We start from the raw sequence: 72089 nt of genomic DNA, 5'->3' as shown, positions 1-72089 counted from the left end.
ATGAAATGCGGGTTTTAATGGTGAGTGATTGAAGAGGAATGCGCGCGTGCTTGATGACAGCATATTTTAATTAGGGCGTTTTTTTTTGTTCCCATTCTCTAACTTTTATACAAATCTGTTAGTTGACCGAGTTGACCCTCAAATGTCATTTTACTTATTTTACTGAGGAAATTAGAAATGTAAGAAAGAAACAAAGATACTTATATTTATTAATCTATGAGAATGTGATTAGATTAAATAGTTTTGGACATGAAATATTCCTTGTCCTTATTACATTGTAAGTGCTAAAGCATTTAGTGGGTGAAATATTAATTAATTAATTTAAGGATTTTGCCACTTGGAGGTTTGGAGCAGCTGGAGGTCCTCTACAACGATTAATCTTTTCACAGCCAGGAGTGTATCTATTTGATGGAGGGGGTAGACAATTACTGCTAGGGCAGGGTGGTGGATTTTCTTTGCCTATCCCTGGATAACCAATGTCAACCGCATTTGCCTTTTCACTGAAAAATGAGAGCACAGTGAGTGACAAAATACATATAAAAAAAATTGTTTGTAGCCATTGTTTTTCGAAAGTTATTTGGAAGAAAAATATGGATAGAGAGATAGACAATTCAAAGAGGTATATATATAGAAGGTTACATGAAGAAAAAATTAATCGAAAGAAATATTTTGCATTAAATAGTAGGCATACTATTTAATTGGACGATTCGCATGTTATTATATCTAGCTTGCCGTGAAATCATGCCTCTTAAAGTTAAAGTTAGAGTCAATCACCTATTGGCTATTATAGATGCGCAAATCCGAGATTAAAATTTCAAATTATTAGTAATTTGTGGAGTCTTGCAATAGAGTTCTTTTGATTTTTTTTTTCTAATGAATTAATTTTTCTTCTAAAGGGAATATCTATATATATATATATATATTGTAGCTCTACCCTCCTCAATTGAGTAAGCGTTTCTAGGGCGTCCACCTGTCATGACTAATTACAATAAATTAAACTAGGAGTAAAAAACTGCGAAAACTAAGACCCCAAAACCTCTTTATTCATGAGAAATAAATGCGAACAAAACACCAAACCCCACGGAAACTATCTTTTGGGTTTACTCAATCTCTTCTTACGATTCGTCTTTTTCGAATTATGATTGATTTGTCCGAGATATCTCTGCCAATTCTTAAAAATAAGTCTCTCTTCTGTCTCTCTCTGCGAACCCTACCCTTTTCAATTTACGGAGCCAACTCCAATTACCCTACCCCTATTTATTCAAAGAAAAAAAGAACGAAGGGTTTGGCGTTTTAGATTCTCTCCCCATTCACGTTAATTACTTTAGTGTAATTCAAGCTCTCATTCACGTTCTATTTTTTTCCAGTTGAGAGAAAAAAAATAAAAGAACTCATAAAGCTGTCATTGAGAACATTGTTGCAAACTGTCGTCAGATAGTCAAGGGTTCTATCAACTATGCATGGACAACAGTTCCTACATATCCAAGGTGTGCATATGTTGAACCGAGTGATTTTTTCCCCTTTATTACCAATTCTATCTGAAATGTCAGTTATTAGTAATACAAATAGGGTAGATTGTAGTGGTAGGGAGTTTAGGAACATTAACGAAATTTGACTCTTACAAACTCACGATCGTTGCCACATTTAGAAGAATTGGCTGATTTGGCGTGGATATGTTCTCCTCACTATATGGATTATCTCCACACAAGATCAGATTCATCCAAAATATATAGCATAACCAAGGATACTCCAATTTAAGGTGAAAATGAGTGACCCTGAATTCTCCAATTGGTACTTAACCTCCGGTGGGTGTAGACATTGCAGACTGTGTGTGTAGACATTGCAGATCATTCTCATAAACAATCAACCAAAACCAAAATTTTGAACTGTGCCGATGATCCTGAATTGTTTGTGTCCTTCCATTGTAATTATGTTATGATTGGAAATCATATGTATCGTTGCTTCTGAAGCTTATCATTGCATTCCTTTTGTGAAATCTCAATTTTTTTGAATTTCAAGACCCCGTAGTTGCATATGACCATGCATCATATGCAAGTTAAAAAAACTTGAATTTTCTAATTGCAATAGGTGAGAGATTCCTTGCTCCATTGCATTTTTTTTTTAGAGATATACATTGAAAGAACAAGGCTTTGTACTATGCTTACTCATTGTCATGTATCAGTTTTGAGCAGTTCTGTATTAGTTTTACAAATGAGAAGCTACAACAACATTTCAACCAGGTTAGATATCTTTGGTTTAAGTTTTATGAATGAGTCCACATGGTTTGTTGCACTTTTAATCTTAGCTTATAAGGATTTTATTTTGATAGCATGTGTTTAAGATGGAACAAGACGAATATACAAAAGAAGAAATTGATGGGTGCTACATAGAGTTTGTTGATAACCAAGATGTATTGGATCTTATCGAGAAGGTTATCACTGTCCCGTAGCATTTCCAGACTAGCTTAATATGTGTGATGCAATATTCAATTACATTGACTAGCTTTATATTTGTGCAGAAACCTAGAGGAATCATTGCGCTTCTGGATGAAGCTTGGTATGGAGGCGCTAATCTCAAGTTCTTGAATTCATAGCCTAGAAGGATTTTTTAATATTCTACGTTCTTCCAAAAATTGTGACAGTTGAATTCTTTTATGTGAAATATTACTTTGCATACTTTGGTTTACATTATATTCCTTGTAGCATGTTTCCAAAATCTACACATGAAACTTTTGCGCAAAAATTGTATCAAACATCCAAAAATAACAAGCGCTTTATCAAGCCAAAGCTTTCTCGCACTGATTTTACTATATCTCACTATGTTGGGGAGGTATTCATGGCTTTGTCTCAATATATATTGTTTCGACCCCCACCTACGTGGCAAACGTCCATTGGTAGGAGTCTCCACTTTATTCGTTTAATTGACAAGGCTAAAACCCAATTCGCAATATCATGGATCAATGTACAGGCCCATTAACTCATGTGGCTAAGGCTGAACCTTAGCCACATGGCTTGCCACTAATGTACGTTGATTTATGTCCAGATTCATTTCTTATCAAAAAGATAATTATCAGTTGAAAGTTATAGTCTATCACAATTACTCAAGCTACAAGATTACTTGAGCTACAAGGACTCTCTACTCTACCTATATAAATACCAAACTATTTTTCATTCAGAACTACGTTCTTGAGACTTGATCCCACTGATAATTTGGGTACGTAGGCAACCGCAAGGTACAGTCTCATCATTCCCCGATCACCATCATTTTTCTAATTACTTTTCTACGTTCTTCGTCTTTTTCATCAACACTTGGTGTTTTGATCATATTTGGTCGAAACATAATTGGCGCCATCTGTGGTTCTTATACTACACCCTCGATCACGTTCGCGAAAGTTATGACGATACTTTCGAAGAGCTCAAGGTCCCGATGTGATTATTGGACGATCATCCACGAACATGATGGTCAAGGACAACTTGGCGCCGACAAAATACCTTCTTCTAATATCGTTCCACCAATCGCCAAATTATTCAGCGTGAGGTTATTGCCTCGACGATTCTCCAAGATCGATCGCGGATAATGTAAGTCATATGTCTCGAGAAGCACTTCTTCAAAAGTTAAAGACCGTCCGCCAAACAGAATAATTACTACAGCGTCATCTTAAGCGACGCGCCCACTCGTAGATGATGTTGTATCTGTCACACCACAAGCGTCACACACGCCAACGACATAATAGTGTGTGGGATCGTTTAAGTGGTGAGGATGAGATTTCGCGATATTCAACAGCCATCAACGAGTTAAGAGTAATGGGGACGAATTCCCGACCTCCGCCGAGAAATCTCCACCCACGTGGTCACGTTTCGGTAGGCAAGGTATCGCTAATAATCGTCCGACCGCACCCCGATCCATCCTACAAATTTTTCGGCAAGTCGAGGAATTGAATGGCGAAACGAGAATCATGATTGCACTCATGATCGGAACCATCAGTATGGTGAAACACTTCAGCAACGCGGTTCTTATCATTCCGAACATTATCGTACTGAAAGCCCATCGTACCATCCATAATTATCTCGACACGGAAACGATGAATCTTCGTCGTTTTCTTCTCGTTCTGTTCGCTCTCATAGGCGTCATCGTGACTATGATCACGATCCAACAGATACGGATCTGATGACTCCTCAACGTGTTAGAGAAATGATTAAAAAAGCTCTTCTGGACAGCGATCCTTTTGAATCGACTCTAGAAAATTTGGCAGTTGAAGATGGTATTTTGGACAAATTTTCTCTCGCTATCCAAAGGGCTACTCATAACAAAGACTTCAAACAACCAGAGTTTGATCAATATGATGATGTCAAGGGTTGCCCTATGCTTCATGTGATTAATTTAACAAACAAACTGGTTTTATCGGGAGGTGATGATGCTTTAAAATGCAAACTTTTCCCTTCTACATTAAAAGGGAAGCGTTGGTATGGTTTAGCGAATTACCTCCGCTTCTATTCGTCGATTCAAGGACTTAACCGAAAAAGTTTTCAAGGCGTTTTCATCATAATCTCAAACGTCCAAATGGAGTCCGAAGTTCTTTTCAACATCAAGCAACAACGTGAGGAAACTCTCCGAAGTTTTATCGCTAAGCGTTCCATAAAAGCTGCAGGTGAGATTTTCGAACAATCCGATCTAATGGTGGTTTACGCTTTTAAAGAAGCTATCTTGTTTGATAAAGATGGGTTATACAACTCTCTTGTTCGGGATATTCCATCTTCCCGACGTCGTTATACTAGCGGAGTTCAACAATTTATCAATGTTGAAGATGACACGGCTGCTCGAACTTCTCGTGACAAAGATAATAAAGGAAAGGATTTCAGTGATCAGCGAAATAAATAGAAGAATCCGACTTTTGATCAACAAAGACCGTCGAAGCCTCCGTATAAGAAAGAAGACTCCACGAGCAGGACCGGAAAGCCTTTTACTGATTTTGAATTAACTCCGCTTAATACCAAATATGCGGTAGTTTACGACAAAATCAAGGATAAGAGTCTACTCACTCCGCCATTTCCCTTGCGCGACGACACTAAAACAACTCGCGATAAATCGTTATGGTGCAAATTTCATAATGATTATGGTCATAAGACGGAGAATTGTCGATCTTTGCGGGGAAGAATTGAAAAGCTTGTGCAGAATGGGAAACTTGATCAATATGTGCAGAAGAAAGTAACAACTCAAGCTTTAACTATTACTGATCACAATGTCATTAAGGTTGGACATGCCATCATTGATTCATTGTCCAATACTTAGCGGAAAACTGCTCGTCGTTCTAAAGTCAAATATCTGTCTAATTTGTACGAAGTTAACGGGATGAATTTCGTGGAAGGTTTTCGCACGGAGACTATTGAAGATGAACCATTATGTTTCACTGACCAAGATCTAATGGGCGTCCATGTTCCTCATTATGATGCTGTCGTGATAACTGCGTATATCAGTTGTATGCGTGTACAACGTATAATGATCGACACTGGTAGTTCAGCTAGCGTCATGTTTTCTGGGTGTTATCACAGTATTCCTTTTATTGATAACTTGGTCACCCCTGAAAATGCGCCTATCGTTGGTTTTGATGGTACCGCTACTCATTGCGTTGGAAAGGTGTCTCTCTCGGTCACTCTTATGCAGAAGGAAGTCAATATTGATTTCTTATTGATGGATTGTAAATCCCCTTACAATGTCATTCTTGGCCAAGATTGGATTCATTATATGGAAGTTGTCGTCTCAACATATCATCAAGCCATCAAGTTCCCATTCAATAAAAAAGTATGTAAGGTGCGCAGCGATCAACTGGCATCTCTAATTTGCCACGACAATGTTCTCAATGATTATAAGAAGTCTGAAGTTGTTGGATGAACTATTCGAGTTCAAACGTCAAATAGCAATTCAAAGATCCGGGACCTTCATTTTACTCGCCAATAGAAATGTTGAAGGACCCCCCGACGGTCGATCCACTTTTAGAAGTTCAAATTGGCCAACTCCCGAAGAGACTACTTTTATTTGTTAGAACTTCCGGAAGAGGAGAGACAAGAGCTTATTTTGTTATTGCGGAAGAATAATCATGTGTTTGCTTGGCGAATAGAGCAAATGCGGTATAGATCCTTCGGTGGCTTGTCATAAACTCGACATTGATCCTAATGCAAAACCGGTTCGACAAAAGCCCGAAGGATGGCCCCGATAGAAAGATGAAAGTGAAAAGGCGAAATCGACCGTCTCTTGTGCATTAACTTTATAAGCCACGTGACTTATCCAACATGGATGTCAAATGTTGTCGCGAGTGCCTAAAAAGAACGCAAATTACATGTTTGTATCGATTTCACAAATCTCAATAAGGCTTGTCCGGTTCATCCATATCCATTGCCTCGTATATATCGAAATGGTCGATGCAACACATCGGTTTTTAGCGTTTGTCTTTTTGGATGCTTATTACGGTTATCATCAGATTCCGTTATTCATTGAGGACCAAGAGTTCATTTGCATTCATTCTGAGACCAAGGCATTTTCATCGTTACCGGTAATGCCTTCGGTCCGAAAAAAATCTTTGGAGCCACATATCAAAAGCTAGTCAACACTATTTTTTCTGACATACTTGGAAAGACAGTCGAAGCATACATCGACGACATGGTTGTCAAATCTACAGAAGCACCTGATCATCTTACTGATTTGCAAACTGTTTTCGACAGACTCTCCAATTTCAACATGCGTTTGAATCCGGCTAAGTGTTCTTTCGGTTTATCATATGGTAAATTCTTAGGATACATGATGACTAGACGCGGAATTGAAGCAAATCCGGATCAGATTCGAGCTATCCTTGAAATGCCTTCTCCGACGTCAAAGAAAGAAATTCAACGACTTACATGACGCGGCTGCTGCCCTAAATCGCTTTATCTCGGTATTACGATCGATGTCGTCCTTTTTCCAAACATTGAAAGACGGATCAATTTGGACGGAGGATTTGTGAACTTGCATTTCGTCATTTGAAAGCATACTTAGTCCAACCTCCGGTTCTTGCCGGTCCAAAGAACGGGCAGCCTATAGGTTCGTATTTAGCCGCCACTCGATCATGCCGTAAAGTGCCGTCTTATTTGTCAACGGTGGTGATGGTCGCCCTATATTCTTTGTTAGCAAGACTCTTACAGCTGGCTGAAACAAGATATTCTCGAGTGGAGAAAATTGCATTGGCTTTGGTTCATCTTTGCCCGGCGTCTTAAACCTTATTTCGGGGACGAAGTCGTCAAAAATTTTATCGGAATATCCACTGCGAAAGCTTTTTCGCAATGCCGTGAATCAAATTAAGCCTCATGAGAATGGGAAAGTTACCTTAGCGCTTATAGCATTGTGTTTGAAACTCGCACAGCTGAGAAAGGACAAGCTTTGGCTTCGCTAATGGCTGATTTTCCAATTGAGGATATTCTTATGTCTGACGCATTACTAGACGAAGAGAATGTCATCGACAACACGCCATTACCTCTTAGGGACGATGATTTGCCAAACTTATCAGATGTATCTGCTGATTGTTGGATTGTTTACACTGATGGTTCACATAATAAGTATGGCTCCGGTATTGGGTGTGTAATCTTGCAACCGAATGGAGAAAAAATTGAGAAGTCAGTGCGTTTGGGTTTTGACGCTTCAAATAATGAGGCGTGTCTGAAGGCGTCATTTTGCGGCTTCGCGTGACGCTCTTCGCAGAGGCGACTAAACTACAATTATTCACAGATTCTAAGTTAGTCGCTAGCCATTTTGGTGGATCGTATGCAGCTCGTGACGATAGAATGGCAGCTTATGTGGACTTAATTCATCGGATTGCTTGAAATTTTGATTCTATCAATGATTATTGTGTAGCATCCGGCGTCATGGCGTCGCGACATCGCGGATTCTCTTGCTTATTTATCCGGCGGTTAAGTCGGATAAGCCTCGCCCGGATAACCATTGAATTTCAAAAGGAACCGAGTATCGATCCGTCCATCGAGGATGTGCGGCGATATGTACATCACTCAAAGTTGTTTTTCATCAAGACATTTTCGAGGAATCACGTTATGCCAATTTGATATCTCTGTCGATTTCGAGGCGCGCAAATGGCGTGATCTTGATAATCAAACTATCATTGTAGAGAAAATGCTTGATCCACAACTTATGCTATCAGATGACCACAATGATCCTGTCAATGATATTGTCTCGGTCCATACCGACGACGATCATGAAGCTGACAATGTTCCAGAGGTTCCTGATATAGAGCTAAGTTTTCCACTTACACCTTGTGACGAAGATGATTGGCGTCTTCCTTATATCACATATTTACATAATCACATCTTGCCTCCCGATCATAAAGTGGGTGATCATGTCAAACGCGATGCTTGGAAATATTGTCTCATATCGACTTGAGCGGTTGCATTTGCAACTTTATCGCCAAAGGCACAAGTCTTAACCCTATGCCGTTGTCGCCAGAGTGAAGGTTTGCTCGTCTGGCGGAAATTCATTCAGCCTATGTGGGAACCACTCGGCGAAGTCCGCTCATAGAGCAATGACACAAGGATCTTGGTGGCGTACATGCAAAAGGATGCTAAGCGTTTGTCCGAGAAGTGTGTTCCTTGTCGAAATATGCTAACATGGGAAATCTTCAAAGAACGGAACTTCATCAATTTTGAGCCCTTGGCGTTTGCAAAGTGGGGTCTTGACATCGTCGGTCCTCTTCAAAGCTCTGGCGGTGTTTGTTTCTTACTCGTTAAATGGCGATTATTTTACCAAGTGGGTGAAGCTATGCCCTTAGCCCGGATCCATGCTTCGGATGTTAAAAATTCTTATGGCGAGACATTGTTTGTCGTTTGGTATTCCAACATCATTGACTTCCGACAATGGCAAACAATTTGATCTTGAAGAAATTCGACAATTTTGTTTCGACTTGAAGATTAATCACAATTTTCGGCACCATACCATCCTCAAGCTAATGGACAAATTTGAAGCTACTAACAAATCCATTCTTGCAATGCTCAAGTGGCGACTTCAACGGGCCAAAGGAAATTGGGTTAAGGAACTTCCTAGCGGTTATGTGGGCTTATCGAACCACACCTAAGCATTCAATTTGGATTTTCTCCGTTTAATCTTGCTTACGATGCGAAGCGGTCTTGCCTCTGAGAGTTGATGACACCAACCACACGAACTTCTAGCGTGGAATGGAGTCGAATGATCAAGCACTTGCTTAAGCCAAAACCTTGATAGATGAGACAAGAGATGTTGGTCTTCAACAGTTAATTAGTTATCAAGGCGATATGAAACGAAAATATGATAAGAAAGTTCGACTTAAAGTATTTGAGAAAGATGGTGGGTACTCTGTCGTCAAAGACGAGGTTGATAGATTCGGTAAATTTGGAGAAAATTGGACAAGTCCATACATCATAGATCGCCACGCCACCAAAGGATCTTTTTTTTCTCGAGATTTAGATGGGAATGTTCTCGATAAGCCGTGGAATGTGTTTCATCTGCGCCAAGTTCTATAAGTAGATTTTAGTTGTGTTTTCCGTTATCCCGGAGAAATAAAATAATACAATATTTAGTTTGTTTTCGGTTCGGGCATGTATTTTCCGTTGTTAGCTTTGCATTTTTAAGACTTCGGTAATCAATAAAAGCGGTTATTTCGCCGTTTCAATGGTATGATTTTGGTTTTAGCGAACCTTATAATCGCTATAACAAAATCTGGTGAAATTACCACGCGTTTAATTTCGTCGACCTAAGTTGAGCGGCTTTTACGCATTTCGCTTTAGTCGTTACTATCGCTACAACAAAATCGGCGAAATTACCACGTTTAATTTCGTCGATCCTAAGTTGAACGCTTTTACATTTCGCTTAGTCATTACTATCGCTACAACAAAATCGGCAAAATTACCACGTTTAATTTCGGTCGGTCTAAGTTGAACGCTTTTACGCCGCTTAGTCGTTACTATCGCTACAACAAAATCGGCGAAATTACCGCGTTTAATTTCATCGGTCTAAAGTAGAAGCGCTTTTACATTTCGCTTAGTCGTTACTATCGCTACAACATAATCGGCGAAATTACCACGTTTAATTTCGATGGGTCTAAGTTGAACGCTTTTACGTTAAACGCTTAGTTACTATTATTGCTACAACAAAATCCGTGAAATTACCACATTTTATTTTCGGTCCCTAAGTTGAACGCTTTTACGCCGCTTAGTCGTTCGTTACTATCGCTACAACAAAAAATCGGCGAAATTACCCGCGTTTAATTTTCGATCGGTCTAAATCGAGCAGCTTTTTTTTTCGGCTTAGTCGTTACTATCGCTACAACAAAATTTGGCGAAATTACCGCGTTTAATTTCGATGGGTCTAAGTTGAACGCTTTTACGCAAGAAGTCGTTACTATCACTACAACATAATCGGCGAAATTACCCGCGTTTAATTTCGATGGGTCTAAGTTGAACGCTTTTACGCCGCTTAGTCGTTACTATCGCTACAACAAAATCGATGAAATTACCCGCGTTTAATTTTGATGGGTCCTAAGTTGAACGTTTTTATTTCGCTTAGTCGTTACTATCGCTACAACAACAAAATCTGGGCAAAATTACCCGCGTTTAATTTAAATCGGTCAAGTTGAACGCTTTTAAGCTCGCTTAGTCATTATTATCGCTTACAACAAACTCGGTGAAATTACCGCGTTTAATTTTTCGTCGGTCCTAAGTCGAAGCGCTTTTACGCCGGCAGTCGTTAATATCGCTCGACAAAATATGGCGAAATTACCACGTTTAATTTCGTCAATCTAAATTGAACGATTTTACGCTTGCTTAGTCAGTTACTCACGTTATGTCATCATCTGATGACGTTACCCCGTTTCATTTCGTCAGTTCTGCGTCGGAGCATTTTTTAGCTCAATCTAATTTTGCAAGCTTAAAGTTAGCATTGGGGGCGTTTCATTCTATTTCGTGTCATCTATATAATTCAACAACATTGTCGGGTTTTTTCCACGGGTATGTTATCGACAACACAATGATATTCAATTGCCAACACATACTTTATTTTATTCAAAAGAATTTTTAGCTCTATGGTATTACCAACGCAAAATCACATGTTCATTGGTTTGGGCAAATCCAATGGTTCCTTACAAACTTTTCGCGCATATATAACTCGTACAAATCTTTGTAATTCATCTTCTCACGTTCTAGTTCATCTCCCGTTTCTATTAAAGTCTCTGTCAATTGTCTTACAGACGATTCACAATGTGCCATTTGCACGTAATCTTGGCCAAGCCGCTCGTTTAAATCGGTCATTCGCTTGTTATTTTTCTTTGCCTCTTTTTGCGCACGTTTAAGTTCCTGATCTTTGGTCGCCACGAGTGCCTTTAATTCTATCACATCTGCTTTTAAGTGTTTGTGTTCTTCCGTTATCTCACAGGCTTTCCCAAAGTCTTCGTACGATCTCTGCTCGGCTTCTTCCGTCCGTTCGGTTAAGTTTTGGTTTTCGTCTTCTAACTCTCTGTTGGTTTCGCTTAACGCTTTGTTTGCCTCTTCCAGTTTTCGGTTGAGTATTTTCACTTTCTCTATTTCTTCTACGACATTGACTTCATTCGGAATGATACTTTTCTTCGCAACTTTTTCATGAATTTCTTTGGCTCGTACTACCGCCGTTTTAACCTGCGGCGAAAAATATTTGTTTTCATCAATTTTTCAGACTTAAACATAAGTTTGCAATAACTGATAACAAAATACTATCATACCTGGTTCATAGTATCGAAAATCATTGACTTCGCTTCTCTGTCATATTCTCCGATGTTCTCCATATTCGGTCACCAGTTTTGATATTTTCTTTTTCGAGCCCCTCCATTGGCGTGGTCTCACGGTGATACCTTAAGCCGTTGTCGGACTTGAACATCTTTGCTTCATCTACCAATTTCATCGGTTTAGTGTTGGACATAAATTTCTTTACCGTCTTAACGCAATAGTAAAAGTCAACGGTCCACTTACTGTTAACAGATTTTGTGGTTTTCCTCCATGAGTAGTATTACCCCGGACAGTACTTGCCAGTGGTTGTTGGATTCTTTGCTCCTGCATTTTGTTTTGTCGTTTGTTTTCTTTCACCGACTTTGTGTTCTTCGCTGCACTATCTTTTGTATGTATCACGGTTTCGTTCTTTTCCCCGCCATTCTTTTCCTGTATACACCAACCCAGAGCGAGATATTACATCTCCCCACACTTTTACATATATATGTTTTCTACGGTACATACCTTTTCCTCTTTGTGTTGAGAATGTACTTTATTTCGTGCACGGGCTGTTTTGTGTATTGTAGTCTCGTCCCTCGAGGCATCATACATTGTAGCGTTGGTTGTCTCTCTTGGTCTCCGTTAAGCCCGTTTTCTTGTGGAACATCTTCTTTTGTACAATTAAGCTATTTGTGTTTGGCAAGCTCGATTACTAATTCTCACCATTTGTGTTAATTCCATTCCATCTTCTTTTTCACTATCGCTATCGGTTGCCAAATATTGCATTTTCGAGAATCTTATTCTTCTTCAGCCATTTCACTATGTGTCTCCTTGGACCTATCGGGCTGTTGTTCGTTACCCCCGGTGTCGGAAATCAACAATATCATCAAAGTAGCTCAGATCTACCAATCTTTCGTCAGAACATTCATGAAAGAAGAAACGAAGGTTGTTCTCCACTTCCTTGTCCAATTCAATGTCTGGTAGTGTACTCGCGTTTTCTGTTAGACACAAAATACCTCGTGTTAGTCAACAGGTTACTCGTAGTACAGTTTTCAATACTTATGTTTTGGCTTACCTCGAAATTTGTTCGGCACTTTAAACTCTGTCGGATTCCACTTCCCTCGCAAGCGGTACAGAAATCTATCCCATCCGGTGTATACTTTTGGGAACCCTTTAAAAGTTATGTTTGAATCCTTGAATTCAACTTCAAATTTTATGTACCCTTTCGTCAGTATGGCTTTCGGTCGTATCAACGCGAAGATTTCTTGAGCCCCAAACCTTCTGTTATATTCATTTTGTAAACGCGGTGTGCTCTCGTAAAGATTAACCGAGCGATATTGGCGGTTGTCCCGGTGCAATTTGCCACCACTCCAATAATTGCGCAATTTCTTTGTTCAACGGAATTGTATTCCTGCAATTTAATTGTGTGTAAGCCATTACTACTTCATTTTCTTCAATTTTCGTTTCAAATTGCACACTTATTCCATCTCAAATTTCTCGAGTCCTAGTATTTTTTACGTATTTCCTTAAGCAACCATCGGCGTAGCGGTTTCAGGTTGTATGATTAATGCGTCACCTTCTTTCCACCTCACCAAGTCTCCGATCGTCATCGAGTTTTTTTTTTCTTTCGATTATATTTCATCCGTATAGTACGGTAGTTTCTACCTGTAAAAAAACCCGGGTTAGATAGCTCAACAACCGGGTTCACTAAGTACAAAATGGTGAACCAAGCCAAATAAATGGGACACAGTGCGGTGCCCTCCTTAGAGGGTATTTGCACCATATCGTGTTTTGTTAGTATCGGTTTGAATTTTTACTGAGCCTTCATCACCATCTCTACAGCGGTAGCGCTTCATCACCATCTTCTCCAGCCGATCTTTTTTTTTTTTTTTTTTTTTTTTTTGTCACCTCAAAGAGATGTGTCCCAGTTTTCATTGAGGAAGAGAATAAGGTCACACCGCAACCAATGAGTGTGGACGTTCAACCACCAATTCAAGATTTCCAAAACTCAGACATGCTACCACCAGTACAAAATTCGGATATCCATTATAGGGACATGGTAAACTACCAACTCAGGAACTTGCAACCGAGATTAAAGAAGTTGTTGAGGAATCCCATCTTTTGAGTTCAGATAGGACTGCCACTACAACTCCTGTGACTAAAAACCCCAAAATTCCAAAGGCACAACAAAGGAAAAGACCGGAGTCTACAGGTTCATCTGGCTGCCAAACTCCAAAGGATAAGGAATACATGCGTGAATTGGATCTATCTGCTCAGAGTGCCTCTTTTTGACCTTTATTAGAAAAGGCAACGATTTCATGCCTGGAAGTCAAGAACGAATTTGCATGGTCATGCCAAGACCAAACTTCATAACTCTATGGCAAAGGTTACAGCGAAGGAAGTCACTGAAAGAGCTGGACTACTCTATGGCTATAGGACGGTTGTCTGCCTTCTCAGATGAGGTCCTCTTCTTCTCTGTCATTGTTTCTATCAAGGCCCTGTTGCTTTGTCGGCCAGCCCTGCGCCTTCCCGGAAACTGATACAACTTTATATATGAGAAGAGCTTGATGGTAAGAAAACGTACCTGCTAGTCTAAGCGAAGACGACACACAACGTTCTGGAGCGGCAGTAATGCGGAAGAGGACGAGTATTTTGTGACTTCAAAACTTTTCTTAACCACGACTGTTTTGATAAGCGCCAGCACTTATATAAGGTCGAGCTGTTTTTCAGTTCCGATAGGATTCTTTTCTAATCCAACTCCATCTCTAATCTCAATTCTTATCTCCTCCAGATTCTTATCTCATCCACACACTTTGAGTCCAATTAGTATTTAACTTCCTTTTATTACTATTATTACTAAACTGCCCCTACATTTAATTTTTAACGATATAATCCAAGTATCGCTATTCCGCTAGCACGCGTTGTCGAATTCAAATTTCGTATTTTTACGTAATGCGTTCGGTACAGTTTTCGGCAATCAATTTCTTTTGAAATTTATTTCTGTGCATATTTTATTTTTTTTCTATGCATTTTCGGCCATCTTTTATTTAATTACATTGTGTTCCGTATACGTTAGTTTGACATTTTTTTGTTCCCGATAATTCACGATTTTTTTTTTCTCGACAGTCAATTTTCCTATCATTTCCTTTCGCACGACACTTCGTTATAATTCCATTCATTTTTCTTTCTTCTTTGCCATATGAACTTTGTTCGCATGCCAAAGAGGGGGCGGTGTTTCGACCCCCACCTACGTGGCAAACGTCCATTGGTAGGAGTCTCCACTTTATTCGTTTAATCGACAAGGCTAAAACCCAATTCGCAATATCATGGATCAATGTACAGGCCCATTAACTCATGTGGCTAAGGCTGAACCTTAGCCACATGGCTTGCCACTAATGTACGTTGATTTATGTCCAGATTCATTTCTTATCAAAAAGATAATTATCAGTTGAAAGTTATAGTCTATCACAATTACTCAAGCTACAAGATTACTTGAGCTACAAGGACTCTCTACTCTACCTATATAAATACCAAACTATTTTTCATTCAGAACTACGTTCTTGAGACTTGATCCCACTGATAATTTGGGTACGTAGGCAACCGCAAGGTACAGTCTCATCATTCCCCCGATCACCATCATTTTTCTAATTACTTTTCTACGTTCTTCGTCTTTTTCATCAACACTTGGTGTTTTGATCATATTTGGTCGAAACATATATGATTATCTTTTTCACTCTTAGTAGTCATATTGATTATATTTTAATCTTTTATACTCTCTATACAGGTGACATATCAAGCTGATCAGTTTCTAGACAAAAACAAAGATTATGTAGTGGCAGAACATCAAGAGCTGATGACCACCTCGAAGTGCTCCTTTGTAGCAGGTCTGATACCCCCAACACCAGACGAATCCTCAAAGTCTTCTAAATTTTCTTCAATTGGAGCACGTTTTAAGGTACTTTTATTCCACTTTTATCCCAACCTTTTCTTTTTAACAACATGGGTTTGATGATAATCTAGGGATTGAAATTTATTTCGGTGAACCCTTTTGTTGGTTCACCAGCACGTGGTCTGTTGTTCACATTTTATCCCCTGCTCCTATTTTATCGATCGGGAGAGGATGGAATAAATTTATGAAATCAACAAGGAAAGCTTGGTACGGTGAGCCTTCTTACAGGCCAGGAGAGCTACTAGGAAAAGATAATAACAATCTACAAAATAGTTTCAAAGACAATCTAAGAGAATTAGTGAGCATCAGTTGGGTACTTGGGTCTTGCAAATTTCCTTCATAAGGTTCTGGAACATATTGGTTCCTACAAAAGTTTGCTTCTTTGTGTGGGCTCTTCTATGGGGAAGAACTTTAACAACAGACAATCTAAGAAAGAGGGGGCAAATTTTGGTTAATAGGTGTGTGATGTGTGCTCAAGAAAAAGAGAGTATCCAACATCTCTTTTTGGATTGCAGCGTGGCTAAGAAAGTGTGGGAGTTGTTTCTTTCCTCTCTTCACATTCTGCTCGATACTTCTCCTGGGTTGAGAAGTGTGTCCCTTAAGAAGCCATTGGTGGTTTTATTCCCTACGGGGATGTTGCTGAGTAAAGACATTGCTCATGCTCTTATGTGGACCATTTGGCTGGAAAGAAATCAAAGGATACATGTAATTGCAAATACATCATTTGGGGTTGGGTATCTCATCTTCGTACTGTTAGGAATTTGAGTTTTGATTCTATTGTAATTGATTGGGAAGCTATAGTGCAGCTTTGATGTAACTATTATAAGGGTAGTGTGAACCTCTCACACTGATATTCTAATACAATATTGTTTTATCGACAAAAAAAAAAGGATAAACTACTGTTTTCACCCTTGTACTTTTGGTCAACTAGCGTTCTCCCCCTTGTACAAAATTAAGAGCTTAAAAAACATTGTACTTTCAAGTCAATAACAGTCTCACCCTTCTCATTGACTCCGGCCCAATTCAGGCAGTCTGAAACACACGTGTGCATGACGTGTTGCCACATAAAATCACACGTGGTCATAACTGATGACTCAACATCACGTGCTAACGCATGCGCCCCTTATTGTGAATATTTCAATTCGCGCAAATTAGTTTATTCTTTCGTTCCCCAATCTAAAACCCTAAATCCCCAATTTGAATTGATCCCCAAAACTCAAACTGAAGATCGGAATTAATCTCTTGAACTTCCTATTTTCATTTTCGACCAGAACACTTCAATTTAATAATGTCTCGTAGGTCTGAAAATAGTTCGAAATCTTGTTTTTGTGGTTCTCCTTCACCAATTCAAATGTCATTTTCTGACAACAACCCGGGAAGGAGGTTTAATGGGTGCATCAACTATAGAAACCCAAACGGAAAATGCTTGTTCTTTGAGTGGATAGATCCACCAAGCGAACCAGGCAAGAAATATAGGGCATTGTATTACGCCCATGAGGATTTGAAGATTGAAGTCGATGACTTGAATGACAATTATGTGAAGCTGCAACAGAGGAATGGACGGCTGGAGAAAAGCATTGAGGCGCTGAAGAAAAAGATGATGGGGTTGCAAAAGAAAAACTTAATGAAGAATTGGGCAATCCTCTTTCTATTATTTGTGATATGGATGTTGTGGTTGGGCGCGACAAACTCGATGTAAACTATGTTGAATTGAACCATAATGTAATTTTGTAGCTTGGATGAATTTAGATGAACAAATGATGTAATTTTCTATCATAATGAATTAATGGTAGCTTGGATGAATTTAGACGATATGAATGCATTTTGTATGATGTGATTCTAGTTTGTTGGTATCATATGAATTAATGGTATCATATGAATGCATTTTGTCTGAAGCAAGTCATTTTCTTACTTATTGAAGTGATTCTAGTTTGTTCGTCACTGTAAGAGTCATAGTTGCTTTCTCTTCCCATTAGTTATTCTTGTCAGTCTTTCATTGAAGTGAAGTGATTTTTATGCTGATCGAAAAAAAAAAGTGATTTTTATTGAAGTGATTCTTACTGTAAGAGTTAGAATTACTTATTGAAGTGATTCTATGAAGTGTTAATGGTGTGAGAATGATAGAAGATGAAAAGCTTGATAGAGTGGGATCTGAGATGAGAAAATAGAGAAAAGGAGAGAAGTCATAGCATAAGAGAGGAAATGGAGAAAAATGGTGTGTGAGGTGGCAGTGGCAGGTCACAGATAAAGTTTCATTACAAGGAAGAGTGAAAAACATAGCCTGAAAGTTTGCAGCAGCACCACACTCTCAAAGTTTGCTAGTTTGAGCATGATGGAGGCTAGCAGGTTTACACAGACCTTTCATAGCATTAATTGCCCTAAGTGAATCAGAGCCAATTCTAATATTTCAAATCCTCAACATCAAGGATCCTTATGTACCTGCTTCAATAGCAAACAATTCTTGTACTAGTATTGATTTCCTTTTTCAGAGTAGAGATGATGTTTTTTTTTTTTTTTTTTTTTTTTTTTTTTTTTTTTCCGATAAGCAAATCGAGTAGAGATGATGTTGTAGACAATGTACTCACATTTGTGTATGTTATGCAAGGAAAAGCGAGTAGGTTTTATGTTGGTTTTATTTCAATTCTTAGTTGTAGATCAACTGAAAATGCTTGTCTCGATTTCTTGGTTGCAAAACCCCAAATCATTGTACTAAATTTCAAACATAAAACAGTCTTCACTTCTAACAAAAGAAAAAGTTTCGGTCTCTCAGCTTCAAAACAATATTGTGAATAGGAGAGATTTTCATTCCATTCCAAGCTGGATCCACAAATACTGAGACGCACCTATTATAACTCTGTCGAACATAAGTTACTAATCTTTGAGATGAACTGTTATAACTTCTCGTCGGGCCTTTTGTTAATGCACTCTCGGGGGCACATTTTGCAAATTAATGCACTCTGTCAGACACACCTAATCGATCTAATCCTTTGAGTTCTAACTTCTAACAAGATGCATCCCAAAAATTCTTGAAAAGAATCTCCATTTTGGTCATAGCAGTAAACTCGGCACTCATACAACATTTTGTAGTCGCACATAATGCTCTGGTCTTACAAACGCAGTAAACTCAATAACAATACTTGCAATAGTCTTACAAACACAACTTGACATAGACAAAAAATAACAAGGCATCCAAGTACTTGCATAGACAAAAGAAAAGTACTGGCATAGACAAAATCCTTTGGCAACAATATAGTTGCATGGAACCTACATTCCCAACAAAAAACCTAGTCCTCTAGCTCTCCCACATGAAGTGTTGCTGCTTCTAGCTTGTGATCTTGTAACTGGTGACCGATTGTTACCTTGAGCTTGTGATCTTGTAACTGGTAAATGAGTTGATCTTCTAGCTTGGGATGGAGCTTCATTTGTTGTAGTTGTTGAATGAGTGGATGTCTGTGTGGATGTTTGAGCAGGTGCACTTCTTGGAGGTGGTCTGGCATCAAGTGGTGCAGTAGTTGTTGCAGCAGCTTCATTTCTTGGAAGAAGAGTTTCACTTGGCCTGGCATTAAGTGGTACACTAGTTGTTGCAGCAGCTTCATTGTTTGCAAATGGGTCGTGGACGGCCTCTTGTTTGGCCTAGCCCATCTCCCTCTCTTTTGACCGGGAAGCTTCAAATTCATAACCATTAACAATTTAAAAATGCATAAACAAATAAATCTAATAAACTAAGGATCCATAAACTAATATATGCATAAACATTTACCTTTGTCCATGTGTTCCCACTAGGAAATGTGAACACCCCAAATCCAGCTGGTGCTTTCTCATATGGTTTATCTTTCACCCTTGATGGTGGTTTCCTCTGTTACAAAATTGAACTAATAGAATTAATATGATGAACTAATAGAATTAATAAAATTGAACTAATAGAATTAATATCACACTATATAAATTTGAAAATAAATGAATAAATTCTCACAGCAATGTCAGTCAAAGTAGTGTCATTGGCACCATTGTCATGCACATCAACATTGGCCGTAGTTGCTGGTTCCTTGTCCTGGGACTTCCTCTTACCCTTTCAAGAGATCAAGAGAAATAGAAAATTAGATGAGCCATGAGTGTTAGGTGTAAGAACAAAAGATACAAAAAAACATTTCAGCAGCTTGAATAAGCCCACATTTCAGCAGCAACAATCCAACCCATGTTCTTCAACTTAGCTAATGCCATCAAAAGAGTGCAATAAAAAGGAAAACTAAGTCTAAAGCCCAAATACTTAGACCCTTCAAACAACAAATAAGCTTCTTAATCTCTTCTTCAGTAATACAACAATCATTAATAGTAAAAACAATAACTTTCTGAGCAACTTTAAAAAAGCCCATTGAAAAAAAAAGTTACAGAGAGTATTTTTTGAACATTTCAACATCAATACTCCACGCAGAACAAAGAAAGGACATAGAGTTTACAGAGAGTTTACATATAACATTTTAGCAGCAAGAAAGGACATGAAGTGTATTTGTCGAACTTCCCTTTCTCTGAACAATTTAACAAGATAAAAATCATAATCAACAAGATATAAATCAATACTTATAATTTTCTTTGAAATATCAATACCACCATTGCCTTGTTCTTCAACAAATGTACAAGTCTTCTTGTTGTGACCCACTGCCTTGCACCTTGTACATGTCATTTGTCTTCCTTTTCTACTTATTTGATGACTTTTCTTTGGTGACTCAGTTGCAGATATTCTCCTCTTTTGTTTTGGCCTGCCAGCCATCCTTCTAGCTATTGGGGGTAAGAAAATTTCACCAGGTTATTTTTTCCATAATTTCTGCCCATTCATATGTTTCAAGAAGTACTGGTATGCTTTCTTGTTGGTTTCAACTAGATAGCAAGTAGATACAAAATCATCAGGGTCAGCTTTCATATGATGAATGGCTGCTATTGCATGGCAGCAAGGTATGCCACTGAGATCCCACATTCTACATGAGCAAGTCCTTTTGTTTGTGTCTAGAGAAAAGGCATCAGCATCACTTGATTTCCCATTTCTTACCTCATACTCCCCAGCACCCATATATTGTGCAGCCCAATACCTATAACTTTTCTTATTCTCTTCCAATTTCTTTTTTGGCCTTGGACACAATTTCCCAGTCCACTTATTCATTGCTGTTCTCCTCTTGTTCATAGTTTTGATCATGTAATGTCTTATCCACTCAAACATACCTATAATAGGCATCTTTCTACCATCAATTATCTGTCCATTGAAACATTCACACACATTATTCTCTACAGCTTCACAATAAGAATTAGTAGAGTAAAAAGCCCTTGCCCATTTCTTCGGATTCTGTTCATTATGTAGATAATCATATGCTTCATCAGATATCTTCTTAATTTGATCCATGACAAGGAAAAATTCTTGAGGTGTTCCACACTTGCATGCCATCCAAAACAATGTTTTAAGCTCAGCCCCACTATGCCTTTTCTTGAAATTTGCATAAACATGCCTACTACAACATCTATGCTTAGCCAATGGCAACATCAAACTAATAGCTTCTACAAGACCCTTTTGTTGGTCAGATATTATTGTCCAACCCTGCCCATCTATGATACCAACATCATCAAGTAAAAGATTCAGAAACCACATCCATGAATCCTTGTTTTCACTTTCTACCTGAGCCCATGCAACTGGAAACATCTGGTTGTTCCCATCCCTCCCCACTGCTATCAACAACATGCCCTTAACATAACCTTTCAAAAAACAACCATCTAATCCTAAAACTGGTCTACATCCTTCCCTCCAACGAGTTTTCAAAGCTTCAAAACACACATACAACCTTTGAAAGTGTAGAGGCTGTTGTGGATTCATTTGGTTTACATTTGGTTGTTCAGGATTAGGTTGTGCTACAGGAGCATACCTATGAGTTTGAATGTTGATAGTACTTCCTGGGTTTGCTCTTCTAACCTCACCAGCATAATTCCATAACTTGGCATACTCATCTGTTAATGCTGAATCCACATTATACAAGACTTTCTGCTTAGCCCTGTAACATATCATTTCTTTGACTTCAACTCCATAAGACTTTAACACATCAAACCTAAAATCTTCTAACTTCCAATCTGGTTGACTAATAATCCTATCATGATATCTTTTAGCAAGCCATTTTGCATTAACCATTTTGTTCTCATAAACTCTTGAACATTTATTCTCACTAATATAGGATTTGATTTGAAAACTCTTTTCAGACCCCATCCAACTAGCAAAAAGCCTCCATGTACAAGCACCATCATCACATATAGCAAGCACCCTACCACTTTCATTTTTGGAAAAAGTAATTGGGTGACCATTAACAATAGCATAACTCCTTAAAAAAGATTTTAATTGTTTAGAGTTAGCAAACCTCAAACCCATAACTGGTTCCAAGGTTGTAATGTCTTGTTTAGGATCCCATATTGGAAACTTGGACGTACCTCTTACAAGCTCACCATCATCACCTGACACAGGACTATCATACTCATCTGACCCATCATATTCACTATCACTTTCATCTACAGTCGCCATATGCAACTCCTCTACATTGTCATCAGCCACTTCAGGAAAAGAGGTAATAGGAATACAAGGGTTTGCATTACTCTTCCTAGATTTATTCTTTAACATCCTCATCCTAACTTCTAATAGTTCTTCATCTGATGACATATGATCCACACTTGCAGGTTCTGACTCGACTTCTGACCCATCTTCCTCATTTGCTATTACAAACCCATCACTAGCACTTCTGGACTCATCCACATACACCTCAATACAACCAAATACCCCAATTTCTTCTAACATTGTACTAATGCTGCCATCATCAGTAATTAACACAAGTCCATTAATCAGCCTCATACCAGGAACCTTATAATGCAACCTGCAATTGTTGTTGTGTCCAAGCTGGTTTGCAACAATACCCCTCAAAGTACTAAAAGACAACTTACTAGGATCAACATCATAAATATAGTCAACATCACCCCCTTCATAACTCAAAGTAGGGTATGTCCTGAAGTGCCCTCCATGGTATAATTCCAAGAGAAATTTGTCCACTACAGTAAAATAAATAATCAGAAAGTTAGAAAAGCAAACAAAACAATCCAATTTTTTATTATCTTCATCGATAACAGAAAATTTTAATTGTTGAAAAACAAAACTTACTTTAAGGTTTAGGGTTGTCTTCAGTTCGCTCTTTAATTCCGATCTTCAGTTTGAGTTTTGGGGATCAATTCAAATTGGGGATTTAGGGTTTCAGATTGGGGAAAGAATAAACTAATTCGCGCGAATTGAAATATTCACAATAAGGGGCGCTGCGTTAGCACATGATGTTGAGTCATCAGTTATGACCACGTGTGATTTTATGTGGCAACACGTCACGCACACGTGTGTTTCAGACTGCCTGAATTGGGCCAGAGTCAATGAGAAGGGTGAGACTATTATTGACTTGAAAGCACAATGTTTTTTAAGCTCTTAATTTTGTACAAGGGGGTGAACGTTAGTTGACCAAAAGTACAAGGGTGAAAACAATAGTTTATCCAAAAAAAAAACAATCTATGACACAATTACACCTTGACCATCAGAGAGTGTCATCTAGACACAAAGCAAAGGTTTATGCTGTGCACCTTTCGAAAGAAGCTTAAATTCTCCCCAGGACGCAGCTAAGCTGATTAGGTGTAAACTAACAGTCATAACCCACAAAAGGTGCCAAGTTTGGAATCTCTTGGGATGCCCTTGGTTCCAAACTAGACAGGCATGGATGCCTGGCCTTTAGACTTAAATCAAGTTGTACCCTATTATTATTATTATTTTTTTTTTTAAAAAGCGGCTTCAAGTTATACTTTCTATTGAAGGGTTTCTCACTTTGTACGCTCAAAGTCACCTCAACAAGTTCTATAACACTCGACAAAAAAAGAAGGCTTAAATACAGAAATATGCAACGTACTTAGGTCTTATTAACACTTTTATCAACATAGAATTTTTTTTTTCACTAACGTATCAATGTACTATGCCTGATTTTACAAAAATAGCAATTTGTTAGCATCCGTCAGTTAAGTGATGATGTGTCCATTTTTTACCAATTTCGTTTTATTTATATTTTCCACTCGGCATACCACCTCAGCATTTCTACCACCTCAGCCGAAAATGACCCATATAATCCATTTTCATCATCTCTTTCACCCATTTACATATAGACCCATTTACTAAAAAAATTCTTATTCCGTTCTTTTTTGCATAAACCTTCCACCTTTTCCTTTATGGTTCACAATGAAGTGTGACGATTAATGTGTGAACTGAAGGTGAGGCGAATAATGTGTGAACTGAAGGTGATTCCTCATTGTCCACATTCTTCAAAGTCATCCACCTTTCCAATTTTCTAATTTAAACTACTGTGACACGCACATCCACTGCTTACATTTCCATGTAACCACCTTATATTATATTGACAAATCAACAAACTTACAGCTCTTATAAAATATAAATACATATCAATATTGTAAGAGCACTAGAGCAGTAAGAAAATAAGGCATATTCTTCTAATTCTGAGTTCCAGTCATGAGATTAGAGTCTTGCTCATGGTTGGATGAATACGGTATAGTGGCATTCACCCTTTCTACAATCCTACTTTTGATTACACTCTGTAAATGGAAAACAAAAAAACATAGAAATGGGGCACCTTCTTTGCCACTGGGACCTGGAGGTTTGTCATTGGTCAGATACCTCCCATTTCTTGAACCTGATCTTAACCCTCATTTTGCCCGTTTAGCAAAGATTTCAGGTCCAATCTTCATGCTAAAACTAGGAACCCGGCTGTGTATTGTGTTGAGTTCACCTTGTTGTTAAGAACAACCGGTTCGAAGCATTTGAAGTCATGATCAAAAAAAGTTTTTTGATTTTAGGGTTTGTTGGTTCGATGGTTGGGGAAGAAGATGAGGGCGAGGGTGATCTTGTACACCGGTCGTTGCTTAGTATAAGAATTTGGGTTAGATTGTTGGGCCGGGTTATAATATTTTGTTTCATGGGTCGGGTTATGTCATTTTTGGGGGCTGGGTCCTTATTCTTTTTGGGCCTTAAGAGTTATTAATCTCACCCATTATATTAGATGTATTATTTTCGCCACATCATGTCCTAATATTATGCCGGGTGGAAAATACAAAAAAAGAAAATTGAAAATAAATGGACACATCATCACTTAACTGATGGATGCTACCAGATTGCTATTTTTGTGAAATCGGGCATAGTACATTGATACGTTTGTGAAAAAAAAATTCTATGTTGATACAAGTGTTAATATGACCTAAGTACGTTGCATATTTCTATATTTAAAGCTGAAAGGAACATTTAAAAGAACTTGAATTTTCTAGGTGGAATAGTCCATGCGTAAGAACAAAAAATTCAGAGGACACCAACATGGGAAGTTCACCGCTTACACATATTTTCACACATCCCCCATTTCGTATAGATTTTTTGTTTTAAAGAGAGTAAAGATTACACATTATTGCCATTAGAAAGTCTCTGCTGTTATGGAGCTTATTCTATTCATAGTGATTCTTAGTTTGTATAAGGCAAGGCTTAGACAAAGTTTAAGTTTTGGAAGTTTAATTTTTTGGTTTAAGTTTACTTACCAAGAGTTGGGGATTCAACCTACTTAGACTGGTTGGATGTGCGAGGCGAGTAGTGTAATATCACGCTCACGCATCTCAACCCAGCTTGGGGGTTGAAGTTCCAATGTTTAAACAACACTTTCCAAGCTTTTACGTATTTTGTTTAATCAATCATTAGTTAATTAGCTAAGCGTAGTTAATTTTTGTGTTTATCGCTTTCATAGTTTTAAGCTTACCCACCCCTCCCCCCATATCCTCTGTTCTCATAAAAAACATAGGACATCAATCTAATTGTAGAAGTTCAGAGTCAGTATAATGTACATCTTACTGGCGGAAGCTTCAATTTAATTGAATCTACACTTTAATTGAAACACAATTAAAAAACAACCTAAAAATCACTCTTTTATTGAATCTCTCAATCACAAATCACACACATAAACACAACTATCGAAACCTTAACTACAAGCCCATTATTTAAAGTAAACCTAGAAAGCATAAACCAATAGGAATGCGACATGTGTCCAACTAACTAATGGACTCGAACCATGGGCTTGGACTCAACTAAGGGGCTCACGCCCATAACATGTAGAGGGAACATAGGCGCACGCCTATGACACTGACAGACTCGACTAATGTTCTACATCACTCTCCCCAACCGAAAAAAATTTGTCATCGAATTTCTAATCAACAAAAACTTCAAATAAAGAGAACCACGTCCACAAGCTTTAGGAAATCAGCCAATACCCCAGCTGAAAGGAATCCGACCATGAATTTTTCCTTTGTAGCAGCTTCCCTGGCTTAAAATTAGTAACCCACAACATGCTCTTGCACACAGATTATGAAAACAATAACTAGAAGATGCACCAAAAATTTTCGGTACCATTGGCTCGTCTTGAAAGCTTGTAACTTCACCAACATATGTAACTCTCTTTAAGGAAATCCAAATCTACAATCGTGCTTTTTTGAAAAACAAATCACTTCATTTGTCAAAGTGAGTCACAAAATTTTTTCAAATCAGATCTTCGTACTTATTAAAAAGAAACTCATCTTCATACTTATCAAAGATTAATGGAGCGCCCAATAGGGGGCTTCAACACCTGCCGGCAGTCGAGCGGCACCATCATTGAGGGGTACACCCTCACGTTCCTCATTGAGAGGAGGTTCCCTGTTAGTGTTATCTTTCATGCCAACTCGGTTCTCTCCGTTGTTTTCTGGATCTGTAAGCGCAAAAGAGGGATTGAACCATCAACCTGAGATGCATCATCAGTACTAGCCACTGAACCATTATTCTGTGGTGGTGGAGGTGGTTGTTGCACCTCTCTTTGGACTGAAAACTTTGCTTCCATTAGGTTCTGGAACATTTGTGTCATGTTCTTCATGCTTTCTTCTAAACAAGACATGCGAATATCCATGGATGGAGGACGACCTCGAGTTGTTTTGTGATTCACCATAACAACACAAAAAAAATTGACTTTTTGAGAAAACAAAAATTCTCCTTGAACAGTGACGCGGTGAATAGTACCCGATGAACAGTGTTTCACGAACAATATTTTCGGTGAATAGTACCATGAATAGTAACCCCTGGAATTAATCTGCTCCGATACCAAATAATATAGATCTTACTGGTGGAAGCTTCAGTTTAATTGAATCTACACATTAATTGAAACACAATTAAAAGACGACCTAAAAATCACTATTTTATTAAATCTCTCAATCACAAATCACACACATAAACACAACTACCGAAACCTTAACTACAAGCCCGTTATTTAAAGTAAACCTAGAAAGCATAAACCAATAGGAACGCGACATGTGTCCAACTAACTAATGGACTCGAACCATGGGCTTGGACTTAACTAAGGGGCTCACGCCCATAACATGTAGAGGGAACATAGGCGCACGCCTATGACACTGACAGACTCAACTAATGTTCTACATCACAGTAGATATAAATAACTAGGTTAATACTTTGAGGCATCTGATATATCTAAACTGATGATTAGTATTATTCTCCCATGAAGGCGGAGGTGATATTTTAACCTCTTAACCTGTGCAAGCAAAGTTACTCTTAGTATATATTAGTAACTTATTTGAGAACTTACTAAAAGGATTGAAGGCTTAGTCTATCACTATAAAACTTCTAGACATTGAAGGTTTTCAAGGACACCGAGAATGGCTGGTAATTGTTTTTACTTTGCTTACTAATGCAATGCAAATATTATTCCGATAGTTCGTGGTAAGAGCCCAAAACTGTAGTTTTAACCCCTTAACAATAATACTTTTAGACCAATTATGCGAGTAATAAACAAGAGTTAATGCTAATTACGTGCTTTTATGTATTTCAGGCATTGAAGTCAATTATGTGTAGAAATGTGCCACTTTAGCGATATAAAGGAGAAAGGGTTGGTTGCTAAGAAGTTCTGTGATTAAAGGAAAATATTCAAGGAGAAAAAGTCTTTGTAAAGCCCGGTCAGAAGCTGAAAAGTCTGAGTCAACGCGGGCAGAAACAGCACACAAAAGTCAGCAGAACTTTTGAAGACCGTATCTTTGGACTCAGGCATCGGAATTGGGCGTACCTTATGTCAAAACGACCGGCTCAAAAAGAGCTTTCCAATGCTTTAAACCTTGACCCAATCAGAGGAGCAAAAACAGATGAAACGCCTATTGAAATCAAAGCCAACTGAAAAGAGCCCTGTGGACTGAAGAAATTGGGCTTTGGGCTCGATTTTCCGGCCCAAAACATGGACCCTCAGCCCATGCACGAAAATGTGGATCTGGTCTCCTCCATTTCCACACACAAGACTTAGCTCTTAAGTATCAATTAGGTTAGGATATTAGGGTAGCCATTAGAATAGCTTCTAGATCTAGTTTTGAGTTTTTTGGAATTAGTTAATTAATTAGTTTTCATTTCATTAATTAGTTTCATACCTTGTTTTAGATTAGTTATTTGAATCATTGAGTATCATTTAATAGATAAATAAAATAGTTAGTTCTTGTTAAATTCGATTTTTGTTATTTAAAATTGCTTAGATCAAATTTCAATTCTTGTTATTTCATGATTTCTTAGTTGTTAATTTAGATTTCAATTATTAATTAGTTGAATTTAATAAAGTTAGAATCTTTATATTATGTGTAATTCAATTTCATATGGAAATGATAGTTTGATGAATCAAGGCTAAACCTTCATTAGAGGGATTTGATGAAGCCTTGATGAAAATTTGATTGTGTAGTGTAGAATCGTTGTAAGAGTCTATTTCACTCTAGAAGGGAGTTGATTCGCCATGAGAATGGGTGGACTTCCTCACATGCTAGTTATGAATTGGTAGAAATGCCATGTATAATTAGGGATTAGAACGACCAATTCTTACTGTAAGAACGTAAGAATTAGATTACAACAATCTATGCTAGTTTCTTAAGTTGGATTCAAGGTGGATTAATTCCCCCCTAATTCTTATTCTAGATTCAAACTTTCAGTATTCCGTAGCACTTCGTAGTTGAATCATTATAGTTAGTATCTTGTTCTTAGAATTCCCTTCGTAAAACTCTTGTTAGACTTTAGATAGATTCGCAATTATAGAAAACTTGAATGCTAAAGAACTAGGAGTGGAACGAATCTTCTATTCCAACTCTACTTTAATAGTATCGAGAGTAGAAATCTTTGATAATCACGAGTATAGTTCAGTTTTAGTTTTACTTTCGTTTAGAGTTTCATCGCTTTATTCATTAGTAAACTATTCACTTTTATCCTCTTATCAGTTCGCCTACTTTCTTTTTCATTCATCTATCCGGTTAACAAATTATAGATTTTTTGTTTTAAAGAAACTAAATATTACACATTAATGCCATTAGAAAGTCTCTGTTGTTATAGAGCTTATTCTGTTCATAGCGATTCTTTGTATTTATAAGGGTTAGACAAAGTTTAAGTTTTGGAAGTCGTTTAATCTTTTAGTTTACTTATCAAGAGTTGGGGATTCAACTTACTTGGACCGGTTGGATGTGCTAGGCGAGTAGTGTAGCATCACGCTCGCGCATCTCAACCCAACTTGGGGGTTGAAGTTCTAATATTTGATGAAGACTTTCCAAGCTTTTACATGACAAAGTTTAAGTTTTGGAAGTTTAGTCTTTTGGTTTAAGTTTACTTACCAAGAGTTGGGGATTCAACCTACTTGGACCGGTTGGATGTGAGAGGCGAGTAGTGTAACATCACACTCACGCATCTCAACTCAACTTGGGGTTGAAGTTCTAATCTTTGACGAACACTTTCCAAGCTTTTACGTATTTTGTTTAATTAATCATTAGTTAATTACCTAAGCATAGTTAATTTTCATGTTTACCTCTTTCATAGTTTTAAGCCCACCCACCCCTCCCCTCATATCCTCTGTTCTCATAAACAACGTAGGACACCAATCTAATTGTAGAAGTTCAGAGTCAGTATAGTAGATATGAATAACTAGGTTAATACTTTGAGGCATCTGATATATCTAAACTGATGATTTGTATTATTCTCCCATGAAGGCGGAGGTGATATTTTAGCCTCCATTTGGTTTATTATAGTGAGAGAGATGATGCAAGAGATCACTCGCTTTCTCTGATCGCTACCCATAGGAAGGAGATTGGATATGTGCATTTACCAATAAATTTATTATTTTCTTGATACCGCCATCATTTTTTCTCTAGGTTTGTTCTTACATACTTGATTCACAGCTGATGCAATGTTGTCTACTAGCCTCTCAGTCCTTGGTTATGACTACATAAACCTAGGTATCATTTTTTTCTTATCAAAAGTTGTTAGGTGATAATATGTGAACAAGATATATGAAGAAAGAGACACATTGGAATCATTTTATGGAACTGTACAAAATTGTGAAATCGAATCAAAGAACGAAGCAGCAGAACAAGCTATACAATTACTCCACAACGTGTATCAATTTGAAGTTAGAGATTATAATTTCAAAGAACTCCAAGAAGCTAAGAAAGAAAGCAAAGAACTCCGAAAGATAAGGAACGACGCAGAAAAAGAAATCAATGAACTAAGGGAAGCTAATAGACAATTTTTTGAAATGAATCAATATCTCCACAATGACATCATGGAATTTGGACAAGAAAACAGAAAACTCAGGACAACCATTCCAAAAGGTCAAGATAAGGATGCAGAAATGGCAGAGTGAAGAACACGAAACAATATACATCAGTGACAGTGAAGAGAATGGTGGAGTATTAGAAAATAACGAAGAACATTTGACAATATACATTAGAGACAACGAATAGTTACATGGGATTATTTCATTATATCCTCCTGTCTAACTTATTTAAATTTCAATAGTTAAATGGAACTTCAATGATAGATTTATTTTATATTAATATATTTAATTGAATATATGATGCTTAAATAGGATAATGCCCAAAAATATTTGCAAGTACATATTTGCTAGGTAATGCTGAACTCTTGCCAAGATTAAATAATTCATGTAATTAAACAAAATAGTAAATGAGGATTTATGAGTTTCAATTACCCACGGCATTTCCAATTGCAATAACTCTAATGATTGGATCAAGAGATAACACTGGAAGGAAACATAAGAGAAGTTTAAAAATGATACAACTGCCTATAGAGAAACATGAAGCACTATAAAAAATAACCAAAGAATATACTACCTCCAAAGAAATGTCATAGTTTTTAGAGTTCTTTTCAGCAAGATATGACAACGGTTGAGGATCCTGCAAAGTGTAGTGTTACAAAATAAGCTTTCACGCAAGAACTATAATATAATTTGCATTTTAAAATTTTGGATTACTACCCCACAAAAATAATTCTACATCAAATCAATCGTTCCCTCAATGGCAAGTTTCTAACCAAGAAGAAAATGTTTATGTTCAAAATAAAGAGGAAGAAGTAAAGAATTCGCAGAAGCAAAAGTTCAGACTTCATCTGAAGTGAATATGATGCAACAGAAATCTGGATCTGAAATTCAGGTGCAGCAAAGTGGTCAAGTGAGGGAACAAAGTCAGCTGCAAATGCAGCAGAAAGATGATCAGCTAGAAAGGCAGACAGAACCGAATCCTCACCAGCTTTCTAAGCAGAGTAGGATCCAAGTATCTGAACAAAATCTTGTTCATTATTGAGGATAAGACAGAACACGGTAACCAGAAAACCAACAACAATTCCCTAATGTACAGAAAACAAATACCCCACAGGCCCAGGTTGTAGCAGCAGAAAGTCATAGTAAATAGGTATCATTTGGCGTTATGCTTCCTGTGCTATTGCCTCTGCTTGAAAAAGACAGAGCTATGCAGCTACAGGCACTATATTTCAAATTGCGGGTACTTTTTTTTTCTGTATTAACTTCCTCTATTTATGTATTTCAAATTGTGCTCAATTACCTTTTTTGCGGGTATCTTTCAAAACGGAGAAGAAATGGCAACCCCCAATACTAACTCAACCAAATTGTAATGAAATAGAATTGAACTCCTACCATAGGAAGTTGAGCTCCTTCAAAAATATTGTTAGAGTTGAGCTTGAAAAAATATTGGCCACCTGAAAGGTCGTAACAACTTCACAACCTATATAGCCTGTTCGGTCGAAATACAGACTTCATTAGTAATATAGAATGACCAGGGGATTTAGATTGCTCAAGGAAATTAAGTCAATTACACTCGCCTTCAACACCAATTTACCACTATCCAACTTCGCTTTAGGGAAGACAAACTGATGATCTCTGGGTGCGAGCCAACAAAGAGACTAAAAGATATGGAAAACTGTCGAAACATTGAGGTCCACTACAAACCACAATGAAAGGCCCCGGAATCCCAGTCCTCGCCATATGATGACCAGTGAAGAAAATATCATTGGCTTTGTAAATCTTCAGCATCAGAAAATACCATTTTACTTTGTTGCCAAGAAAAACATCCGCAGTCAGAAACACAAAACACCAAATTGCATTCATGATCAATTAGAAACCAAGTACATCGACCAAAAACTCTAAAAATATTTGCAATACCGAGCTTATAGAGTCTACAATGAAATCTTGTAAGGAGTCTCAAATCCAAAGAGAGGATGTGAGAAGTAACATTGTGTCTTACTATAATAGAACTTCTGTATTGAACACTCTACTTATAGAAGTTCTAGATGAATCAATAAGTTGAGCAAAGACATTCATGCCTTCAGTGTGACCTGCGTTCTTCTTAGCTTCTCCAATCTTCAAAATATTTTCAAGCCCTTCCAGACAAACAATAACTATTATTGGATCAGGGCAGACAAGTAGATCACATAGTGGTCTTATACAACCTTGACTCATAAGGTACCTAACATCCAGGACAACAAACAGATAAATGGACATTCAAACTATAATAATTAAAGAGGAAAAAGAAAATGAAAATAATCATACTTAGTTTGCTCATTATCACCACCAGAAGTAGCATTTGAGATAGCCCAAGCAGCTTCTTTCTTGATATCAAACTCAGCAGTTTGCAGAAGATGGACAAGAGGTCTAATAATATTAGCCGCAATCACAGCCTACACAAATTAGAAAGTAGAGATTAATCTCATGATCAATCCATATACTGCAGTAAGCAGCACAACTTGCAAAGATTAGTAAGTACATCAATGGTGGTAATAAAAAACACAAGTATTCCTTGAATTTTTAACATGCTTCTATATCAAGTGAGTTAATTTCTTTTATCCATTTAAACTTAATGGTTTAATAGATCTATCACAAGGACGTGCCAATTCCTAAAGAAAACCTGTAAGAGCTGGAAATTGCTTTCAACAATCTACTTATAGAAGTTCTAGATGAATCTACAAATTAACCCCTCCTGAAATACCTCTCAAGGCAATAGAAATTTTTTCAAGTTTCTTCAAATCATCTTTATGACAACATACGATACATTTTTTTGAATGAGTACTAGATGTGCATGTCTCTCTAATCATCTTTCGTTTTTAGGCTGCAAAACATTTTGTCAGAATTTTGCAACATTTGATTACAGATATTGATCAAGATAAAAAGCGCCTGTTTTTAATACAAAGCAAAGTTCACTGGTTAAAGTCAGACTCAAATACTACCTTCCGTAATATGGTTAAACTTCTCAAAGTTAATCTACAATAGTTCATCTAATTATGATTGTGCGTCAACAAATTTAGAAGGCATGGAAGAACTTGTTGATTGATGATGAATTGGGGAAAAAATATAAATTACAAAATTAAAACACAATGCAACCAAGCAGTATCAAGGTGTGACAACTCAAACGAGCAACTTCCTACATCCTAGGATCGTAAAAACCCCTAATACACACACACCTACGACTTCTTAGACAACATGCATGGTTATTGATTTTAAACTTTCCTGTTCTCCATTATTATCTACAAAGACTACAATAAGAAGACAACGTGGTAAGCTGCACAAATTCTAACAAAATCAGGTTCCCACTTCATCTCAAAGGTGTAAATCCGAACTTCAGTTTTGGAAACAAAAATTCAATTCAGTTTTTGGAACATTAATATCTATTCTTCTCCTTTTTTTCATGAAATCATTTGATGTTATTGTGTTAATAATGCAATTGATTCTACTAATATTTGTGTTTTTTTTTACAGTTACGGTGTGGGACTGTGGGTGTTGAATTGTGATCCTTTCCTTCAATTAGAAACTCTACAAGCTTATTGTCTTCAGTGCATGTAAAGAAAAATAATTGGATGTGCAGTAATTCTTTGTTTGCTAATCTGTCTTAAGCAGGTGGTTAGCATTGGGTCGCTTATTGTCTTCAGTGCATGTAAAGAAAAATAATTGGATGTGCAGCAATTCTTTGTTTGCTAATCCGTCCTTAGTAGGTGGTTAGCATTGGTTAAGCCAACTACACGTTGTTAATGGTAGAAAAATAGCAACAAGGGGATATTGTTGTTCCTCAAAACATACAAGAACACAAAATAGGCTATGGTCGTCAAAATTAAGGAATGGAAATGCAAAACAATAAACAAAAGAGCACAAATCCTTTATTAGAAATACAGAATAGTAAAACTTTGCAGCGGCAATTTTGTGGTATATTGAACTCAATGTGTTTAACAAGCAATTGAAGTTTATGGCTTACCAAAGCTTTTTCCAAGGAAAGCCCAAAGAGGTACATATTCCCATGCCTGAATATCCCTAGTTGTTGATGAGAGAAATAGCTCTAATTTATTTAGATTTTAGCATCTAAAATGACACCTCCAAAGCTCAAAATCTAGATTCAGAGAAAGTCCAAAATAGGGTGTGGAACTTCCAACTGGATGAGCTTGTCCTCTGTCAAAGAGAAATAAAAGATCAGCTGAAAAATATGATACACTAACATTCATCAAATTCAAAGATAATCATAGTCTAATAAAATAGGAGGTTACCATATAAAAATTATTAAAAGTTGGAGGATCCAATCAATATGTAAATTATCAAAATGCAAAGTGAACTTTTCAATCCCACTAGATGTCAAAGTAAGGCTTGACTGGTGATTCAGGGCACACCTACTACAGACCTACTCACAAGAATTAGCACAAAGTACTTAACCAATTAATCTCCTCATCAATTGAAGCCTTTCCAATATGGTACAATAAGTTACTAAAAAAAACAAGAGAGAACAAAGTAGAAAATGAGAATGAGAGCGAATATATATGATATGATGGTGATGATTGTTTTTAATCTTTTTTCTTTTGCATTCTAGTTTTTGCCTGTTAGATCTATCATTTACCATATATATATATATATATAATTTGTTTTTGATAAAGAGTCCATCAATATATATATAACAATAATAAAAAAAAAATCGCAATACAAAAAGGTTAATAACGATAAGAGAAAAAAGTATACCTGTAACTATTGTAACTGTTACTCAGATAACAAATTCCAATTAAGCCGTCATTCATGATCAATTTAGGTTCATCACCTTCATTGTTAAATGCAATGCTCGAAAAGATAAACCAGGAGAAAGAGGAAGGAACATCACTAGAAAAGACTAAAGGTAGGGGTTTATTGTTTAATTGAACGTAAAGCTCAATTGATAAAAAACTAAATTGGAAATGAATTCGTAATCAAAAGGATTTTTTGGCGGGTAATCGATCAAAACCTTTAATGACTCGTATACTTTATTTTTTAAACTTCAATAACTATCCGAGTTTATTGGGGTTTCAACTTCAATAACTTTATTGGGGTTTATTGTTCATTTCCAATTTGGCGGGTAATAACTCGGAGGAAATCACTGTTTACTTGAAGACACATGCAATTCATGAAAAATATAATGAGCTTGAAGCCCAAGTTAAAGTTAAGGACACAAAACAATATTTTCGTATACGGGTCCTTTCTCTGTTTCGTCTTCAAAAATCTTTAGCAAACCATTTTCCGTATACTTTCACAGTAGCCAAGCTATATCCAATTTAAAAGAAGGAAAAATAAATGTTCTAATGTCTGCACTCTCATACAAACTTCGGTGCAGACTTCGCGTTTTAGCAACTATGCATATCCAGACACACCGTTGCCTCACCTGCAAGGACTGTCGTTATTGCACATAGCATTTTAGTAGTGTTAAACAAACCCAACTTAATATTCGTCATGGCCTAAGGTATTGGTAAGGTATGCAATATGCTATTACTAATGGTCTCTAGCTCCTGCAGTCCTATAACTAACAACAGTAACCAGCTGCACATCATGCTGAGAACATTTGGCAGGTAAGCTTACACACTCTGAGTCCTGTAACTAACAACAATAACCAGCTGCACATCATGTTGACAACATTTGGCAGGTAAGCTTACACACTCTGACACTCTTCTGTATGAAAGCATTTGTTGTTTGGGTCTTAAAATCAAATTTAAGATGGGCGTTCTCCACTGTGACCAACAGAACAATATCAAAACAAAAAAATATTCAATGAGTTTGATAGGTCTAATAAAAGGAAGTGAATATTCTAAGAGAGAAAAAATGACAAGAAACATTACACTAAACATTACACTGTGATCACCATAAGCTAGAAAATCATTTAACTGACTGAAACACACAAACTTGCAAAGTATCAAGACATATTACAATTCAAACAAAAAAAAAGAGCCCTCCAAAAACAAAAAACCTAACCCTAACTTTCTAAAACTAACAAAATAGCATTGGGTATTTCTTAACAAAATCCATAGCTAGCTCAGCAGCCAGCATATGTGCTTCATCCTTAGACTTTCCTATCCATTTTTGTGTTTGCAACAACCACACATTTGTCTTCCCAATCATCCATACTCTGACATATTACTCCTCATGCAGGTTTACTACTAAACATATCAAATCAAACATAAAATATTCAATTCAGCCAAAACATAAATTAGGAGAAAAAGGAAGAAACGACAAGTAGGTGATATAAGGGGAATAACCTAAGAACGTGGTTTGGAGGGTTTATACAACAACAAACATACGCACAAGAAATTGCAAGGGGAAAGAAAGCCTATCACCAACCCAATCTGTAACACAAACATTTTAGGATTATATGAACCTAAATATGACCACCAGCGGCTGTGTATGGTACATGTGTATGTATCACTAAGAATGTGAAGAGACTCCATACAGATCCTCACACACTACAAATAGGAAGGGCACAAAGAATAAATAAGCAAAAGACATGTTAACTACTTTTGTTCAATTGCCAAAACACTTAACCAATTCCCCTGTTGGAAGTGGGAATGGATCAATAATCCCTTCCAATTGCCTAAAGCCATGTCATCGATATACAATGCCCTTATCTAATGCATTTGTAAGCAAATCCAACTATCACACCTACCCCAGGGCATGACAAGTCAATTAAACAACAAACAAAAATAAATAACCTTCGGCTAATCAAGATCATGCATGCACACATATCAGAACACTACCCAAGGATCACTTGAAGAACTACTCTAACCATCTTCAAGAAGTTAATCAAAACAGGTATCTAAAATATAAAACAAGGGACCAATGCAAGAAAAGATTGACTAGAAGATAACCTAGAATATACTTAGGTAAATTGACAAACACAACCAAAGCTTGAAAAAAAACATAACTTTGCGCCAAGAAAAGAAGACATAATCAAAACAAGAAAAACTAAGACCTAAATTGTAGTAACAACAACCTTAATTCCGCAAGAGAAATAAATGCAATCATATAAGGTATACAATTAAAGAGGAAATGATAAAAAACAATTACCTATCAACAACTTTTATTGCTAAATTCTTCTTTGTCTTTTTTTAGTATTCACATTCCGACCACTTGAATTTGCTTCATCATAAAGTTCTTAAATGTTCTTCGTTTTAAGACAAGGAAAAACAACCTCTCCATCAGATTCATCCAAATTAATATACTTTGTAAGAACTTCAACCAAAAATTCCATACAGTTCAAGAAAATTAATCCTTCAACGTTTTTCTAATAATACTCGAATAAATTATCCAGTTCATTATTTACCTAGAACATCTTTATAGCATACGAACGAACACAAACACTTCAAACACACACACACACACACACACACACACACAATTAATAACATTATAAGTAAATAAATTAAAAAAAAACCAAAAAATAAATAAAATATAAATAAAAAAAACTTACTCATCTAATAGGTTTCTCATCCCGAGAACCGACTTTTTGAGTTTCACTATTTGCATAAACATTACATACACCATGGTGTATACAACACCTCTTGCTTGATTTTTTTAATTAGATATTAAAAAAAAACTGAAAAAAATAATGCAGTCATAATTATATTGAACAAACATTTTCGCTAACCATTTGTCTTTTGGAGAACCAAAATAATTATGAAATTTACATGAACAATCTCTACAAAAAAAAAAAAAAAAATAGGCAAAGAAATTAGTAATCATAAAAAAAATAAACATTTAAACATAAAAATAAATGGATACTAATACAAAAATAATTCAACTTACACTTCCATTTTGATAAAATTCCAAGATAACCTGAAAAAATTTAAAATAGTGGATTAAACAATGATTTCCTTATTTGACAAATTATATACTTAAATTTGAAAACTCATCCTAGCAAGGTCTTCCCATGATAATAATTAGTAATGAGAGTTGGTGAGGCTACACTAAAAAACTAAGGATTCGTCTAAGGAGAAATGACTAATAGAAATCAAATTCTACAAGATCAAAACTCCTTTTCTTCTCTAATGATATAATGGATGGCCCTTCCCAGTTGGCCTGAACTTCCAACTGATTTAGTTTCATATCTCAATAGGAAAAGCAACTACACCTATGCCTTAGCGCAAGAAATGAGAAATCCGAGCGATTTAGCCTAAGTAACTCAACTGAGGAAGGTGGAAATAGACCAAGAAATAATATTTACAAACAGAAAAATTATAGCTTTAGATATATAATTTCCATATCAAAATAATGTTTTTTTTTCCGGATAAGAAGTTTGGTTACCCAACTCAATTAAATGAAAATAATGATAAAAAGAAATGATGACCATTTACTTTACTCACTTCAACAACTCACATACGTGTTAAACATCAACTAAAAACTGTCTTACTTGATGACACGTGCTATTCATGTATTATATTTGGGCTTTTTATTAACTAACTATGAGGCCCAATCACATGTAGCGTTTGGGCTTTTCTTTTAAGATCTTGGGTTTTGTGAAAAAAAAAACCATGAGGCCCATTGCAAATTTGGGTTGGTTTGTGATTTTTAGCTTATCAAAAGTTGTTAGGTACTAATATGTGAACTAATCATGTTTAAATTATATGCCAATAGATACTTTGTTCTTGGGTTTGGCAAATTTCTTCCCTTTGAAGAGGCCCATGATTGTACTTCTTTAGCTTCGTTGCTATGTAAAAAGCTTTACAGTTGTTCTTTGCATCTCCGCAATCTCGAAAGTCCTGGTATGTCAAACTTATTTTCAGGAGTCACAATGGCAATCGATTGGGTGGTATGATCAAAGGACTCTGGTTGAGTGCCCATTCTATATTCATAATGTTGTTTCTTCTCCCCTTGGTTTTGCTACTATTGTGGTCTAGCTTGGGTTGATTGTTTACGTTATTTTCTGCAAGTTACATCTTCTCTGGAGATTGAGAGCTTGCTTGAGTTAGCATGGAAAAGGGTGAATGACACCGCAACAAACTGTTTCACACTTTCACACAAGAGGAAAAGGCGACCTCGAGAGACTGGACAATTGGGCTTTTGGGGTTTAAACAAACCTGTTGGATGTGGATGGAGCTTTGGGTGTTCAATAAAGTCTTATGGTTAGGAAAAAAATATGTTGTCATTAATAAGTTTCATAGTAATGCTATCTGATTGTGATGGAAAACAAGATTCTTAGATTCATATGCTTAAACCTATTGACCCAATGAAGTCTACAAATACCGTACTAAACTTGGATTGGTCCGGCCTTTAACATACTAAAAACAATTCTATTTTATATAGTTATCCGTTTCTAATTTAGATAAGTAGGATGACGTCTGTAACGAAACACATTTTTACACTCTTAGGTAGCATAAACCTATTCGCTACTCTCTCTCCAAACGAGTATCAACAAAGTAGCGATTTAACTGCACAACTAGGATGAGATCACTCGCTTTCTCTGATTGCTACCAAGGAAAATCGAATGCAACTGCATTGAACTAAACTCATAGAATAATTAGTTGGAAATCGAAAACTAAATGCAAATGCATTGAAATAACCTCAAAGAATAGTTAATAGGAAATCAGAAACCGGATGTAATTGCATCGAACTAACCTCAAAGAATAAATAATTATAAACTAGATGCAGATGTATTGAACTAACCTTAAAGAGTTATTAACGGGAAATCGGAAACTAGATGCAAATACAATGAACCAATCTCAAAGACTAATTAACGAAACATTGAAAAATGGATGAAACTGCACTGAACTAACCTAAATAAATAATTAACGGGAAAATATAAATTTGATGTAACTGCATTGAACTAACCTCAAAAAATAATTAACGGGAAATCAGAAACTTGATGTAAATGCATTGAATTCACCTCAAAGAACAATTAACATAAATCGGAAATTGGATGCAACTGCATTGAATTAACCTCAAAGAATAATTAACGGAAAATCAGAAGCTGGATACAACTGCATTAAACAAAAATCAGAGATTAACTAATGGGAAATTAGAATTAGATGCAAATGCAATGAAATAACCTCAAAGAATAGTTAACTGGAAATCGGAAGTCGGATATAACTACATCGCACTGACCTCAAAGCATAAATAACTAGAAATTGTAAACTATCGAATTAACCTAGATCGAAAAATAATTAACGGGAAATCAGAAACTGGATGCAGATATGTTGAACTAACTTCAAAGAGTAATTAACGAGAGATTAGAATCTGGATGCAAATGCAATGAACTAATCTCATAGACTAATTAACGAAGCGTTGAAAACTGGATGGAACTGTACTGAATTAACCTTAATGAATTAATAATGGGAAATCATAAAGTGGATGCAATTGCACTGAACTAACCTCAAATAATAATTAACGGGAAATCAGAAACTTGATGCAACTGCATTGAACTAACCTCAAAGAATAATTAATGAGAAATTGAAAACTGGATGCAACGTAATACATTGAACTAACCTCAAAAAATAATTAATGGAAAATCAGAAACTTGATGCAAATGCATTGAACTAATAACCCTAAAACATGTTTGTATTATATGTAGAGAGAAAGAATGCCTCGACAAATATAGTTTTGCATTTTAAATAATGTTTATCATAATTCTTCTATTATGATATGATTGGGAATGCCTTGCTATTCAAGTAGCTTCAATATTATCTTCGCCACATTAAGCATTCTAAAAAAACTTCAATAAAACTTCAATTATTAAACCAAACAAAAAAAAAAAGTCAATGGGTTTTAATTATCAAGGTCTGGTGCTTCATTTTTATAGAGAGTGGTACAAGCTAGAAATTTGAATGAGTGATTAATATAATTTTCATATCTCATAGATATGCATAGTTGCTAATATTTTTTAGAATAATTTAATATAACGACACTCGCTTAAGTAGGGACCGGTTCGAAAAACTAGTTTTGTATTTAATTGTAAAGAATGTTACAAGGTAAAAGAAGGGACTAAAAAAATAGGAAAAATTGCATGGCTTAATCCTTTCATGATTTCAGAGAATTTTTAGTTAGGAGGGAGCATTAATGCACACTTTTTGCATCACATTTTATGTCTAGCTTGGTTTAGATTTTTATGTCAGCGACATTTGTGTAGATTAGCACATCCTAGGAAGTAGGAACTAAGTTTGTGTTCACAGACCCATATGTTATGGAGTTCTTAGACGCAATTTAAAGGTTTCTTGTGTTTCTTTCACCTTTTTGGCATGCACACTCCCTATTTTTTTTTCCTAGTTTGATTATTTAGTTACAGTAATTAGTTAACTCAGAAGATCATACCAAGGTTACATTATCCGCATTAATGGCTAACACAACTTGGGTTAGGCTAATTGAATACATCCTGCAAATTACTATTGCTCGTATTTTTTACTTATTTAACAATGTGGACAGGGTGGTCATGTGTTTGTATTGGGCGTCATTGGGAGATTTTGATAGATAAAATTGGGTTGCCTTATTAGTCAATGAATGGTAAAGTTGTCCTCCTAAGGAAGTGGGAGAACACTTGAGCCCAACTGATCCCATTATTTAATTTGCAACACCATCATAATACTCATTGAATTAGTGAACACGCTTTGTTCTTGGACAATTTAGGTACTGAAATTGTACCTATTGTTGTTCCACTATTGGATAGTTTATGAGATGAAAGTTGGTCTTGTTTAGACTTCTAGTGACGCACAAAAACACCGCTAATGTTAGTAGGCAATTGATCGACGTTTCACATAACTTTGCAAATGATATATCTTTTGCTACCTTTAAAAATCCAAATAGGGAGTAGGTTTTGCCACGTTATTTTGCACCATCCGAGTAGGATCCAAAATATATATATATATATATATATATATATATATATATATATATATATATATATATATAGTTTTTAATAAGTCGTATCATGTACACGCTTTTACCAATAAAAGGCCTTTCAACTATATTTGCAAATATCGTTTCTCAGGGCCTATACGTGAAACTTATAACGGCATACAAAAACAGTTAGAAAAGTCTTATGACTGCACCAATAAACATTGGTAGGCTAACATTTCAACTACTACTTCAGTGAGAAGGGTGAACAAGAGACATGAACAAAAACCTCTTGTTAGACAAGAGCATCCCAAACTAATGTGGAGTGTGTATCGCAAGAACAGACGGGGAATCCTCTCCTCCTTTCAAACACACGAGATTGTAGTGCTTGACACAATTACCTGAAGTAAGTATCATAGTTGGAGTATAAATAGATGTCAATTAGTCAATGTATGTACCAAAATCACAGTACCAAAAACATTGGCCATCCAAATTGCAAACTTTAGAGTGTTCTACCATTTTCATACTCAAGTGTATTGTAAAGTCCTACATAAATTATGTTTTCTTTCATTTTTTGGTGTGTTCATGTTTTTCTTTAAGTTATTGGAAAAGAGGGTGTGTGTGTGGAGGGGGAGGGATTGGATTTTGAAGAAAAGATCGACTTAGCCAATTTCAAAAAATTAATTTTCACAAGTGTTTCAAGTCAATGAGAGGTGGTGATTTTGAATCTGAAGAATATATTGTGCAATCCATATCCTAAGTTTCTTTATCAATCAAAAATTCAAAACACAACAACTACACCACATTCACTAAAGAGCTTACCAGAAATGGGAGAAGTATTCAACTGCTCAAGATATCAACCACTACTATCATAGTAATCTTTGTAACCCCAACTATACAGCAACACAAATTTGGTTCCAACGGTGCCATACCGATGTGGAAACTTATGTGAGATACAAAACCGTTTCCTATTTAGAGGGATAAAATAATAATGTCATTCACCTCAACGTCACTCTTACATTTTAAGTTACATCGACACCGGTACGTGTGTCCATATCTGGCACAAATTATTTTCAAAATATGGTGTGTTCATGTAAGTACACTTATTTTCAGAACCTAACTAGTCTAATCAAAATTAAAACTTTAAAAAACATATTCATTGTAATTTGAAACTTAAAGTGACACCACAAACTATACCGTACAATAACTTTCACAGAAATCAATGAAACCACCTATACAATCTTAAAAACAAGGTAGTATAGGAGCAGCACAGAGTGGTGGATTCTGAGAACAGGGAGAGGTTGTCAAGGGAGTTTATGGAAGAGCATGTTAACGCCTTAGTGCCTTATGTGGAGAGCATACAAGGCCTTGAACAAGCTGTTGGCTTCAACCCTTTGATGCGATACGAAGAGGAACAGGAGGAGTACAACAACATTAATGAAAGTGTACGACTTGGGGAGATATCTGACGACAAAGTGTCTGAGGAAGAAACTGAATATTTTCAGGATAAAAATCTTCTGCCTATATCTAAAGAGACTCATACTCCAACACTTCCAGATGGAGTGGTGACTCGAAGCAAAGGAAAACAGAACCAAACTGCCAGTGGAAAAAAAAAGCAAGGTAGCAAAAGTAAGGGGAGACCCAAGGGAGCAAGGAATAAAAAACATCACCATTAATGATAGGTCCTATATGCATCTGGAATGTGAGAGGAGCAAATGACCTTTTGAAAGCCAAAGAGATAAATAAGGTGAGGATAGATAAGAAATTATGTGTGTTTGGGATTCTCGAAACAAAAGTGAAGAAGGATAAGTATGACAGCATCCGCAAGATGTGTTGGCCTTGTTGGGAGGAAGAAAATAACTACGAAAAGGCCTCGTCAGGACGGATTTGGATTTGTTGGGACCCTTTTGTTGTGAAGATACAGAAAATAGAGATGTCTGAACAATTCATCCATTGTAGTGTGGAATACCTGCCCAAGGCAGAAGAATTTTTTCTTACAGTGGTGTATGCGAGTAATGCTTTTCAAGAAAGGCTAGTTTTGTGGAAAGATCTGATGAGGATACAAGGTTCAATTAATAAACCGTGGAGTGTAGCGGGAGATTTCAACAACATCAGGACTACTAATGAAAGAGTAGGTGGGGACCCTATGCATCCAAGGGAAGCCCATGACTTTATACTCTGTCTTCAGAATGCAGGATTAACGGATATAAACTCTAGTGGTTTTTTCTATACTTGGTGGAATAAATCTATTGGAGCTACAAGTATTATGTCGAGAATAGATAGATGCTTAGTGAACAGCCTATGGCTACAAGCTTATCCAAACTCAGGGGCCGAATTCTTGCCTCAGGGAGTATCTGATCACTCCCCCATGCTCCTCACATGGCATGACTTTAGTCGAGCCCCAACACCTTTTCGGTTTTGCAACTTTTGGGTGTATCAACCAGAGTTCAGAATCATTCTAGAGGAAGTTTGGAAAACAAGGATTTATGCAAATCCTATGTATGTTCTCATACAAAAGCTTAAGATGCTTAAGGAGAGGATTCGTCCTTGGGCTAGGAAAAACTTTTCTAATCTACATGAGCGGGTTATCACAAAGAAAGCAACAGCTACAAGATGCGGATTTACGCTCCAAAATAATCCAACGGATGTGGGGTTTTGGAAGAGGTGAAAAAGAGGCTATAAAGAAATATGTTGATTTAGCAAGAGTGAAGCAATAGATATGGATCAAAAGGCTGAGGCCCAATAGATGACAGAAGGTGACAAATGTTCATTATTTCTTCAACTCTTTAAAGGAAAAGGCAGCCAGAAAAGGCATATGGGCGATAGAGAATGATAGTAGTGGCACAGCGCATGGGCATGCAGAAGTAACTCAGAGTATTGTGAAATACTTCACACAGATGTTGGGTGCTACAGGACCTTCAGTTAGTGACTGAGATTTCTTCATGGACCTGAAAGTTAAAGAAATCATTGAGCCAGGTTTGAATGCTATACTGGAAGCAGAGGTGACTGAAACAGAGATAAGGGAAGCTTTCTTTGAGATGGAGAACAACAAGGTGCCAGGACCGGATGGATTTAATCCTTTCTTTTTCAAATACTGCTGGGACACAGTAGGGATGGATGTTGTGAATGTAATAAACAATGTGTTTAGAACATATAAGTTGCCTCGGGGCATTAATGCAACTTTCCTCTGTCTAATCCCAAAAGTGATATCACCCACCAAAGTTGAAGATTTCAGACCCATAGCTTTTTGCAACACGATCTACAAAGGTGTGGCCAAAGTCATTACTAAAAGGTTGAAGATGGTGATGCCTGAGATAGTATACGAAAATCAGTCGACTTTCATTCCCAAAAGATTGATACAGGATAATATACTCATGTCTCATGAAGTTCTGAGAGGCTATGAAAGAAGACACGGAACACCTAGATGCTCCGTGAAACTGGATATCAGGAAGGCCTATGATATGGTAAGCTGGAAATCCATCCTTTACATGCTGGACATATACCAGTTTCCGCCGAAGATGATATCGTGGATTCAAATGTGCATCAGCTCCCCTTCTTATTCTGTACTCATAAATGGCTCTCCGGAAGGATTCTTTCCTGGAGGCAGAGGCTTAAGGCAGGGAGACCCAATGTCTCCATATTTGTTTGTGCTTATCATGGAAATTCTTGGTTGTCTGATCAGAGTGGGTATTGAAAACAAACTTATTCAATATCATTCTAGATGCAAGAGAAATCAGCTCACACACCTGGCGTTTGCTGATGACGTTCTAATTTTCTGCAAAGGTGAAGTGAATTCAATCCATTCTCTCGAGATTGTTTGTCGGAATTCGGTGCAACGGACCGCCTCTGATAAATTCGCACAAGACAACTATTATGATCCGGCGCCATGAGTCAACATGCCTCCTTGGATTTGGCTCGGATATTAGGCATTGAACCGGGTAACTCCTCCAAAGAAGATACCTAGGTCTTCCACTTTTTCTCGCTTCGCCTAGGTATCAAAGAATGTCACCTCGATAGATAAGGTTACAAGCGTAATCGGGGATTGGAAAGCAAAATTACTCTCTCATGCAGAAGACTACAACTGATTTTATCGGTGCTCAACTCGTTGCATATATCTTGGGCTAGAACTTTCATCCTACCAAAAACGGTTCTAGAGAACATGGAAAAGATATGTGGAACTTTTCTATGGAGTGGAACCGATACCAAGAGATGTGTGCACCAAGCTTAGCCCTCAAGACTATCTGCAAGACGAAAAGAAGAAGAAGGAGGGGGTCGGGTATCATGAATATGGAAGTATGGAATCTGAGGGGCTTATTGTGGGCTGCTATTCAAAGTAGCCGCGAAGGAGAGTAGTATTTGGGTTGATTGGGTGTGGAAAAATCAGTTGGCTAACAAGTTCTTGTGGACTATGGCAATCCCTTAAAGACTGTTCATGGTCTTGGAGGAACATCCTAAAGAGAAGAAAAGAAGCCGTGAACTAATCCTGTACTCTATCTCAAATGGACGAGACACGCTTAGTATGGCATGATATCTACGGTGCAACAAGTAGTCCTCTCTTGTTCAACGCGACAAGCAAGAGCTGAATTACAAATTCCTATTAACGCATAACGGTGGATGAACTCATATCGAAGGAAGTTGGAACGAAGTGGTACAGAACATCCAAAGTAATAGGCTACGAGAAGACATTCTGAATATAAGGATCAATAAGCATCTTGATCAGGACCGAGTAGTGTGGAAAACTCACCCTAGTGGCAAGTTTACATCGAACAGCGCGTATGAAGCTTTGAGAAGAAAAGATGAAAAAGTAAAATGGCAGAGGCTAGTCTGGGGTAGATTGGTTATACCAAGACACTCCTTTACTACATGGAATCTATTCTCTAACAGTTTATCCACGCAAGATAGGTTAGTATACAAGAAAATCATCTCCTTCTCATCCTGCTGTTTATGTAATCAGAGCAGAGAGTTTTCTAACCACCTTTTCTTTGAGTGTACATATTCACGTGAGATCATTGAAGGCGTAAAGAATGAGCTGGGAATAAAGGCAGATAGAAGAAGTTCGAACAGAGAATGGTCGTCACTGCTGAGAGTATGCAAAGGGTTGAGTGTTGTGGCTGAAGTCTACAAGGTCTATATTTGTGCGGCTGTAGAGGGAATTTGGAGAGAAAGGAATGGGCGCAGATTCAAGAACAATGAGAGACCAGCTGCAGTAGTGCTAAGAAGATTACTTATAGAGACAAAGGCGTACATCCAAACACAAGTGAAAGAAGTCGCAGAATCCACTGAAGCAAGGAATCTATGCCAGTTGCTGGGCTTACAAATAGAGTTCCAAGTGCAAAAGAAGCAAGAGTGCAAATTTGGACACCACCCAAAACAAGGTATAGCAAAGTTGAATAATTTGATGGAGCATTCGACGGAGACTAGAGCTGGTCATGGGGGATCATCGAGATAGTGAGGAGGCGGTCTTTGGCGGCTTACCGGGGAAGTAGAGATAAGCGGCGGTGCTATTTCGTGAGCCGAAAGCGATAGGAATTGGGCTTGAGGTATGCTATGAGATAGGAATACAAAAGGTGGAAGTGGAATCGAGACTCACCGACAAAGCAGTGAACATCATCAACAAGATAGCAAAGCCACCTTGGACTTGCGTGGACATAGAAGCCCGAGATATCAAAGATTGTGAACATTTTAGTTTTTGTTCCTTCTCGCATGTATTTAGGGAAGTTAACCAACCGACAGACTTTCTTGCTGGGCTAAACCCATCTCTATGTAAAGAGTTATCAGTGTTTATTCCTCCTTTAGATAGAGAATTGCAAAATCTAATAGAGGAGGATGCACGAGGTACTATCTATGTAAGATATGGTTAAATAATGCGGTGAGGGTCATTTTAACCCTAGTTTTATCTTTTTTAAAAAAAAAAAAAAAAAAAAAAAAAAAATCTTAAAAACAACACAAAATCAAAGCTTTAGACAATTACTCCAACATACCCTCTTGTCTCCAATGCCCGAACTTCATATATCTTAATAAAACATACAAAACAAGTAATACAAACTTTGAAATGTTAAAAAAAAAAGCAAAAGATGGGCTATTTAGTTTATACCTTAATCTTTCCACCTAAACCACCAAATCTCATTTCATCATTCAACTTTTTTCCATAGCTTTTAAATTCTCAACACACTCCATAACCATTTTGGTATTGGTGAACAAGTTTTCCAACTTTGCCAATCTTCAAGTGTAACCAAAATTTCACCATTCACCATTCTACAATCTTTTCTCGGGGTGAAGAAGATCAAGAAGTTCTTGAACAAGAAGAAGAGTGACAAAGGATGGATCGGGGTTTGGATCCGGGTCGGGTATCCATTAACTTGGTTAATAATGGGTTATGAAATGGGGGCTTTAATTGTGAGTGTTGGAAGAGGAATGCGCGCGTGCTTGATGATAACATGTTTTAATTAGGGTGTGCCTTTTTTTTTGTTCCCATTCTCAAACTTTTATAAACTGCTGTTAGTTGACCGTCAAATGTCATTTTACTTATTTTACTGCAATGCATACGAGTTAGAAATCTGCTGAGTAAATTAGAAATGTAAGAATGAAACAAAGATACTTATATTTATTAATCTATATGAGACTGTGATTAGATTAAATAGTTTTGGACATAAAATATTCCTTGTCCTTATTACATCGCACGTGCTAAAGCATCTAGTGGTTGAAATATTAATTAATTAATTTAAGGATTTTGCCACTTGGAGGTTTGGAGCAGCTGGAGGTCCTCTACAACGATTAATCTTTTCACAAACTGGAGTGTATCCATTTGATGGAGGGGTAGACAATTACCGCTAGGGCAGGGTGGTGGATTTTCTTTGCCTATCCCTGGATAACCAATGTCAACGGCATTTGTCTTTTCACTGAAAAATGAGAGCATAGCGAGTGACAAAATACATATAAAAAAAAATTTGTTTGTAGCCATTGTTTTTCGAAAGTTATTTGGAAGAAAAATATGGATAGAGAGATAGACAATTCAAAGAGGTATATATATAGAAGGTTACACAAAGAAAAAATTAATCGAAAGAAATATTTTGCATTAAATAGTAGGCATGCTTGTCACAAACTAATTAATTGGACGATTTGCATGTTATTATATTTAGCTTGCAATGAAATTACGCCTCTTAAAGTTAAAGTTAAAGTCAATCACCTATTGGCTATTATAGATGCGTAAATCGGAGATTAAATTTTCAAATTATTAGTAATTTGTGGTGTCTTGCAATAGAGTTCTTGTGATTTTTTTTTCTAATTAATAAAATTTTCTTCTAAATGGAATTTTGTATTTAATTGTAAAGAATGTTACAAGGTAAAAGAAGGGACTAAAAAAATAGGAAAAATTGCATATCTTAATCATTTCATGATTTCAGAGAGAATTTTAGTTAGGAGGAGCATTAATGTTCACTTTTGCATCACATTTTATGTCTAGTTTGGTTTGAATTTTTATGTCAGTGACATTTGTGTAGATTAGTGTGTCCTAGGAAGTAGGAACTAAGTTTGTGTTCACAGACCCATATGTTATGGAGTTCTTAGATGCAATTTAAAGGTTTCTTGTGTTTCTTTCACCCTTTTGGCATGCATGTTCCCTATTTTTTCCCCCTAGTTTGATTATTTAGTTACTGTAATTAGTTAACTCATAAGATCATACCAAGGTTACATTGTCCGCATTAATGGCTAACACAATTTGGGTTAGGCTAATTGAATACATCTTGCAAATTACTATTGCTTGTATTTTTTACTTATTTAACAATGTGGACAGGGGTGGTCATGTGTTTGTATTTGGCATCATTGGGATTTTTTGATAGATAAAATTAGGTTGCGTTATTAGTCAATGAATGGTAAAGTTGTCATCCTAAGGAAGTGGGAGAACACTTGAGCCCAACTGATCCCATTATTTAATTTGCAACACCATCATAATACTTTCGTAGACTTAGTGAACACGCCTATTCTTGGACAATTTAGATATTGAAATTGTACCTATTGTTGTTCCAATATTGATAGTTTAGAGATGAAAGTCGGTCTTGTTTAGACTTCCAAAGGACGCACAAAAACACCGCTAATGTCATTATCTTTTCTACCTTTCAAAATCCAAACAGGGAGTAGGTTTTGCGACGTTATTTTGCACCATCTAGAGTAGGATCCAAAAAAGAAATATAGTTTTTAATAATGTAGTATCATGTACACGCTTTTACCAATAAAAGGCCCTTCAACTATATTTGCAAATATCGTTTCTCAGGGCCTATACGTGAAACAATTAGAAAAGTCCTATGACTGCACCAATAAACATTGGTAGGCTAACATTTTGACTACTACTTGGTGAGAAGGTGAACAAGAGACATGAACAAAAACCTCCTATTGGACCAGGGCATCCCAAACTAATGTGGAGTATGTAACGCAAGAACAGACGGGAAGTCCTCTCCTCCTTTCAACCACACGAGATTATAGTGTTTAAGACAATTATCCAAGTCAATATCATAGTTGGAGTATAAATTGATGTCAATGGGTCATTGTATGTAACAAAATCAAGTACCAAAACATTGTCCATCAAAATTGCCAACTTTAGAATGTTCTACCATTTGCATACTTAAGTGCATTGTAAATGTAATGATTGAAGGTTTAGGAGTATTAATCTTAATTACTATTGATATTAGTTGTTAATATAATATTAGTTTATTTGGAGTGTTAGCATTGGTTATATATATATATATATATATATATATATATATATATATATATATATATTGTTTTAATAAATTATTAGTATAGAAAAATGGTTTATTTTTAATAGTAGAGAGAAGAGAGGGTTTATTTGCTTAAGTTGAAACAAAGGGAGGGCTTTATAATTACTATGTTATTTGTTTAATAGTTTTAGTAGATAAACATAAAACCTTTTACAGAAACAAAGTTTGTAGTTTTAAAAGAAAACAAATTCGAAATTCAAAGAAAACTTGCGATTTCAAACAAAATTTATAGGGGTTTTGTTTAGAAATGATTGAATTGAGTTCTCTAAGTGATTAGGGTGGTTTTGGCATTGATTTGGGTGACAATTTAAAGTTTTTAAGTGGTAAGTTTGCTGATTTTTGTTGTTTTTTTAAAATCTAGAATCGTTTTTTGAGTTGAAATTTATGATTTAAACACAACCCTATCATTATGGTATGAGAACCATACAAAATTCTTTAGTTTTTAAGTGTTTAGACATGATTTTTCATGGGTTTTTGGTAGGTTGTAGAAACACGAATTTGAAGCTAAGTAGTTGTACTTTTCATTGTGTTAGTTGTTGTTAGTTGATTGTATTGAATTGAGGATATGAACAGTTACAGAGAGTTGATTTCAATTGTCGTCTATGATTTTTAAATCGTGTAGAGTGTAGTAGTGTTTGGTATTACGGTTAGAAACTTGAGAATTCTTGTTAGTTTAGAGTATGACTAAATGATTAATATAAGTTACCAATATTTATTTCAGTGGTTTGGAATGGAAGAGAACTAGTGGTTGCGAATTAACCGAGGCTTGGGTTTCGGTTGCAAGTAGAAGGTAGGTGGATATTACTTCTCTTACTCATTTATGAAAAATATATATTGTATAATATTTTGATGTGTTGCGTGTGATAGCTTGATTGTGTTGTATAATGATTGGCTATGTATGGTATTGGTTTTAGAGATGGAAGTTAGTTGATGGTGTAGCTTGCTATATTATTGAATTATGATTATAGGATTGAAGAATGGTAAGTATTGATTAATGGTGTAGGTAATTTAATTTAGCCGCGGGCTTGTCTTTTAAATTGGCCGCGGGCTTTGTCATTTAAATTAGCTGCGGGCTTGTTTTTTTAAATAGGCCATGGGCTTAGTTATTTAAATAGGCCGCGGGCCCTGGTCATTTAAATAGACAGCGTGCTTGTCGTTTAAATAGGGCACGGGCCATTGTCATTAAAATAGGCATGCCATATCTTATTATTCTAAATACTTGTATATCGATACTCAGGATGTTTGGGAGAGGGTTGGTTGCGATTCCTTATATATAATTCTTTGTATTAGATCCGACAACAAATAATTATATTGGATGGTTAAGGAATACATCTCTTAGCGGTTATGGGGTTTTAAGAGATGAGAACATTCTTAACGTGATTTGGGAAATCCCACATACTTTTCGGGTATCCATTTATCTATATAAATTAATTAGAATGTGGTTTGATTTGTGGAATGTACTCAGGTTGTGGTAGATATTGCTATGAATGTTCGATTGATTATTTAAATGTTTAGGCTTATACTAGTATATTGTGAAATGTTTTTATGATGATTAATAGCAGTTATATCTTTCTCTTGGACTTTTGTTCACCCCCCTTATATCCTTTTCAGATATAATTGTCGAGGATTGCGATTACTAGTTTAGCGGAGTATGTAGAGCAACACGTGGAGTAGAAGCTTTGGAGTGAAGTCGTTTATAGTTAACCTTTTATTTTCTGTATGTATATGTTTGTAGTGTGGGTCAAGACTTTATCTTTTGGAAGGTGTTGTGTATGTGTTTTGATGGAGTTGTATATATTTGGGTTGTATATAGATAAATTTTGGTTTTCAAACTACGTAAAGTTATATATAACTTGGAAGGGTTGATATATGAATATTAGGTTAATTTGATTTTCAGGTTATGACAACTTTTAGGTATATGAAATGTTGAAAACACAAAGGAAACTCTGCCGGATTTTTTGTAAAAATAAAATAAAATAATGATGGTTTATATTTGATTTTAAATTATTAGTATTGAGCGTAGTCTTATTAACGCGAGAAATCTTTATTTAATTTTTGGGTTGCAGTTATGGTATTAGAGCCCAGTTATTAGAATCCTTTGGGCTTGTGTTTAATCTATTTTAAAAATCTATAAAGATGGTTAAAATAATGTTTTTTTTTATAAAGAAGTTAATGTGATAAAAGTATGCTTGTTTGAATTTGTTTTGTGTATTATACTAGGTGTGTTTGTGTGAATTACTTTGTGTAGCATTACTCGTTAGTTTATATGTTTTGTTTTGAAGGTACAAGATGAGTAATTCACAATGTGAGGGCATGAAGGAGTTCATCCAATCGAGTCCCTGAGGGGCACAATGGAGAGAATCTTACATGTAATGGGTGAAATGAAAGATAATAAAACTCGATGATGGGACAAATTCTTTTGGGATTGAGAGGCAACAAAATGAATCTCAAGTTCAGCCGGGGTGCGACCAATCCTTCATGAGCAGAGAGCTGCCCAAGTTCCAACTATAGTTCGACCTATATTTCCACCTCTGTTGTCTGCCGAGAGCGTAGCACGTCTCCATGGGGTGCTCCATTTTTGTTTGTTAAAAAGAAAGATGGATCGATGAGAATGTGTGTTGATTCGGGAGGTTAAATCTAGTAACCATAAAGAATAAGTATCCTCTCCCACGAATAGAAGATTTGTTTGATGGAGTTGAAAGGTGCCCGGTTCTTTTCCAAGATTGATCTCCTAAAATGGATTTCACCAATTGAGGGTTAGAAAAGGAGATATATCAAAGACAACTTTCAAGACTTCAGATGCGGTCACTTTGAGTATCTTGTTATGCCTTTCGGTTTAACCAATGCTCTGCGGCATTTATAGATTTGATGAATGGTATTTTTGAAGCATTTAGATGATTTTGTCATAGTCTTCATAGATGATATTTGGATTTACTCTCGCGACAGCGTGAGGAGCATGACAAGTATCTAGAGATCACACTTCAGATTTTGAGAGGGCACAAGTTGTATGGGAAATTAAGCAAATGTGAGTTTTGGATGGGCGTAATCAAGTTCCTTGGGCATGTGGTTTATGGGGATGGTATATCATTGATCCTTAAGGTAGAAGCGGTCATTGATTGGCCTAGACCGGCGATAGTAAATAGGGATTAGAAGTTTCTTGGGGCTTGCCTGGTTATTATTGTAGATTTGTTGAAGGATTTTCCACTATTTAGGGACCCACACCGCGACTTTACTTAGAAAAATGAGCCTTTGTCCGATCGATAATTGTGAGCAAGCATTTGAAAAGCTAAAGATTAGATTAACCACAACACCAAGATCGATAGTGCCCAGTTCAAGACATTTTAGTAGTATAATGATGCGGGAAGGGATTGGGATGTATTAATGCATAATGGTCAAGTTGTTGTTTATGGATCCGGACAATTGAAGAACCACAAGAAGAATTACCCGATTTCATGATCCGGAATTGCCCGCCATTGTATTTGCTTTGAAGATATGGAGACACTACCTATATGGGGAGAGCTTTGAAGTCTATTATGATCACAAGAGTTTGAAAATATTTGTTTTCTCGTGAAAGACTTGAATAGCGACAAACGCTGATGGACCAAGTTCCTTAAGGATTATGATTATATATTGCATGATCATCCCGGGTATGGCAAATGTAGTGGCTGATGCACTAAGTGTAGAGGTGGATCTGTTCTAGCAAATTGAAGGTGGTGGGAATGCTTGAAAGAAAGCAGGACTTAATCCTACGGTGATGATCTGATTTATGTGGCACAAATGAGAATCCAGCCCACCTTGACTCCAAAGAATTATGGATAATGCAAGTAGCAAGTCAGATTATGTGGAGTTTAGTCGAAAAGCTTCTAGTGTTGATATACCCGACTGGGCATTCCATAGTGATGGTAGTTTGCATTTTAGAAATCGAATTTGGGTGCCTAATGATGTCTACCTTGAGAACTCCATAGTATGGATGAAGCACACAAAACCAGATACACTATCCATCACAGGGGTACAAAAATGCACAAAAAGACCTTCATAGGCATTTGGTGGCGGGCATGAAAAGAGCCGGAATATATTATTAGATGTTAAGTTTGCAACGGGTTAAAGCTTAGCATCAACGACAGCCGAGGTTTTTAAAACAGCTTCCTATTGCCAAATGGAAATCGGGAATTTATTTCCATGGATTTTTTCTGTGTTTGCTGTAAGATCAAGAAGGGCCATGATTCTGTTGGGTAGTTGTGGATTGGTTAACAATAGTAAAAGACACTTTCTACCTACTCGTTGAGATGTTTTATTGAAATTGAGATAATATGCACAACCTTTATCTCATCTATTTATTTAGCCCGACATAGTTTGTCATTTTTCAAATTGTGCTTGCATTGTTCACTTTTATTATGACAAGATGACAACCTAAATGCAAACCACTCCCCAAAACAACCACATTCCCTTCCTCATATTCATAAACATCAACACCAATCAACAAAATCAAGCAAACACATGTAAGTAAATTTCTTTGAAGAATCTGATTTCATTAAGATAACAATTGAACTAACAATGTCAAACACTAACATAACTAATTGTTACATAAAAGTAGCTAAGTTAAAAGTTATTCACATATTTTCCAAAAACTAATAGAAGGCCAACATCTTCTCTTTAAAATTGGTATGCATGGAACCTACCAAGCCAAGATGAAGATATTAAATGATTAGTTTGACAATTAACATATTTCAATAATCTAAATGCCAAAGTAAAGTTTTATTTCTCTCACTCTTTAACATCATACAATAAAAGTATAACAAGTACTTACTCTTTGGTAATTGATGTACAACAAAGAAACCGATTGTAAGAAATGCTCATCATAAACCTAAAGTCTATCCTCCCCAAACGCTTTCACCACTTCAAATTTAAGTACCTTTTGTTCTTGATTTTTATACATGTCATATATTGCAAAGTTCTTGACTTGGTTAGAAGTGGACGGAAAGTCTGTTGAAGCTAACTGCAGTTGAAGAGGCCTTTTGGATCGAAAGAATTGGGTTTGGGCCCGATTCTCGGCCAAAACATGGCTCCAAGCCCATGCACGATTTTGGATCTGAATGTATAAAACAAAAGCTTAGCTCTTTGTTAATGGTAGTTAGTTAATGGTAGATAGTTAGACCTAGAAATAGATTAGATTAGTAGCCTCCATTAATGAATTCTAGATCTAGTTTTTCATGTAGATTAATTAAGTTTAGTTCCATTTCAATTATCAGATTAGATTAAACCTTTGAATCTTGTTCTTCATTTTGATTAGATCAATAAAGTAGTATTTTTATCAATTTCGATTTTGTCATTTCCATTTCTAGATCTAATTTCAATTCCGGCCCTTATTTCATTTGAGTCATTAAATTAGATTTCATTATTGTTTAATTAAGTAAATTTCAATTTTTATATCATGTTTAGTTTAACTTTAATCGAAATGATTACAGAATGATTCTCGGCTAAACTTCCATTGAGGGGTTGAGAAGCCTCGATGAAAGCTTTGATTCGATTAACGAGATTCATCGTAATTTCCTTTCCACTCTAGAAACATTTAGTTCACCATGAGAATGGGTTTAATCGCTCATATGCTAGTTATTAATTGTTAGAAATGCCATGTGTAATTAGGGATTAGAAGAACTAAATTGTTCGCTGGGGCAATTCAATTCGATTACGACGATTTGTAGTTAATGGGATTAAGTCGAAGTTAAGGTGGAATCAATCCCCTCTAACTCCTTATCATCGAATCAACGTAGCATTCCCCTTAGTTATTCCCATCGTCGACTAGTTGCATTTCGTGGGTAGTTGCATCGTAGTCTAGTTGCCTTTTTCGTAAATCTCTCATTAGACTTTAAGTTTAGAGTACTTACACTTGAGAACATAGCATGTGGAAGGACTAAGAGTGGAACGAATCACTCTACTCCACATTATATCATAGACTTGAGAGTAGAATCTTTGATAAAACATAGACCCAAATGTTTAAGTTAAGTTTTAGTTTACTTACGTATTGAGTTTTATCGTTCATTTCGTAGGTAAACTATTCATTTTATGTTTTATCAAATGGCGCCGTTGCCATCTTAGTTTCACTTTCGTATTGTTTTCGTAGTATTAGTACTGTTCTTAAAGTCCCATTTCACCCACCCACCCTTTTTGTTTGATTCATACTGCGGGTTGTCCATTTTTGAGTTGAAAATTCCGGTAAAATTACACTGAAGGCCTCCTCCTCTTTGAATTCGCCCTAACTCATGGACATAGGCTGACATCCCCCCATGTGGAGCGCGACCCGCGCTAAAAACACTGTAATTTGAAAATTACTCGAGCGCCGCCGGGCTTCAATGCCGAAGCGATTAGCGGTTAAATTTTTTGGATTTCGACAGTTTTGACTCGAACTTTGCTCTTTCATATTTTTCAGTGTTCTAACCTGCTATATACACTGAACAAGCGTAAACAAGACGCTATTCATAAGCGAAGCAAGGACGCAATCAGGTATTCCTTTCTTCCAAACCTCGCATCTCCTGTTAGAGGTTTATACTAGTATATCAGAATTGTTTGGAGTGTTGACGTGTTTAGCTAAGTTGGTCTTAGCCTTGTATGAGGTTAAGGTCTGGCCGAACAAAAACACCGAACGTAAATACACAACAACATCAACAATCAAGTCTATCTAGTATACCACACACTACACCTCTAGCTACTATTTCACATACACCACCTGATATAATGGCGGAAGAAAGATAGACTCCTCTCTCTGACTTCTACAAAGCCTTGAGCGATAGCCCCAAATCTTGCATCGTTTCTAGCGGACCTAACGGGATTTTCGAATCCCTCCAAATATTTTAATTTGTTACCCGCTTTTTTATGGATTAGACCATGAAAAACCTTATATCATTACATCATTAGGATTGAACAAGTCCTAACAACATTCCACCATCCCTACGGTTGGTGCGGAACAAATTAAATTAAGGGTATTCCTTTCACCTTAGCCGATAAGGCTGGCGTCTTGGTTAGCTGCCCAAACGCCTAATTCTCGTGGACTCGTGGGCTAAACTTGTTCATTTGTTTATGGGACATTTTACCCACCCCTAAAGACGGATGAGATGCTTTCCAAGATTCATTTCTTTTCAACAAAATCCTCATGAATCATTTTCGTGAGGCTTGGAATCGTTTCACCGATCTCCTTATAGAGTGTCCACATCATAACTTAGCTAAAGACACGTTAGTTCGTGCCTTTTCAAAGGACTTCTACACCACCATAAAGAAGTCCTAAACATAATGAATGGGGTAGTTTCTTAAGCAAAGGAGCCTCGGAGGCTTATAAATTTTTGAGGATCAAACTGTTTTAAATAACAACTGGGGGTAGTGACGATTATTCGGCTCCGCTAGTTCTTCTTCCACGATTAAGGCTACCAAGATGTTTGAGGTTAAATCAGATCCCTCGAGCTTAAAACTCTAATTGAATCCCTCACAAAAAGGTAGAGGCCATTTCTGTACAACAAAAGCCAATCCCGGCCATGAATGTAAATACAAATCCATGTAGTTTCTGTTGGAACCCCTGAGCATCCCCGACTCACACCGGTCCTATTGCCTATGAACAGGCTTGTTCCATTAATAGTGAACCTAACGCCCTTTGAGACAAAATCCCAACTTCGGTTGGAGAAATAACCAAAAGATCACACCTCAAGGGTACAATAATCAATATGTTAGGCCACGCGACAGCTTTTAACCAAGCCCCACTACGATAAGGATTGTGGTCAGGAATTTTAATAATTATAACAACCAAGTGCAACCCTCGACAAGGTCAAGCACAAGGTCAAAGTAGTTATAATAATTATAATGCTAATAGAGGTATCGTTCCGTAAATAATAACTATCAAAATCTACCCATAAATAATTCCATTGAAATAGTTCGGTCACACCACCCCCGGGACTACTACACCCACACAAACCGATCGCCTTTGACACCTTCATACAAGTGGAGCCAAAACTTTTCCAAACCATGGCTCAATCTAACCAACAGCCTTCTACAATCCGTTAATAATTTAACCAAACAGTTGGCTCAAGATAAAGCCCAACCCAAAGGTGTGTTTCCAGGTAACGAAATACCTAATCCTAAAACAACAAATACAGCCTTTGAGGTAACCGATAATACTAGTAATGAGTATGAAAATGTAGGGGAGCTAAAGGCCATCACCACCGCCCGCTCGTAGAGTGGTTGATAACAAAGTAACTATGCCTATAGTTACCCCACCAGTAGCCCCTACACCGCTATATTACTAGATACCGAAATAGAAACTGAAGAGCCTACCACTGTAGAGGTACCAGTTACAACACAACCTAAGAAACAGGAGGCCACGGTTAAACATCCAGGTAATACCATTGCTAAATATAGATGTAAACCACCATTTCCACAAAAATTAGCCATGTTAACTAGGGATACAAATTACGAGGAGATTAGGGATGTTTTCAAGAATCTAACTATAAACCTTCCCTTCCTCAAGCTATAAAAAGCTACCACACCATGCTAAGTTTCTTAAGGAATTGTGTACTACTAGGCGTAAGACCAATATACCAAAAGACGCTTTTTAACGTAACAATTCCCAACTCTATCGAACATAATGGAATTGTTAACTACAAAGGACCCCGGTCGCCCCATCGCATAATGCACCTTAGGAGATTCTTATACGACGACCGCGTTATTAGACTTGGGGGCTAGTGTCAACTTACTCCCCGCTTTTATTTGTATAGACAAATAGGTCTAGACGAGATGCAACCCACTAGAATGACGTTGCAATTAGCTGATCGGGTCTATTAAGTATCCTAAGGGTGTCGCCGAAAATGTTCCGTAAAATTCAGGATTTTTACTATCCGGGTTGATTTTGTCATCCTCGACACGTAAGTCGCTATTAACAACTCGTCTCCGATCATCTTAGAAGGCCCTTTTCGGCAACCGCCAATGCGCTCATTAATTGTCATGATGGTTCAATGTCCATGTCTTTTGGCCATCTTGCTGTTGAAGTCAATGTTTTTAAAACAAAGACACAGTTACCCGATTCGTCTATGGATGGAGAGGTTAGCATGATCGAGAGCTTTGCTCGAGATTATTTCAACAACACGTTCCTTGATAATCATATGCCCAAATTTCTTTCCTTTGGAAGTTCAGACTCCAACATTTCCATCCCTACACTAGTCGATACACATGTTACGGATGAGGATGAGATAGATGACTTTCTCAAAGATGTAGAGAACTATAATAGTAACGAGGATATGACCAATCTAGATGAGCAATTCGATGAGTTTCTTAGAGCGGTGACGATTCACCCTATCAAGAACTACCTTGCACAACATCCACCTCGATTCCCTCCTTCCACCCTTTCAAAGGAATATCAATTTTGCACTCGACCACTGTTTGTTTCTTCATTGCTTTATAATTTTTTAAATTCACCTAATAAACAAATACTCTAAGGACAAACCATTTGACACCTTCATTTTTCAGAATGAGGCAGTCCCTACACACACAATGAATGAGTTTTGTGCTAAAACCACATCCTCATTGTTTACGTGACTGTCTTTCTACAACTTATCCATATCCACCATATTCTCCACAACCATTCACTTTTCCACACTTATTTACTAGAACACCCACTCATTCAAAATGAAAAAGAAGGGGCATACTAGGTTACGTAATAAGGTTATCCGACTTCGCTTTCATTTCACTAGGTTGAGTCATAGGAAATCTTGGTGCTTGATTGTGTTTGGATATGTTTTGGGATATTTATTTATGGAATAATCCACAACTATTTAGGGTTGTTGATATATGATAAACCGCATGTTCATACATACGCCTAGATAAAGTCTCGAAAGTATCCGACTATAAACGACTCAACTTTTGTGTTTGGTGCATTTCCTTTCATTTCCATATATTGGTGAGTGCACCATTAAGGTAACCGTGCCCTCCCTATGGAGTGTGTGGCTGTAAGTACCGGATCCTAAGTCCACGTTTAAACATAATTCACGTTTTCCACTCTTGCATGTTTTCTCGGATTTTTTTTGAGTCATGTTTCTCTATGGGGTGAATTATGTCTTTATTGTTTATTGTTTTTACTGTTAAAATTTAAAAAAAAAAAAAAATTCTGACTTTTTATATTTATTAAAGAATAAGCATAGTAACCTAGGAAGTCTCGGGAATCTGACTTTAAAAGACCCACTGCTAAAAACAAATTTTCTAAGCTTCGTTGTAAAAATTTGTTTGGGGTGGGGTGTTCTTGTTTCGATACTAAATATTTATGTCCCATTAGAGTTGCTTAGGCCGTTTTATTATATTTACGATTCGGGTTGACATAATCCATGAATTTAGAGTTCAATTGTTCGTGATAACGTACGCCATGCACGACTTCGAGGCGTTATCCACTATCTTATATGTCATCCACGGTCGGAATAGAGTGTTTTATGGATCAGTGGATTGGAAATTCTCTCCTGATCATTTCCATATCTCATTCGCAAAAATCGGACCGGTAACGAAGCGCCAATTTTGATTTGAAGTTAAAAATCGGAAAAAATCCACAAAATTTCGATTTTGGTTTGGGCCAACTAACGCTTCATCGGACGGTAGCGCCAAGGCCTTTACCTCCACCAACGGTGGCGTTTCTTCTTCCTCCATTCCGCCATTAACGCCAAGCTTAAAACAAAACCAAAACAAAAAAATCAAAATAAAATGAAACCAACAATTAACCCACGCCCAAAATAAATTTCCATCCCAAATCAATCACAAACACCACCGACCACAACCACCACCGATTTCCATCACTCAAAACCTCCAAAATTAAAATTTTGGCTGCCGCCACCACCATGCACCACCACCACCACTGTTGTTTCAACCGGTCTATTTAAATCCCACCACCACATGACATTTAAACCCCCACTACATTCCAAACTTTCCATGGGCTCAACAACCGAATTTTACCGGAGCAAGTTTATCGCGACCACTTCGCACCGCCGTTCACGGTGATTGAAAATGATCACCGAGATCGGAATAGCTTGTGGTACTCGACCGAAGCCTATTACCCGAGGATTTAGTCGGACGGTTCTATGATACGAGGGAGTTGGAAGGGACTAGGATTTTTGTTCTTGTAGCGAAGAGGCGGAAGGAAGTGACGGGTTGTTATTGAGATTCTAGGCATTCCGCCTAGAATCCATTTGGATGTCGCGTTGCAGGAGTCCCAAGCATAATGGGGTAGAGCCATTGATGCAGGACAGTCATTGGAGGGGACTACAATGCGAGATCGATTGTTTTCGACGAACTTCCTTAGGACCAACCGGTGGCTCTGGCTCGGTGGATTGGTCGGAACATCGAGGGAAGGGAAGGTCGGCGATATCGGCTGAACTGCCTTCACATCATATGGATACTCCAGGAGCGAAGTATGAATTCTGCATTTTAGAGTTTTTGTTGAGCATGATTAGGGGAGTAGGGAGGACTGTTGCCCCTCCCCTGTGTTGATAACAAAGAGCATGCTCAAGTTGAGGAGAGCTCCAGCGATCGATCGGACATACATCACTCTCCACCGTAACCCTCGTGATCTATAAGGAGTGTGTCCAATGGTTTTGGAGATTGGCTGAGGATAGAGAGGAAGAAGAAGAGGATGGAGGAGCTGAGAATGCGAGGAGAGGGGGGGACATCGGGATGCCCTCGGTGAGGGGCGAGGAGGACTTGACTGCTTTGACGCGGATGCCTTGGAGAGGTCTTTGGGACAGATGCAGAACGCATGGTTGTGATCCATCGAGGCATCGCGTTAAAGCTTAACACTATCTGTGAAGACCTCCGGACTCGACAGGCAACGATGCATCACAACTACGAGCTCCGTACCCAGAGAGAGGATGAGAGGTGGGAACAGATGAGCGCCGAGCTAGAAGCTCAGCGCCAGTTCCGGGACGAGATGCTGACTCGATTCCCATCTCACGGGGACTCTCCTTCTGAGGACACACCATCCAGGCACGAGCGTCGTCGCCGAAGGAAGACTGGTGCTAGCTCTTCAGGATCTCAGGAGCAGTCTCCGGAGCATGTTCCCTCCGCCACCAGTTCCGGAGTAGCTAGGGATAGTATAGTTTTATGTTTTATGTTTTATTTGTAATTTCATTATTGTTATTTATTTTATTGCTAGTTTATTTCCGTAATTTGAATTTTGTAGTGTAATGTACTCCGAATGAAATTTTTAATATAAGGGGTTATTTTCAGTATGCGTGGTTGTTTCATATTGATCCCACCTTCCCAACTTGTTTGAGGGTGGTTTTATCAATTCAAGCATTATTTTTATAACCCTCGTGTTAGAATTTATCGCGGAGTCAAGGTGAAAATTTGGCCGTTTAGGTATATCTATGATTGAGTATCATTATAGGATGAAATCTAGATTAAATAGGTACATTCTATCATAAAATCAACCTAAAAGATACTGGGTTTGAATTAGAATCAAGGATATGAGTTGTTTCCGTTTTCGGGTTTGGAAATTTTAGGATTTTCGGAAACTGCCGTAATTAGTTTTGGCAACTTCCCGATCCATTTTAGCAACTTTAAACCTATATAAACTTGATACAATCTATCCTCACAACTCACACTACACCTAAACTCCATCACTCACCTTTCACTCCCGCGATTCCCTCGTTTCGCTCATTTTTCGAAGCCAGAACTCCGGCCGAAGTCGCGCCCTACAGAGAGGCGCACTTTCGCGCTCAGTATATTTTTTCTGAGTTTTTGTCGAGGCGCCGTGCCCAAGCTGAAGCGAATTCGCGCTCAAACACTGGAAATTTCAATTTCTTGAGAAAGCCAGCGACCAGCCCTATCGAGCCTTTCGCCGCGACTTCCCGTGGACCAGAAAATTTCCAGTTTTTCGCGCGTAGTATCCGGATCATTCAGAGCTATTCCAAAGCGTATTTTGAGATGACATCTCCAACATTGATACCGGAACAGTCTTTCGAAGATTTGTTCCAAAGCACTACTTATGGTGCTTTGTTTTCGTGTTTATCACATTCGTTATGGGGAGCCGCTTATGGTAAGACCGGATGCACTTTATTCTCGGACTCTAGCATCTTATTTTTTATGATAACTGCATTTTCTTTGAAAGACCGGATGGAGAACAAGTGTTCTCCATCAACATTGATAATGAACCAATGGAAATTACCGGGTTCTTGCTAGCATTTTTCTTGGACTGGCTATGCCCGCTAAAATACAAGACCCATGGTGCTATTAGATTCGATAATATGTATGTCTACACTTATGAGTTTTGCATGAGTCGTATGGCGCGGGCATTTTCCGTTATTGAGGACCAAGGGGAATATAACGTCGCCTTTGGTAGCTTTGTCCATGAACATAGGAACTGTTATGTTTTGGATCATGCTAAACATTTTAGGGAATGGCGTTTTCTTTTACGTGAATGATGCCACTTGCGGCGTCTTCCTTGCTTTAGCCGCGGGGGACGTATGTGTCATGACCTTCCCGAACCTTGATGTCTAGTTTAGCTCGATCCCATAGCATGAGGCATAAGTACCTTCTTATGCCCGTTCTAGTTTCTCGTATTATGCTATGTTTCTTTCTTATTTTTTGTACGCGCTTCACGGATTAGATTACTGTCGACACTGTACGACCCACCAATAGTATTATTCGATCTTTCCATGCAATGACTTGGCAAGGGTGGAGGATACAACCTCATCCGGGTTGCACCCTACACCCGTCGCGCAAGTGGCTCTTAATAGGTTAGTAATCATAGATGATAAATGGCGGGAAGCCCGAAAATTATCATTGAATGGCAGAGATGAAGGAACCTCACTTCTTTATGAAAGAAGAGAATGAGGAAGATGACCCAGTATCGCGGGGATAAGGTAAGTTTCATTCTAGTTAGTGTCCGCTTATGTCCCAAGCAATTTCATTCTTGTTAACCCCATAATGGGTAGAACTCGATATAGAGTTGTATGGCTTTTTATTTCCTATATTAGTAATGCGTTCTAACCTTATTTTTGGATGTTCCCTGAATTTCACGCTTCAATGGTATTTTTCCTACCCTCTTTATTTAATTGCTTTGAGGACAAAGCATGCTTTTGTTTGGGGGCATAGAAAACACGGTAATTAAGGCATCTGTTAGGATATAGATATGTATAATATGCATTTGTTTCTAGTTAAAATTTCAAAAATTCAAAAATATAAAAAAATAAGTTATGCTATACACTTAGGAATATTGGTATTGTTTCTTTCTCCATGCTCTTAACAATCTAGAAGTCTCACGTAGCTATTGCATCATAATAATTGTTAGAAACTTAGGTTAATATATAGGTAATAATCTTTGCATCTATCTATAAATATATTACATGAGTATCTATGATTGTTAGCAGTAAGTTCTGAAATCTAGGCTAGAGTACTTATTCTACAAATCCTGTGAGAATATAGCCTAAAGCCTTATATGAGCAAACATTTGAGAAATAACACAAGGGAGAAGTAAAATCCGGATAGAGAAATCACACGTCCACTTGCTTGATCACTATGTCATATCCTAAGCGAGAATTTAGGCCCTTTTGGATCGATATAGGCCAGAAATTCAAACCTATGAATTATTTTCCGCTTAGTAAGCCCCTCCGAGCTTTTCTTTAGCCTTCCATAAACCACAAATCCTTTACCCTGTTACAAAACAAAAAAAACAAAACAAAATAAAAAAAAAAAAAATCAACCTACCCAATTTAGAATAAGTCGAGAGTAGAATGAGGAAGAAAGAAGAAGAGAAAAACCCGTGTAATCAAAAAGTTAGTTAATTGCTTGAGGAAAATAAAGAAAAGAAGTTTCCATCCAAGGAAAAGAAAAATAAAAATAGAAATAAAATAAAAACTTCAAAAATAGAATAAAAGGGAATCAAAAGCCAAAGAAAAAAAAAAAAAAAAAAAGAAAAAAAAAAAAAATATGGCTAAGGATGGAAACAAAGTGTAGAAGCAAAAAGTAAATAACAAGGTTTTCTCTAGTTACATAATATGAAGACTCTATTATCTCAGACTTGTCCTTTTTTGAATATCCATTTCCTTCCTTCTTAAACCATCTCCTAATCCCCATGAACACCTAATAAAGACCTCTAGCTCAATTAGGAATAGGCTAGTGTGATAGTAAGTGGCAGATGTGTTTGATCGACTCCGGCTTCCTTGTTGTCATTGAGATTGTAAGGCAAAGTGTGCTTTGTGCACTAGAGTAATAAACTTGAGTGGAAAAAGCAGAGTGTTGTATCTTGACTATTATTGTGAGAACCTACTTAAGGACGCTTATTCGAAGTTTCAAAACGGACCTCTTTGGACATTTCATAGTATTACTCATTGTATATGTTTATTATAGATGATTGATTATTATGCATATATTAGCTTAGGTTTTTACTTGGTTATTCTTGTTCATAGCTAGTGAGATGTATAGATAGTTAGAGCATGAATAAAGGAAACAATAATTTTATTTCTTAGTCGTTGTAGTATAGATGAAGTTTGTGAGTACCTTCATGGAAAACTCTCACGAGGCTATAACTCGTCCACTAGGGAATTCCTAGTGGTTTAAGGCCTTGTTGCATATGGTCAATGCAATCGCACTCTTTCTAAACGAGAAGTAGATAGAACTCCATTTTTGGTCACTTATGTTAATTTCTCATCTTTGCTTGAGGACAAGCAAAATGCTGTTTGGGGGTGGTTTGATAAGAGCCCAAAACTGTAGTTTTAACCCTTTAACAGTCATACTTTTAGACCAATTATGTGAGTAATAATTAAGAGTTAACACCGATTCACGAAGTTTTTATGCATTTCAGGCTTCAAAGTCCATTATGTGTAGAAAGGTGCCACTTTAGCGAGATAAAGGAGCAAAGGTCGGTTACTAAGGAGTTCCGTGATTAAAGGCCAAGTTTCGAGAAGACAAAGCCTTTCTAAAAGCCCGGTCAAAAGCTGAAAAGTCGGCCTTGGGCTAAAAACAAAGACACAAAGTCAGCCAGAACTTCGAAGGACATATCTTTGGACTCAGACCTCGGAATGGGGCCTACCTTATGTCAAAACGACCGGCTCGGAAAGTTCTTTCCAATGGTCTAAGCCTTGATCCAATCAGAGAAGCAGAAGTGGACGGAAAGTCTGTTGAAGCCAACTGCAGCTGAAGAGGCCTTTTTGGACTGAAAGAATTGGGTTTTGGGCCTGATTCTCTGGCCAAAAACATGGCTCCAAGCCCATGCACGACTTTTAGATCTGAATGTATAAAAACAAAAGCTTAGCTCTTTGTTAATGGTAGTTAGTTAATGGTAGATAGTTAGACCTAGAAATAGATTAGATTAGTAGCCTCCATTAATGAATTCTAGATCTAGTTTTTCATGTAGATTAATTAAGTTTAGTTCCATTTCAATTATTGTATTAGATTAAACCTTTGAATCTTGTTCTTCATTTTGATTAGATCAATAAAGTAGTATTTTTATCAATTTCGATTTTGTCATTTCCATTTCTAGATCTAATTTCAATTCCTGTCGTTATTTCATTTGAGTCATTAAATTAGATTTCATTATTGTTTAATTAAGTAAATTTCAATTCTTTATATCATGTTTAGTTTAACTTTAATCGGAAATGATTGCGTAATGATTCTCGGCTAAACTTCCATTAGAAGGGGTTGAGAAGCCTCGATGAAAGCTTGATTCCGATTAACGTAGATTCGTCGTAATTTCCTTTCCACTCTAGAAACGTTTAGTTCACCATGAGAATGGGTTTAATCGTTCACATGCTAGTTATTAATTGGTAGAAATGTCATGTGTAATTAGGGATTAGGAAGAACCAATTGTTCTGCGAAGCAGTTCAATTCGGATTACGACGATTTGTAGTTAATGGGATTAAGTCGAGTTAAGGTGGAATCAATTCCCCTCTAACTCCTTATCATCGAATCAACGTAGCATTCCCTTAGTTATTCCCATCGTCGACTAGTTGCATTTCGTGGGTAGTTGCATCGTAGTCTAGTTGCCTTTTTCGTAAATCTCTCATTAGACTTTAAGTTTAGAGTACTTACACTTGAGAACATAGCATGCGGAAGGACTAAGAGTGGAACGAATCACTCTACTCCACATTATATCATAGACTTGAGAGTAGAATCTTTGATAAAACATAGACCCAAAAGTTTATGTTAAGTTTTAGTTTACTTACGTACTGAGTTTTATCGTTCATTTCATAGGTAAACTATTCATTTTATGTTTTATCACCGCCCGATTTCCACAGGTTAGTTCAAAATTCCATTACTTCAATTTATTCAATGTTTCTAACTCGTTATACACACTGAGCTCGCGTATACAAGACACTATTCATAAGCGAAGCGAGGAGGCATTTAGGTACTTCTTTCTTCCACTCCTCGCATCTCCTGTTAGAGGTTTATACTAGCATATCAGGATTGTTTTGAGTGTTATCTTGTTTACTTAAGATTGGTCTTAGCCTTGCATGAGATTAAAGTTAGGTAGAAGAAAAACACCTAACGTAATCAACCGGCAACGTCAACAAACACGCCTTTCTAGTATACCACTCACTACACCTCTAGCTAGTATACCACACACTACACCTGATATAATGGCTGAAGAAAGAGGGTCTCCTCTCTCTGACTTTTACAAAGCCTTGAACGATAGCCTAAAATCTTGCATCGTTCTTGCAGACCCAGTGGGGGATTTCCGAATCCCCCCAAATATATTTAATTTGTTACCCATTTTACATGGGTTAGACCATGAAAAACCTTATCAGCACATGCGTAGGATTGAACAAGTCCTTACCACATTCCATTATCCTACGGTTGGTGATAAAACAAATTAAACTGAGGGTGTTTCCTTTCACTTTAGCCGATAAGGCGGCGTCTTGGTTAACTGCCCAAGTGCCTAATTCTGTGGACTCATGGGCCAAACTTGTTCAACTATTTATAGAACATTTCTACCCACCATTGAAGACAGATGAAATGCTTTCCAAGATTCATTTCATTTGACAGAATCCTCATGATTATTTTCAGAGGCTTGGAATCGTTTCACCGATCTTATTATAGAGTGTCCACATCATAACCTCGCGAAAGACACGTTAGTTCGTGCCTTTTTTAAGGGATTGTTACACCACCACAAAGAGGTGCTTGACATAATGAATGGGGATAGTTTCCTCAGTAAAGGAGTCTCAGAGGCTTATAAATTTTTAGAAGATCAAACAAAACGTAATAATAGGGGGGGGGTAGTGACGATATCTCCCATCCCTCTAGTTTTTCTACAACAGTTAGGGCGCCGGTATGTTTGCGATTAAACTCGATCCTGAACTAATAACTTTAATCGAATCTCTAACTAAAAAGGTAGAAGCTATTTCTATTCAACAAAAGCTTATCCCCGTCATGAATGTCAACTCCAATCCATGTAATTTCTATTTCAGTCCTGAACATCCCGACTCCTATTGTCCTCTCGCTTATGAACAACAAACATCACAACAAGATAATGTTTGCACAATTCATAGTTATCCTATTCCTAATGCCCCTTGGAGATAACATCCTAACTTCAGTTGGAGAAATAATCAACAAGTAACACCTCCAGGGTTTAATAATCAAAATGTTAGGCCAGCAAACAATTACAACCAAGCTCCACCACGACAAGGACAAGGTCAGGGTAATTATAATAATTATAACAATAGTAATTATAATACTAATAGAGGTATCTTTCTAGTAAATAATAATTATCAGAACCCACCCATTAATAATCAAGGTGACATAGTTCCTGTCACACAACCTATAGCAAACACTCCTCCACAACTGGATCATTTTGACGCCTTTATGCAAACCCAACAATAGATTTTACAAGCCATCCAACTTTCCTTATAGTAGTTAGCACAAGAGAAAGTATAACCCAAAGGTGTGCTTCCAGTTCAAGCGATACCTAATCCTAAAACAACAAACACAGCCTTTAAGGCGAACGGTAATACTAGTAACGAAAATCGAAACGTAGGTGAGCTAAAAGCCATCACCACTCTCCGTTCTAGCAGGGTGGTTGATAACAAAGTAATTATGCCTATAGTTACCCCACCAGTAGTACCTACACCGGACATTGAACTAGATACCGAAATAGAAACTGAAGAGCCTACCCCTGTAGAGCTACCAGTTAAACTATAACCTAAGAAATAGAAAGCCAAGGTTAGGCATCCTGTTGATCCATACGCTAAATATATATAGAGAAAAATCACCGTTTCTCCAGAGATTAGATATGTTAAACAAGAATACAAACTTTGACGAGATTAGGGAAGTTTTCAAAAATCTAACAATAAACCTACCCTTTCTCGAAGCAATTAAAAAGTTACCTCACCATGCTAAGTTTCTTAAAGAGTTGTGCACTACTAGGCGAAAAAAAAATATTCCTAAAGACACCTTTTAACTTAACAGTTTCCTACTTTATCAGAACATAATAGAATCGTTAAGTACAAGGACTCTAGTCGTCCTACTATACAATGCACCTTAGGAGATTCCCACACGACGACCACTTTATTAAACCTGGGGGCGATTGTTAACTTACTCCCGTATTATTTATATAAACAAATAGGTCTACAGGAGATGCAACCTACTAAAATGATGTTGCAATTAGCTGATCGGTTTATTAAGTATCCTAAGGGTGTGGTTGAAATCGTGCTTGTTAAGGTTCAGGATTTCTACTATCCTACTGATTTTGTTATCCTCGATACAGAAGTTACTAACGACTCTGTTCCGATCAATTTAGGGCGTTCTTTCTTTGCTACTGCCAACGCGCTCATAAACTACCGCGATGGTTCAATGTCCTTGTCCTTTAGCCATCTTTCTATTGAGGTAAATGTTTTTAAAATGATGAAACAGTTTCCAGATATGATTTCTGATGGAGAGGTTAGCATGATCGAGAGTTTAGCTCAAGATTATTTCAAAACCACGTTTCCGGATGATCAGATGCACAAATTCCTTTCTTTTGGAAGTTCCAACTTCGACGAGAACTCCTTGGAAGTCGAGGAAGATTTCCTTCGTCTCTTTTGCAACTCTTCCTTGCCACCTCGCGAGTCCCACCCTGCCAACATCCATTCATCCCTTGACGCTATGGTGGAAGATGAAATTTTCACCCTCTATTCTACTAATTCTTTTGACCCACCTATTGAGGAATGTCTTGCATATCTCAAGGCTTCTGATGATCTAGACTTGAGAGCTCTCATTGAGCTCCATTCATCCAACTCACATCATCCTGTCACTCATTCATCATCCATCACCAATATTCCCCACCTTCCACCTTTTCAAAGGAACCTTGAGTTTGCACTTGACCCTCTTGCTTCTTCTGTGCATAATTCACACCAATGTTCCTCTATGGTGTGAATTATGCATTTCTTGCTTTATTGTTTTTCCTTATATTAATCCGTATTAATTAAAAGTAAAAAAATATTAAAACCATAAATAGTAATTTAGGAAGTCTTGGGAATCTGACTTTAAAAGACCCACGTTTAAAACAAATTTTCTAAACTCTGTTGTCTAAAATTTGTTTGGGGGTGGGGTGTCAGTCATTCCATCTGTGATTGCTAAACTTTCCTTTTGTGTTGCTTATGCTGTTTAATCATATTTTGATTTGGATTGACATTATCTATGAATTTAGATTTTATTCGATCACATAACTTACTTCACGCACTCACTTCGAGGCATTTTCTATCTTTTTATATGTCACCCATGGTTAGAGTAGCGTGTTTTATCGATCATTGGATTGGAAATTCTTTCCTAATCGTTTCCATATCTCATTCGCAAAAATCGGACCGGTAACGAATCGAGAATTTTAGTTTGAAATTGTGCAAAAAAATCAGAAAATTTCGGAAATCAAATTGGGCTTGGGCCCAAATCTCGCACGCACGTGCGTCCCCTTCCTCAAATCAAAAACAGATCGTGAGTTTTGTTTCCACTTCTGTCATTAACGATTTTAAACCCTAGAAAATTTAAAAAAAAAAGAAAAAAGAAACCTAAATACCACCATGCCAAAAGTTTAAACCCACTCCAAAACTTCTCCACAACATCCCTACCACCATTTCCAACCTTTTGAACCGCCCAAACA

At 37.1% G+C, this 72089-nt stretch overlaps 2 protein-coding genes across 6 annotated transcripts in view; both read right to left on the bottom strand.

The window, feature by feature from the left end:
* LOC147476248 (DTW domain-containing protein) overlaps nt 1–103 on the bottom strand; it is a 6530-nt gene extending 6427 nt beyond the window's left edge. For 2 of the 5 annotated variants that reach the window (XR_015207423.1, XM_086582044.1), the window contains exon 1: nt 1–102. This exon is cut by the window's left edge and continues 273 nt beyond it. Coding sequence is in view for 3 of the 5 variants with exons in the window: in XM_086582044.1 (XP_086438170.1) it covers nt 1–63 (63 nt within the window). In the remaining 2 variants the exon portion in view is untranslated. The other 3 variants (XR_015207424.1, XM_086582045.1, XM_086582046.1) reach the window with 3 other exon arrangements.
* A 32284-nt stretch (nt 104–32387) lies between these two features.
* Nucleotides 32388–35875, bottom strand: LOC147476247 (importin subunit alpha-like). Its single transcript, XM_086585674.1, has 3 exons — nt 35795–35875; nt 32694–32821; nt 32388–32610 (listed from the first exon to the last, which is right to left on the bottom strand). The coding sequence occupies exons 1-3, from the start codon at nt 35873–35875 to the stop codon at nt 32388–32390; spliced, it is 432 nt and encodes a 143-aa protein (XP_086441800.1).
* Nucleotides 35876–72089: the final 36214 nt, after the last annotated feature.

Source organism: Coptis chinensis, chromosome 9, assembly GCF_015680905.1.
Source record: "Coptis chinensis isolate HL-2020 chromosome 9, ASM1568090v1, whole genome shotgun sequence".
Lineage (NCBI taxonomy): Eukaryota > Viridiplantae > Streptophyta > Magnoliopsida > Ranunculales > Ranunculaceae > Coptis > Coptis chinensis.
This window is presented reverse-complemented; position numbering and strand designations above follow the sequence as displayed.

What these genes read in the sequence shown, in the direction of transcription:
- LOC147476247 (XM_086585674.1), bottom strand. Translation starts at nt 35,875, where the DNA reads ATGACGAATATTAAGTTGGGTTTGTTTAACACTACTAAAATGCTATGT. An exon ending in TCCTTGCAGGTGAGGCAACG is followed by an intron (nt 32,822 to 35,794) that starts GTGTGTCTGGAT and finishes TAATTTGTGTAG; the next exon opens with GCTGTGATTGCGGCTAATAT. An exon ending in GGTGATAATGAGCAAACTAA is followed by an intron (nt 32,611 to 32,693) that starts GTATGATTATTT and finishes CCTGGATGTTAG; the next exon opens with GTACCTTATGAGTCAAGGTT.